This window comes from Nicotiana sylvestris, chromosome 6 (assembly GCF_000393655.2).
Source record: "Nicotiana sylvestris chromosome 6, ASM39365v2, whole genome shotgun sequence".
In the NCBI taxonomy this organism is placed as follows: Eukaryota; Viridiplantae; Streptophyta; class Magnoliopsida; order Solanales; family Solanaceae; genus Nicotiana; species Nicotiana sylvestris.
In genome coordinates this window covers 180,154,250-180,225,567 of record NC_091062.1, presented here as the reverse complement: position 1 = coordinate 180,225,567, position 71,318 = coordinate 180,154,250, and the positions used below count along the sequence as shown (strand labels likewise).

At 38.1% G+C, this 71,318-nt stretch overlaps 5 protein-coding genes and 2 long non-coding RNA genes across 11 annotated transcripts; 1 reads left to right on the top strand and 6 right to left on the bottom strand.

Annotated features, from left to right (window-relative positions):
* Positions 1-3,116: 3,116 nt before the first annotated feature.
* Positions 3,117-3,713, bottom strand: LOC138871752 (uncharacterized). Its single transcript, XM_070149650.1, has one exon. It carries the CDS (start codon positions 3,711-3,713, stop codon positions 3,117-3,119), a length of 597 nt encoding a protein of 198 aa, XP_070005751.1.
* A 9,161-nt stretch (positions 3,714-12,874) lies between these two features.
* On the bottom strand, positions 12,875-19,144 carry LOC104243363 (beta-carotene isomerase D27, chloroplastic). 2 transcript variants are annotated; one of them, XM_009798545.2, is made up of 8 exons: positions 18,917-19,144; positions 18,744-18,836; positions 18,569-18,670; positions 18,310-18,409; positions 17,930-18,021; positions 17,716-17,796; positions 13,673-13,741; positions 12,875-13,276 (listed from the first exon to the last, which is right to left on the bottom strand). In XM_009798545.2, the coding sequence occupies exons 1-8, from the start codon at positions 19,010-19,012 to the stop codon at positions 13,139-13,141; spliced, it is 771 nt and encodes a 256-aa protein (XP_009796847.1). In that variant the 5' UTR covers positions 19,013-19,144; the 3' UTR covers positions 12,875-13,138. The 2 variants fall into 2 exon arrangements, with proteins under 2 accessions (XP_009796847.1, XP_070003764.1); XM_070147663.1 differs by having other exon boundaries at positions 18,750-18,836; positions 18,917-19,107.
* Positions 19,145-20,597: 1,453 nt separating this feature from the next.
* LOC104243371 (uncharacterized) lies at positions 20,598-23,487 on the top strand. 2 transcript variants are annotated; one of them, XR_715182.2, is made up of 3 exons: positions 20,598-20,671; positions 23,057-23,121; positions 23,217-23,487. It is a non-coding gene; the product is annotated as an uncharacterized lncRNA (long non-coding RNA). The 2 variants fall into 2 exon arrangements; XR_715183.2 differs by lacking the exon at positions 20,598-20,671 and adding an exon at positions 22,889-22,972.
* Positions 23,488-26,077: 2,590 nt separating this feature from the next.
* On the bottom strand, positions 26,078-29,531 carry LOC104243396 (uncharacterized). Its single transcript, XM_009798580.1, has 4 exons — positions 29,372-29,531; positions 27,647-28,058; positions 26,505-26,792; positions 26,078-26,270 (listed from the first exon to the last, which is right to left on the bottom strand). Exons 1-4 carry the CDS (start codon positions 29,529-29,531, stop codon positions 26,078-26,080), a joined length of 1,053 nt encoding a protein of 350 aa, XP_009796882.1.
* A 168-nt stretch (positions 29,532-29,699) lies between these two features.
* Positions 29,700-33,731, bottom strand: LOC138872105 (uncharacterized). Of its 3 annotated transcripts, none has more exons than XR_011400537.1 (4): positions 33,651-33,731; positions 33,296-33,368; positions 32,978-33,129; positions 29,700-29,973 (listed from the first exon to the last, which is right to left on the bottom strand). It is a non-coding gene; the product is annotated as an uncharacterized lncRNA (long non-coding RNA). The 3 variants fall into 3 exon arrangements; XR_011400536.1 differs by lacking the exon at positions 33,651-33,731 and adding an exon at positions 33,540-33,639; XR_011400535.1 differs by lacking the exon at positions 33,651-33,731 and having other exon boundaries at positions 33,296-33,530.
* Positions 33,732-42,850: 9,119 nt separating this feature from the next.
* On the bottom strand, positions 42,851-44,992 carry LOC104214188 (uncharacterized). The gene is made up of 5 exons (XM_009763825.2): positions 44,509-44,992; positions 44,288-44,417; positions 43,507-43,690; positions 43,351-43,402; positions 42,851-43,229 (listed from the first exon to the last, which is right to left on the bottom strand). Exons 1-5 carry the CDS (start codon positions 44,872-44,874, stop codon positions 43,113-43,115), a joined length of 849 nt encoding a protein of 282 aa, XP_009762127.1. The 5' UTR covers positions 44,875-44,992; the 3' UTR covers positions 42,851-43,112.
* Positions 44,993-58,045: 13,053 nt separating this feature from the next.
* On the bottom strand, positions 58,046-60,386 carry LOC104214187 (pectinesterase 4-like). The gene is made up of 2 exons (XM_009763823.2): positions 59,099-60,386; positions 58,046-58,889 (listed from the first exon to the last, which is right to left on the bottom strand). The coding sequence occupies exons 1-2, from the start codon at positions 60,114-60,116 to the stop codon at positions 58,189-58,191; spliced, it is 1,719 nt and encodes a 572-aa protein (XP_009762125.1). The 5' UTR covers positions 60,117-60,386; the 3' UTR covers positions 58,046-58,188.
* Positions 60,387-71,318: the final 10,932 nt, after the last annotated feature.

Genomic DNA, 71,318 nt, shown 5'->3' with positions numbered 1-71,318 from the left:
GCGAACTCAATAAGCGGCAGGTGATTATCCCAGCTACCTTTGAAGTCTATTACACAAGCTCGCAACATATCCTCCAGTGTTTGAATTGTACGCTCAGCCTGTCCGTCTGTCTGGGGATGAAATGTTGTACTAAGACTTACTTGAGTCCCCAATCCCTTTTGGAAGGATCTCCAAAAGTTAGCTGTAAATTGAGCTCCTCTATCTGAGATAATAGATACAGGTACACCATGCAGTCGTACTATCTCCTTAATATAAAGCCTCACATAATCTTCTGAGGAGTACGTAGTTCTAACGGGAAGAAAATGGGCTGACTTTGTGAGCCTATCAACAATCACCCATATCGAATCGAACTTACGTTGGGTACGAGGTAAGCCTATGATGAAGTCCATATTGATTATTTCCCATTTCCAAGTCGGAATCTCCATAGCCTGCAATAATCCACCAGGTTTTTGATGCTCAATCTTAACCTGCTGACAGTTAGGGCACTGAGCAACAAATTTAGCTATGTCCTTTTTCATTTCGTCCCACCAATATATTTCCCTGATGTCATGATACATCCTTGTCGCTCATGGATGGATAGAATAACGGGAATAGTGGGTTTCTCCCATGACCTGCCGACGCAACCCCGCAACATTAGGCACACATAATCGCCCTTCGTATCTGAGGACCCCATCTTCGGTAATTTCAAACGATGTCTTCTCCTTCTGAAGAGTGGTATCTCTATAATGAATTAGCACAGGGTCCTCGTATTGGCGTTCCTTCACTTCAGTTACTAAAGATGATGTTGTCGTATCCTGAAGAGTAATTCCAATGTCACCTGAGTCCAGTAACCTAACTCCAAGACTAGCTAGCTGATGAACCTCATGGGCTATTCCCCTCTTTTCTGGCTGCAAATACGACAGGCTACCCATAGATCTACGGCTGAGTGCATCGGCAACTACGTTTGCCTTCCTCGGATGGTATAAAATATTAACGTCATAGTCTTTAAGTAGCTCCAACCATCTCCTTTGACGAAGATTCAATTCCCTTTGCTTGAAGATGTACTGGAGGCTCTTATGATCCGTATAAATATCAATATGAATGCCATACAAGTAGTGCTTCCATATCTTTAGTGCATAAATCACCACAGCTAACTCTAAATCATGGGTCGGGTAGTTCTTTTCGTGCTTTCTTAGTTGTCTAGAAGCATAAGCCACAACCTTACCATGCTGCATCAGCACACAACCCAATCCAACGCCTGAAGCATCATAATAGATAACATAACCATCGGTCCCTTCTGGGAGCGTGAGAACCGGTACTGAAGTTAACCTATCCTTTAATGCCTGGAAACTCCGTTCACAAGCATCAGTCCATTGAAATTTTGCTCCCTTCTGAGTCAACTTTGTTAAAGGTGCTGAAAGGGAAGAAAATCCTTCCACAAATCTCCTGTAATAACCTGCCAACCCAAGAAAACTACGAACCTCTGTTGGTGTTGTGGGCCTAGGCCAAGTCTTTACTGCCTCAATCTTTTGTGTATCCACCAGGATACCTTCACCCGAAATGATATGCCCAAGGAAAGTTACAGAGTTCAACCAGAATTCACACTTAGAAAATTTTGCATACAACTTCCTTTCTTGTAGAACTCTAAGCACCGTACGCAGATGACCAGCATGCTAATCCTCTAAACGAGAATATACCAATATATCATCGATAAATACAATTACAAACAGATCTAAGAAAGGCCTGAACACATGGTTCATCAAATCCATGAATACTGCTGGGGCATTGGTTAGACCGAACGACATAACCCGAAACTCAAAATGCCCATATCTAGTCCTGAACGTTGTCTTCGGAATATCTTCATCCTTAACCCTTACTTGGTGGTACCCGGACCTCAAGTCTATCTTTGAAAACCACTTGGCACCTTGCAACTGATCAAATAAGTCATCAATCCTCGGGAGTGGGTACTTATTCTTGATCGTCACCTTATTCAGTTGCATATAATCAATACACATTCTTAAGGAACCATCTTTGTTCCTTACAAACAACACAGGTGCTCCCCACGGGGACGTACTAGGTCTGATAAAACCTTTTTCAAGCAAGTCCTTTAGTTGTTCTTTCAATTCTTTCAGCTCTACGGGGGCCATTCTATAGGGAGGAATAGATATTGGGTGAGTATCTGGTAGTAGGTCAATAGAAAACTCAATTTCTCGCTCTGGCGGGAGACCCGAAAGTTCATCAGGGAAGGTATCTGGAAACTCATTTACCACAGGGATGGACTGAATAGTTGGTGAATCTACTTCCACATCCTGAACCCGAACTAAGTGATAAATACAGCCCTTTCTAATCATCTTCCTTGCCTTGAGATAGGAAATAAATCTACCTCTCGGCGATGCCGTGTTACCTTTCCACTCCAAAATAGGCTCCCCCGGAAATTGAAATCGGACTATCTTCGATCTACAATCAACATTGGCATGACAAGAAGCCAACCAATCCATACCCATTATAACATCAAATTCTACCATATCTAACTCGATTAAGTCTGCTACGGTAGGTCGACCATGAACTATTATTATATAATCCCTATATACCTGCTTAGCTATCACCGAGTCCCCAATAGGTGTAGACACCTCAAAAGGTTTAACCGATTCAGGTTTTATTTCAAACTTACTAGCAATCAACGGAGTAACGTATGATAAGGTGGAACCTGGATCAATTAGTGCATATACATCGTAAGAGGAGACTGATAATATACCTATAACAACATCAGGCGATGACTCTTGGTCCTGTCGTCCTGCTAACGCATAAATGCGGTTTCGAGGGCTGCTCGAGCTAGATGCTCCGCCTCTGCCTCTACCACGACTCATTGGTGCTTGGGGACTTTGACTAGGGGGGCGTACTGATGATGACGATCCAGCCACAGATCCCTCTGGCTGAGCTATGCTTGCATCACCTCTCATCGGACAATCCCTCATAACGTGGCCCGGATAACCACAAGTATAACACGCACCTGACCCCATACGGCACTGCCCGGTATGCTGCTTACCACATTGAGTACATCGTGGTAAGGGTGGCCTCATCTGATTTGACTCACCCCTATACTAAAAACTTGAGGCCCTAAAATTCTGGCCAGGCCCTTAATATGTAGAACGATCAAATATCTTTCCTCCAAACTGAGGGGGCGCACTAGCCGAGGGCTGGGATGGATATCTCGAATACTGTTGCCTCTGACCATCTCGAAACTCACCAGAAGGACCCGAAGACCTCGCCCTCTTATTTTGGGCCCTATCATGCTCACGATCGGCCCTCTGTTTCTGTTTACGCTCCTCTACACCTTGAGCGTACGCCTGAATACGAGAAATATCTATGTCTGGATGAAGTGAAACTGACATACAATCGTTAAGCAAGTAAGGTTCTAACCCCATCACGAACCGGTGAACCCGATCCTCCATCTTAGATACAATAGTAGGTGCATACCTAGCCAGCGAATCAAACTGAATACAGTACTCTCGAACACTCATGTTTCCCTGCTGAAGGGTCAAGAACCTATAAACTCTGGCTCGCCTAAGCTCTGGTGGCAGATAATGACGAAAAAAAGCTTCTGTAAACTCCTGCCATGCCGCAGGATGGGCATTCCCACCTCTGGACAATTCCCAAGACTCGTACCAATTAACTGCAACAGCTCGGAGCCTATAGGAAGCTAGCTCAACTGACTCAGTCTCAGTGGCCTTCATTACCCGTAACGTCCTCTGTACTCTATCAATAAATACTTGAGGGTCCTCATTCGGGTCTGCTCCAGTGAATATCGGAGGGTCTAAATTAATAAAGTCATGAACCCTCGCGCTCACGGACCTATATGTGTGACAAATACCTGCTTCCTGACGTCGAGCCTGTGCGGCTACTAATCGGGTTAATAACTAAACAACATCTCTCATCTCTTGACATGGCGTATCCTGCTGAGGTGCTGAATGTATAGGGGCGGGTGCTGGAGCTGGTGCCCTACGAAACTCTTCTAGAAAAGGCGGGGTATGTGAAGTCTGAGATGGAACCTCACCATGAGATTCTCCCCGAGCCCTGGTAACTCGTGGTACTCGACTAGTAGTTTCACCAGCCACGGACTTTCCCTTCTGGGCGGCCGTACTCTTTGGAGGCATTGCTGAAAATATAACGTATCGTTAGGAACAAGAATTCTTGTATTGCACGATCTTGAGATAAAAGAGAGGATAACATCCTATATGTCCTATAGCCTCCTGTTTATAAGTGTGGTGCACGACACACCCATAAACAAGACTCTACTAGACACGGTCTGTAGACAATCCTAGGACAGAACTGCTCTGATACCACTTTTATCACGACCCAAACCGATGGGCCGCGACGAGCGCCTGAGTCTTACCAACCAAACACCCCTAAGCATACATCTAAAATATGAACCTGAATAACATCTGCTGCATTACAAAATTAACATACGTGAAAGAAGCCTGCCATCAAGGCATATGTACGTATACAGATATAATACAGTGGGCGAGCCGGCAAGGCTGCTATAGACAACTATACATCAAAAAACTGAAAGCCGACAAGGCCACGTATAACCCAACTAGACATACTGTCTACAGACATCTAACAGAAACATAACTGTACAAAGACAGGACTAAGCCATGTCATACTCATATACATATATATGTACAAACGTATCGTACCAATATCAAAAGTAGCTCCGGATCAAATGGAGCATGCCAACTCTCGCTGATCAGGGATCCTAAGAAGGAGGACCGTTAGCTACCTGCACCTGCGGGCATGAAACGCAGGCCCCGTGGAATAGGGCGTCAGTATGAAAAATGTACTGAGTATGTAAGGCATGGAAATTAGTACGTAATAGATATAGATGAAACATGGAATACTGAAACACATCTTTAAATCTGAATAACTTTGTATATTTTGAAATGTTTATAACGCCATGCACGTGCGTGTAAATGTCAAGCCATGCATAGGTATGAATTTACATAATATCATCAGCCTATGAGGGCATCCCATCACATCATATCGGCCACTGTGGGCAAAGTCATAATCGTATACCAGCTGATCAGGTGGTGGTGCGTATATAACGCCATAACCATTCCCATATCTCATATACATATATATACATACATATATACGAGTATATAACGCCGTTTGAATGCATACATATATATGCGTATATAACGCCATTTGAATACATAGCGATATATGCGTATATAACGCCGTTTGAATCATATTTCAGCCACTGTGGGCAACATCATCATCATATACCAGCTGATCAGGTGGTGATGCGTATATAACGTCGTAACCTTTTCCCATATCTCATATACATATATTTACAAATATACGCATATATAACGTCATCTGGTCATGGGTCAATGCACATGTACGAAATGCATGAAAAATACGTAATAATCTCAATATTCCTTCCGGATAAATTTTTCCAACTGCGTATTATTTTGAGACCAATGAACAGAAGAAAATAATAATTCTCACGGGGAATCAAGAATATAGTCACCCCTACTATTTCTATGAATAGAATAATTTATAGAAATCGTGTATTTGCTCATTTCTTTCGCATAATCTAAACCATGCCAAAAGAAAGAAGGGATGACCTTAACATACCTGTTCCTTGAATTATTTGAATAAAATGAAGTTCTGTGTCACGACCCAAACTGAAGGGCCATGACTAGCACCCGACCACACTTGCCGAGCACCAACGTACATTTCATCTAACCTTCATTATTATCTTTTAAGGCTGACGAGATCAATATAAATGGTAGACCTAGATCATGGACAACCAGCAATAAAATATGACGGCATGAACATACATAGCAGGGGATGACCAGACAATCAAGAAACTACGTATAAGGTATGAGCTACCTCGCTACTATGAAAGACTATACAACAAAAACTAGCCGACAAGGCATACCAAACTATACATGAGACGACACCTGTCTATGAGCCTCTAAAAGAACATAAGTGTTGCAACATAGCCGAAACAGGGCCCCGACATACCCATAATGTCTATAACAAAAATTGCATACCAAGACCAAGGCAAGTCCGGAGAAGGGATCTCGCCAATCACCGCTGAACTGGACAGTCTACTGTGGTGGGGGAGCTGCACCTGCCTGTCTATCAGGACCTGCAGCACGACATGCAGCGTCCACAAATAAAAGGACGTCAGTACGAATAAAGTACTGAGTATGTAAGGCAAGGAACCATAAATACGATCAGTAATGTAAGCAAGGATAGAGAATATACAACCTGTAACATCTTAGTACCTCTGAGGGCTACTTACATGAAATGCATGATACATATGTATAAATACATAAACCTTTAAAGCATTCGCCTCTGTGGGCATCATCATCATCATATCGTACCCGGCCATAATAGGCTCGGTAGAATCGTACCCGGCCACGTGGAGCTCGGTAAAACCCAACTGATCAGTGGTTGCACAATAGGTGCCGTACCCGGCCAACTATAGCGTGGCTCGGTAGAGTAAAATAGATACATATATATAATGCATGCTCGACTCATGGAATCACATTCTAAACCTTTCGGAGTGACGTAAGGTCGGTATCCTCTATACACGTTATTAGGACTAACTCTTCACTATGAACCTTATAAGAATCAGGAAGTACCAACAACATTGATAACATAAGACTAAGAGAAGCAACATTAACATCAATCGTTCCATAAGAGGGAAAACAATGTAAGTACTGCTAGCTTCTAAGAGTAGAGTATCTTGGAAGATCGTTCATTACATTATGTACAATCGGAGTCGTGCAAAAGAAGGAAAGGGATAGCCTCACATACCTTGTATATACTGCCCCAATCTCAAGCTATGCAATTGTCAAAACTCCTTAGTCTACAATAAGAGAAACGATACTATCATTATCATTTAAGCGTCATAACTATTATGTATCGACCACAACCTATTTTACGATGAAACGGACAGCACCTCCCCTATATATATGACCTCACACCATTCAAAACAATCACCAAACAGCCCAAACAACATCAATAATAAACATATTGAGCCTCCCAAAATAGTCCACACACAGCCTAATCACTCCATACATACGACGACCACCGTAGTCGTGTCAAACAACCTGGAAATGTTACGAATAACTATCAGCCCATAACCCTACATATATATGGTGTTTCTCCACACCCTTCCTCCTCCAAAACTCCACAAGATAGTAGTAAAATACGCAGCCCAACAACAACGCAAAACAGTCCACAAAACAATAACATTACTTCCAAGCCTTTCGATATATATTTCACAAGTTCTAGCTTCAATGGCTTAGCTGCAACTTGGATAATCTTAAATACATATAGAGTAAGAGGTTCCTTACCTTTATACAGAAATAACAACTCCAATTTGACCTTAAATTTCCATGAAATATCCCTCCAATGCTGCCACAACAACAAAAAAGCGAAACTAGCGATCAATTAGTGTTTTTCGGCACTAGAATCACTTTAGAAGGCTTGAAATCACCTAGGATTGATATTAAGAACATGAGGGAGTATTTACAGAACATAAACCCTTTAAAACAACCTCCCACACGAGCTGAAACGACACAAAAATGAGCAACAACAAGAAGAACAAGAGACTTACTAGCGCCACGGAATTCCCGACACTTGATTTGTGTTGTTTGCCCTTTTTTTGGGTCTTGAATCTTGAGAGAACCTTGAGAGGATGTTCCTAGGGTTCTAAGGTCTGAAAATAGTGAAAAGAAATGACTTAAAACGGGTTGTAGTCATCCTATATAGGTCCAAATATCTTAAACCGACTTAGTGGGCCCCATAGAGAGGTGCTTGGCGCAGTCTCGCGAAAACGCGAATATCTCTCTACTCCGAGATCGTATCGATGAACGGTTTAATGCGTTGGAAACTAGACTCATAGATCTTTAATTTGGTGGGTAGATCACCCCGTAATTCCTTGTAAATTATGAGAAAAGATTAGAAACATTTGACCCAATGTTTAAGTAAAATTATGAACCTAAGTTGCGACAACTTTTGTCGACTTTTGTTTCATAACTCGTTTGACTTCAAGACTTATGATACGGATATTATATGATTAAAATACCTTAATAAATGACCTCTTGAGTGTATTAAGCACCGCTAGATTACCTGAAAATACGAGTTACAACATCCTTGATTCGTTTAACTTCTAATACTGGTTAATCACTCTTATACACTCTTGTATCACTTAAGACCAATAGGATTGACTTCTTATCATCTCAAAGATAATTCCTTTTTGGATTTATGTTAACTAATATATGGCATGAACTAACACATGCGGATATGGGTTGTAACATTCTGCTTATATGAAATATGTTGAACGCACAAGAATAACGCTCCTGCTTCTTTGAACAAAATTTTAATGATCCTGCTCTTTAATCTTTTTGGTGTACTAAGAGCAGAAATGAATTTCGTCTACACTTGCTCAACGTTTTATTTGAAGATTGTGTTTCCAGGTCCTTTATCTCAAACCAAGAAGATAGAAACTCTTGAATTGGAAATTGTTAGAACGAAATTCTGATTTTGCTTTGAAAGGATAACATTTTTTTGGACTACTTTTTGTTTCATGTTATTCTTTGAAATCAGACAACTACACATAGTTGTCCATTCCAGAATTATTCACGTCTAGGTGGCAACATAAGTGACTAATTAGTCACTCCCATCCTTGTGGCTTCTTGCCACGTGGGGTGGGGTTATTCTAATAATTTTTATCCATTTATTAATTAACCGGGTAATATTTCGTTATCCGGTAATTAATCTATTACCCGTATAATTTTAAAATTACCAAGAATTACTTAAAATTCTAATTATTTTTAAAATACTTCATATATACTTTATATATTATACTATCGTGGTCACATGGTACCTTGCATGGTACTAGTTTATAATTTTCGGGTATTATCGCTCGACCCGTATTTTATTCCAAATTGTCCACTTTTAACGAAACTTGTTTTCTTTAATCCGTGTACCCGTTTATCTCTCATAACACTTATTTATTGTTTGTTAATACGTTAACTTCAAGATGATCTCCTCCCCGATTCTACGTTAGTTAACCGAAGACGAAACGTTTAACGTATGAAAATGCGAGATGTAATAGCAACTTGCTCAAGCTCTTCAGCCATGGACTTTGTTGCATCTGTCTCTTCTAGTATCTGGAAATACCTTGGCACTTGATAAGATTCTGACGCTTCTACCCCCAGGCTAACTTCGTTCGATTCGGGAGTGGGCGTTGGTTCCTGTAGTTGCTATGCCGCGTGCTTTTTCCCTTTTTTACTGGAGACCAAAATCGCATTCATCTCCCTTGCCACCGGTTGATCGCCCTTTATCTATTTAATTCCTTCAGGCATTGGAAATTTCAGCAACTAAATGATACGTTGATGGTACAACTTTCATCTCGTGCAACATGGTCTTCCTAGAATAATATTATATCCCATATCACCATCTACCACTTCAAAAAGAGTTGTTTTCATCACTCATTCGGCATTCGTGGGCAATAGAATCTCTCCTCAGGTTGTCACACTCGCGAGGTTGAATCCGGCGAGGAGTTTTGTGACCGGAATGATACTTTCGATGAGTTTAGCTTGCTCCAATACTCTCTATTTATGATATTGTCTGAACTCCCTGGATCCACTAGAACACATTTGATTTTAAAGTCTAGCACATTTAAAGAAATTACTAGTGTGTCGTTGTACGGTATCAGTAATTTGTCTGCGTCCTTTTCCGTGAAGTGATATCATCTTCGGGAACTTCCCGGAGTCTTGCTATGGGTTATTGATACGTTTGTCATTTTTGCTGCCGAGAAGTTGACCTCATTAATCTCATCCCCCCGAAGATCATATTGATGATCGTCTGGCGCGGGGATCTTTCCTGCTTTCGAGGATTCTACGTTATCGCGGTTGCGACCATAGTTGTTCTTGGCCTGGTCAGTTAAGAATTCTATGAGATGACCATTCTTCAATAGTGTCGCTACTTCTTCCTGGAGATGTCGGCAGTACCTAGTCCTGTGGCCATTCATCCCATGGTATTCACACCATAGGTTGGGATTCCTCTAGCCGAGATGCCAGAGGATCGGATCTCATCGGCCTTGGGAACCATGTTTCTTTGATGTTTCTCATAGCGGATACCAACTCTACTACACTTACGTAGAAATTTTATTTAGATAGCCTATGGTAGGAAGGATCCCGCGTACCTAACGCTTCTTTGTCCTTCAATGATCTATTGTTCCGACCGCGATCAGTCCTTCTGTCGGTAGCGAACCTGTCTGCTGATCGGAAACCTCTGTCACGGCCTTCGGTTCGCTCGTAGGGAAAAAACCTGCCCCTCAAAGACCATTTATCCGTGTCGAAATCGACTTTTGATTTTTCTTTATTTTCTCCCATCCCTTTGCCGACGATGGGAAACCAACCTGATCATCTTCGATCCTTATCTTTGATTCGTACTGGTTGTAGACATCCACCCAAGTCGTTGCTTAGAACTCAAGTAAACTTTCCTTTAGTTTTTGGGAAGCGTTTGAACTTCTTGGATGCAGTCCCTTGGTGAATGCGTAAGACACCCATTAGTCTGGAATAGCCGGGAGCAATATCCTCTCCTTTTGGAACCGGGTAACGAACTCTCGCAGCAACTCGAATTCTCCTTGTGCAATTCTAAATATGCCGGTCTTTCGGGCCTACACCTTTTTGGCCCCGAGATGAGCCTTAATAAACATATCTGCAATCATCCCAAAAGAATCTATGGAATGCTCGGGTAATAGTGAATGCCACGTTAAGGCTCCCCTTATGAGAGTCTCTCCAAAAATTTCGACAAAACAGATTCAATCTCATGAGAAGTTAAATCATTCCCTTTCACCGCCTTTGAGTAGGTGGTAATATGCTCCTGAAGGTCTGAAGTTCCATCATAGTTTGGCACGTCGGGCATTTTAAACCGCTTCGGGAATAATTCTAGTGTCGTGCTTGGTTTGTATAATAACTGAGTATACTTCTTTGAGTCTGGTCCTTTCAGCATCGGTGGTGCGCCCGAGATTTGGTCCATGCGGGCATTCACTTCTCTCAATAACCGTAAGAGTTCATTCTTGAAGGGATTTTTTCCGTTATTGGGGACGGAACCGCTCCCCCCAGCTCCATTGGAACCGACCTTGCCCCTCGGGGTGTTGTTATCGACCCTCTCTGTTGTTTGATTTTCGGGAGCGCTGGGAAGAATTGGATCTCGCCTATTCACGTTATTGGAAGCCTCCGGTAACGCCTACTTCAAATCCGTCATAACCTTATCATGACGTGTGAGGTGGCCTAGAATGATCGCTTGTTGCTCTTGTAGGACCCTTACCACATCAACAACATGCTCTTCTTCAGCATCTTCGAGAGTTGCCTTCTGAACCTGTCACGAGTATCACTTATCGTGGACCAACGTGGCATCATTTCCCACATTGTTAGTGTCACTGATTGAATCCTCGAAATGAGGCTGGTCTCCTCGAACCTCAGGATTATGTGTGCTATTAACACTGTTATCTGCAATTTCTCATGATTTTTGCTAAGACAAATAATCAAAATACGTCAGTAAAAAAAGGCAAGGATCAACTTAATTACACGACTGTCTAGGCCTCACGGTGGGCACCAAACTGTTTACTTATAAAAATGTACATTTGAATTTATACGTGATTTGTAGACAAGTGAATTAATTTGATCCAGCGATAATGAAAGAATTAACGAAATATGCAATACTTAGCCTTGAAATGTAGATAAAATCATGGAAAATAGTAATTCCGGGGCAGAGCCTCCGGACTCAACAATGATGAGACTAAAGAACAAGAAAGTAAATTTGTATAAAGATTAAAATATATTATGACATTCGTTTATCAGAAAATTCGTATACTTATAATGGTAATAGAACTCACTATTTATAGTTACATCTAGGAAATAAGGACTTAGGGTCAAGCCCCTATTTACCAATTATGAGTGCCATTGAAGAGTGTGTAACATGCATGAATGCCATATCTCTTTGTAACGGGCAGTATACTAAATATTGTGAAATATTCTCCATTTAATACTTCTGGGCGGAAGGTATTTATTGCCTCTTTATGAATGTTGTTTCTTCCGGTAACAAACGAGATAATTGTAATCGATTTTGACTATCCCTTACCCTAGGTTTCACATGTCATTCCTTTAAGCAACCACATGGCGCAACATATTTTACCGCATACAACATCCTAATCATACTAGCGATCAAATAGAGAGAAGTATGTCATGCGAACACCTGAGTTTGGCAAACCGTGCTCCTAAAATACGAAAAAAAAAATGTGCCTTCTTCCTCTTAAGTTCTTCTTTTCTTTCCCAGTTCCAAACCCCTTTTCCCCTCCCTACCTAAGTTCCCCCGTCCCCCCGTTTGCATTCTTCCAAGCCCTTTCCTTCCTTCTCCCCACTTGCCACCTTCAGACCTCCTTCCCCCTCCCCTTTTGAGAAATGCTCTTTTAAGTAATTGATACACAATTCGTGTTTGATAAAATTTCTTTAAGAAGTGCTTCTAAATTTCGAATTAAGCAAACAGGTATCATCAAGATTCATTCTACAACTAAAGTTATCTTAATCAAGAAAATAAGTTTGAATATTTATTATGAAAGATTTAATTTAATTAAAATATACAAAACAAAAATAAAGTGTGTATATATATATATATATATAATTAAACCAAAAAGGAGAAGAAGGTTCTATAAGAGATATGAACTAAACTAGTGAGGAATAATCTTGTAAATATAAAATATTTTATCATGAAAAATTAATTTTTAAATTTTGCTTTTGCTTCTTGAAGAATCGAGAATTGGTAGCTTCTTCTCCGTGTTGCTGCTTAAACACCTCAAAGCTCAACAAAAAAAAGGTTTTTTTCCCTCTCCAGAATATCCACTTCAGTTACAATTGCAGTTGCTATGTGCATTATATTCTAGAGTTTTATGCATAGAATGAATTTTGCTGTTGGTCCTTAAAAAGTTATCCTTCTGTTCTTAAATTTCTCTCTTACAAGTAGTTACACCAAACTGGAGGCAGACGCTACTTTTGCTGTAGTGTTGTGGAAGACAAACTATGTACTCAAGATATTAGAATAGCAGGACAACCAAAAAAATAAAAATTCATGCTTTCGGACACTTGTGTGCATCCATGTTATGGTTCATTTCTTTTCGACGAACAGCGTTGGGGCATATCTCCAAGCATGGCTCTTTAAGAGTGTTGTCATCTTCTGGCTGAGGAGGTAGAATCCCGAATTTAAACTGCCAATTAGATTGGCACGACGTTACGCAAGTTCCCATGGTGTTGCACAAAAATTAAAATACAAGCATCCCATGCATGAGCTACCAATATGTCAACTTCCTCACAACCATCAGCTGTAGTTATATCAACTAGAAGTGGACTATATCACCATGTCTTACTCACTCTTCACTCAATGATCTCTTTTTTTTCGTTGGACCTTTTTTTTTTTTTTGGTGGGGGGGGGGGGGTGGGGGGTGGGGGGTGGGGGGTGGATTGCTGCTTAACATTTTGGTCTCAATCTTGAGTTTCGTTAAAACCTCCACATGGTCTGGTTGTGTTACCAATAATATGCTTAGGATGCATGAAAGAAATGTGCTTTTTACAATAGCCATCACTTGGACAGTGAAAACAGTTACCTGACAGCTATAATCAGTGAAGTTTGGCTCCATCACCAATGGAACTCCCATGTAATCCTTGAAGAAAGTCTAAAAGAGAGAATGACAGAAATGTGATGTCCCGCAAACATTAGAAGCTCAGATATGGAAACCTTGAAACATAGTTGTAATACATTTGCGGAAGCAGCCATTTGTCTTTTTAAGTAAGTAAATTTCATTAACAGAAGCAGCTATTAGTTTAAGCATTTGTAAAGTTCCAGAAGCTAATAACTCGGCTAGAAACATCATAGTGTGCACAAATTAGATCCGTGTGATCTCTAAAAGGGCTCTAAGTTAACCTATACACTTAGCATCATTGAAAAAGAATGTATGCGAAAAACGCAATACGAAAAATAGCATGAGATCTCATTCCAATAACTTTTCACAGAGGTAAGAATATTGAATTTGACAACTCATGAAGCTACTGTATAACCTAATCTGCAACTCCAGTACATGTTCTAAAGTGCATGCTTAATCAATCTTTTTACTTGGTGTAATCTTTGCAACATAATTAACTTCCTTTTGTTTTTGGATTTTGTTAGCTCTGTGAGTATTTAGATAAAAGTCAAAAGAATGTCCAGGAGCAAACTTCTTTTGGTGTACTCAAATGCGTCCAGGAGATGCATACTGAATGAAATCTTACTTTACCTAATAGTGAAAAAACACAAACTACTTTCTAATTATGAATCACTATTATCTACAGTTCGAGTATCCGCACATAAAATATTGAGGTGGCGGTGGGGGCTAAAATCCTTGAACAAGTCTTGAGCAACTAAAGTTACATGTAATGATATACATAAGGCTATATCGCTCTTCGGGCAGTACAATCGTGCCTTTTGTGAAGAGTTACATGAAAACAACAATTATAAAGCAAGTTCGGATCGGTTATGTGAATCCTCAATATCCATATACCATATCACTCCATTTGATCACGTTCATCCCAATATTATATTAGTTTCCCTAACAGTGAAAGTTCTCAACATTTTTTACTGATATATAGATCTCTCACAGTGAAAGTTCTCAACATTTTTTACTGATATATAGATCTCTCACAAGACAAAAGACACTCCTAGTTCTAGCAAACAATGGATCTAACGCAAACGTACTAACAAGAGTAACGCTTGATTCCAACTAACTGGGATTGCTCATGCATATGTTTTCTTCCATTGTGCCTTATTTCATTCAAGGTCTATATAAATTTCGAGATATTGCAAGTCTTTTCAAGATAATTTCCTTCCCTATAAGTTTAGGTTAATCTGGTCTCCCTATAACACCTTCACCACCACGATTTCACACGTACAGATCAGTGTATTTCGACTTTGACGCATGATATGGCAAAAGAATCTCAAACATACTTTTCTCACTTTACCATCTATGTGTGCCACTTGCACCTTTCTGCCAAATGTAATCATTTTTAATGGAACACTAAATTAAAAATTCTAAAATAGAAAAGAGGTGGTTGGGGAGGTTCAGGATATACACACAATTGATTAGCGAGATCTGCATGCACAAGACTTTGAAGTCCACTAGAGTCTTAGCGGAAGGCAAAGCCACATTAGTAATTTGAACATGCAATATTGACATCCGAAGTCATGTTACATGAACTCGATTAGAAGTATATACGAGCATGTGTACATATAAGTATATGTATGTGCAGATTTTTGCTATTTTTTAGTTTATTCAAAGAATCCGCACGAAATCCATAACACCTATGTCATCCATTTGATGCGGGTATGCCAACACATGATCATCTTACCCTGAACTCTCAACCCCTTCAGTCCTTCACAGTGGATATGTTGTTTGTGACAGTAATCAACAACAATAAAACTATCATATAGCATAAATGTTAATTACATAAATTTTCCTTGATGTCAATCCTAATTTGAAAAGCCTCACGTGGGTTTTAAAACAACGAAAACCTTCCTCCTTTTAATTTCTGTATGCAAATAGTATTAGTCACGTGAACAGACTACTTCTGTTACCAACAAAAAAAATTGAAATTCTGATACATTGAAGGACAAATTTTGAAAATTTTACTTCAGATGAGCTTTCAAGAAAGACTGTTAAAAGAAGATAGACAAGTTTTCTCCTCAGAGAAGCACTTCCCGAAAACATATACCATGTTATCGTATGTCTATCTTTTGGTTTTTATGCTTCTGTCACTATCTCTACGGTTTCTGCTGACGTTACTAATGAATTGTCTCTTCTTGTTTTATTTCCGTCTTCCTGAGCCGAGGCTCTATCGGAAACAGCCTCTCTGCCTCATCAAGGTAGGGGTAAGGTCTGCGTACACACTACCCTCCCCAGACCCCACTTTGTGGGATTTTACTAGGTAGTTGTTGTTGTTGTTGAAATAACTATTGTGAGCACTAAATGAGCAGCCCACCAAAATCATTCATCTATATCAATTATTACCTTTATTTAAAACTCCAATATAGAAGGGTTTTATTCCCCGTTATTCAACCTTTCTTTCCGTTAATAAAGTCTCAACTTTAGCTCAAAAACATGGTAGGATGGTAGGAGAAATAAAGTTTTATGGAAATAGTGGAGTTAAAATAATAATCATTTAATATTTTTCGACAGGATGCTAAGTAATAAAAAACCAAAGTGCACATGACGAACTCTTCATTATAGAAATGCTAAATTACAAAAAAGGACAATCAATTACACAAATCTTACAATTGGGGAGGTTCTTGTAATTTTTGAAAGCCATATGGAAGGCAATATTGAAGAAACACTTACATGTATGCAGGCATTACTTGGATATATTTATAATAGATAACGTTGTACGCGGCAAAATCAGGAGACTTGATTTCTCGCTGTCGAGTCATTTCGGAAGCATGCCTCGGGACCCCGAGGACGGGAGGCCACGACCGAGTTCCCGACCTCGGGGCTCGTCGAAGCCCAACTCAAAGGAAACGGAGACCGAAGCCAGGACAGAGGAGGAAGCTCCTAAGGCACGCGGCTAAGTCTGACAGGGCCAGCCTATTCAGAGCCTATGTTGAGGCATCACGTCAAGCCATCCCATCTCCATACTTTGTAATTAATCTCCACATACTTGTAGTCGAGTCCCTCCTCCTATATAAAGGGGACTTACCCTACCTTGTAGGGGACTGATGTTGCTCCATTTCTCCACAAGTGCAATAATACCTCTCTCTCTCTTTTCTTTCTAGCTTGCTCGTTCTCACTGGCTCGAGGCCGCTTTAATATCTATAGTCCTCTTACTTGTTCTTCACTATATCGCTCAATACTAGTCGTAAAGAGCCTTGCTTGATCGTATCCTTAATTGTTATCCCATTCCCGGCTGCCCCCGATAGCTCGAGCCCGACTCGAACCTCGACCCCAGGGTCCTCTCCGGCCGGTCCTGCATCCGAGCAACAGGCCCCTTCGGTTTGATTACTGCCTCGTTTTAGCTCGCACTTCATCGTTAAATTTCAGCATCATCTGCTATAACAACTAGCTCGAGAATAGATCACGTATTTTTAGAATCCCATTTACAAATTTAATTGTTGTTACCATTTTCACGGTAAACAAATGCATAAACAAAAATGCAACTCCTCGCGGATGCATGTACCATATTTTTCTGTCTGTTATAAACATATTCCTCGAATATACATATTAAACCTACACATATGCAGACATACACAACCAATACTCCTCCTATGTACCCCTTGTCACTTCCAGCCATGCTCTATTTCCTGAATTGGCTGCTTAGGCACGGAGCAATATGATATGTACTAGCATATGCACCTTTGATAAAAGAACCATATTTTATAAGAAATAGAGACTTAAAACCTTCCTGCTCTGGATAATCCACACAACATAAAAGGCAAAAAAGAGAGGAGAACATGAATAAAGCAAAATACAATCTACTAGATATAGAAGGTTTATACACAATCTGCGCACGATATTAAAGCAACTGTCAAAGTACTTCACCAGATAAAGAATGACAAAAAGTCAGCACTGCAAATGCATCAGAAGGACGCAACTAGGAACTATAAGAAGTATCACTGTGGAAAACCGACCTGTGTAGGGAGTTTACATGTATTAATACATACACCGACACATTTGCTCTCTTCCAGATACTTGCATTTCTCCACAAAAACCTATTCGAATAATTATTTCCAGAGATCAAAATGAGGGTGAAAGCATTTTAACTAGTGGCAGTCCAACTTGTAAAAGTGTAATATCAAGGAAACCCTGATAAAATACAGAGAGTAAGAGAATAGAAATACTAACCCCACTCATCAAAGAGGAACCATTAGGAAGATCCACCGAATTAACAGCGCACGGACCCATGAGCCATTGACAAGATAATGCAGTCACCCTTGCTTTCAGAAGCATAACATTCAAATATTCAGCAGAGAAGTAGCTAGTTTAGCCTAAAGGGAGCTCAAGAAGAAACAATTGTTATCAGGCAGTGGCAGAGCTACTACTCATATTTCACCCGAAAAATACACTGTATAGAAGAGTGTGTGTGTGTGTGTGTGTGTTGACTCCCCATTGACTTCTCCGTGTGTTTACTTCTTTATATTTTTACACCCCATAGTTAAAAACCTGGCTCCGCCACTGCTATCAGGAAAGCAGAAAATATAAGTTAAGGAAGAATGATCACTCACCAACCATCAAGGCTGCAAATTTACCACTATCTATAGGTGCAACAAGCATCCGGTAGAGCTCCAACAACAGAGGAGGGAATAGTGATCTCAATATCCGGACCTGTCACACTTGTAGTTATCACCAGGTGAGATATGAAAATCTACAAACCACTTAGTCACATTGGCCACAGATTCAACCACACCTCCCGGAAAAATAAGTACTCCACCGACCAGAGGAAATTTTATACATGAAAGAAAAACAACACTAGAATGGCATTACCGCGGCGTCTCTAGTTTCGGAATTGTTTTGACCAACCGTCAGACGATGTGCCACTTCAATTAGCCCCTCGTACCCAGGCTTATCAGAGTCCCACCGAGTCTCCTACCCAAATTGCAGGACTAATTGAGAAAACCAAGCAATATGAATTGGAGCCGGAGGTTTAGAATGGGTTTACCTGGACCATTTTGTTCCGGAATAGACTTAGGAACAAGTTATCAAACACGCCGGGCTTGTAAGCAACAGGAGACTTGTTTTTTCTTGCTTCAATCTGTGGGAAAGGAGAAATAACTTGTAAGGCGAAATCAAAAAAAAAGACAAAGAATTGAACAAGGGAAGAGCATTTCCCACAGGTTCTGATGTACTAGTAGAGAAGCACGAAACGCGAATATCAACTTTTCCTTTGAGCGAAGCGAAAAGGGGCGAGGGCACATGAACCATAGCCATATCCGGACTTCCTAATTCCTATTCTATCACAGATTTCTTTCTTTTACTTTCGACCTCAAGTAATTTCATAATGGCTAAAAGTTCAAATATAATTAGCTCTTCAACTTCCCCTTTGTCAATTAAATTTTCTGTATGAACCTAAATCTTGACCAGCCAAGTTTCATAAAAAACGCCTTACCGTTAGGAGTCATTTTGGTATAAGAAACAATTTACACAGGGATTATATACAAATTAGTATATGGTTTAATTTAAAATAGTGAATTACTTTTTAGCAAAATAAAAGTTTGTATAGTAGGATGGTTTTTTTTTTTTTGGTTTTCCACCCGGTGTTCGGTACCCGCATTGGAACCTGACTATATCCGAATTCGCGCCGCGTAGGGCCCCATTCGGGGAAGAGCAGTTTCATCCACTGTACCATATCCTTTGACGGTTACACTACGATGGTAGTTAGTTTTATTGTTTTAATTCAGTTAAGAATTATTTAATTTTCATATTCTTATTTCACATTATACCCTACTTAAAATAATACATAAATTTTCCTCATTACCTTACATGTAACATGTCTAACACTTGACAACTTGAAAAGAAGAGGATATTACAATATATTTTAGGAGATTTCTGTGATGCAAAATCAATAAATCACTTATTGATGCAGTTATATTCTCTTGGACATATGAACTTTATCTCTGAATATCTTTGAGGTATGCTACGTAATGGCGTAATGCCACAAAATTACAAGGATAAGCTAAGTAGCTGGCAAGCACAACATATGAAGACAATTTGGCAAGAAATGAACTAGATTTATGTTTTAAAACATAGTTGTTTGCAACATTTGCCGTGTTGGCATAAGAAAGAGCATATATCACCTTTTGGACTTCCTAGATTCAATTTTTAAGTAGATTTTGTACTAGTCCAATTTTATGTACTCTCTTTTGATACCTACTTGGTACTGTTTCCATTAATAAAATTAGCTTACTTAGAAAAACTAAGACTACTTGGTACTGTTTCCATTAATAAAATTAGCTTACTTAGAAAAACTAAGATCCTAAAATACCAACCAAACAATGTACTATATTATGCTGGTTTTTATACACAGATTAACTCTACTGAAACATTAACCAAATGGCACCTTATTGAATTAGACTACACAAGCCTTTTTACTCTTGTTTAATTAAGCCCTCCTGTCTATCTTTCATTAGGGGCTAATTAGTACAGGTGGGCATAGTTTGGGCAAACCTAAAATCCGAACCGAAATTCGAATTTTTTGAATTTTTGGATTATGGATTGGAGTACGAATTTTATTTTTAAAAATTTTGGATTTTGGATTGGATTTGGATTTGGGACTTCGAAATTTCGGATATCCGAAAATCCGATTTTTGTGCCTTATATTTTGCCATACTAGTTAGACATTAGCTCATTACGGCATTACCCATATACATACCTAATACTAATTAGTCTCAATATCCAATAGTATCATGCCCATTAAACACTAGCCCGTGTATTCGATACACATTACTAAGTCCAATATGGGATTCTCTACTAAATCAAATATAATATAAGGTTTTCTTTTCTCTCACGTCTCACCCACACAGCCACACCATACGTGTGTTTGTAAACACTGAAGAGTCAAGACCGAAGTTGACTAAAGATTAAATCCAGGTAATCTTTTAATTTATAATGGTATAATTTGAATAAGTGTGATCTGTTGCATATTCGAGACCTTTTTTCTTGAAGAGGCATTATATAGAATCGAGAAGATATAAAAAACTAAAGCATCTTTTGATTACCATGTCATGTTTTGATTGCTTTCAAGTAATTGATATTGCAAATAATTCATGTATTTTCTTTTTTATTATTTTGGTCCACCTAGATTTAACAGTGTTCAACTCACTTGTGTGCGATTTTTGTGGTATCAACATTAATATTTTTTCTCTTAATTTGCATAGATGTCAGAAACTGATAGTACATGAAGGAGGGGGTTCAACAGAAAGCACACCTAATAATTCTCCTATAAGTTCATCTGATGAAGTTTCAAAGAAAAGAAAAATCACACAACCTCGATCCCCTGTTTGGGACCATTTTGATAAGTATTTTTATTCGAAGGGAAGCACTAGAGCAAAATGCAAGTATTGTACTAGAAATTATGTAGCTTCTACAAAAAGTGGAACATCATCATCGAATAATCATTTGAAAGTGTGTCCTAAGTTTCCTCATAATGCTTAAACTAGTCAAACCAAACTAAGGTTTCAACCAATTTCAAGTGATAAAATGGATGGAGTATTGGTGAGTAGTTGGAGATTTGATCAAGATTCAAGTAGGAGGACCTTAGCTGAGATGATAATCTTGGATGAGCTACCCTTCAGTTTTGTTGAAAACGAGGGTTTCAAAAAATTTATGAGAATCGTACAACCTCAATTTCATATTTCCTCCGTAGAATAGTGACAAGAGATTGTTATGATTTTTATGGTGAAATAAAATAAAATATGAAGAAGGCTTTCAAAGAAGTACAATCAAGAATTTGCCTTACCACAGATACATGGATCTCAGTGCAAAGAATTAATTACATGTGTCTTATGGCTCACTTTATTGATAGAAATTGGGTTTTACATAAAAGAATACTAACTTTTTACCCTATCTTTAGTCCTAAGGGTGAAAATATGGTGATTGTTATCTCTAAGTGCTTACTTGATTGGGGTTTGGACAAGGTGTTCACCATTACCGTTGATAATGCAAGAATTGGCGAACTAACATGATTGATGATAATCACCTTCACGTAAGATGTATGGCTCATATTATTAATTTTATTGTATAAGATGGTCCGAAAGAAAATGGTGATTCTACCAAACGTGTTAGACAAGTCGTGAGATATATTAGAAAATCTCTTGCCAAGATTAAGAAGTTTAAGGACTGTTGTGCAATGGCAAACATAACATGTAAGAAAACCTTATGTTTGGATGTTTCTACAAGATGGAATTCTATTTACTTGATATTAGATACTGCACAAAAGTTTCAGCATGCATTTGAGAGGTATAAGCTTGTCGATCATGGATTAGTTAATTATCTTGTTACCCATGTTTGTGAAGATGAAATTGTGCAGGTTCGCTTATGAGTGATGATTGGAATAATGTAAGGAACTTGGTTAAGTTTCTTGAAACTTTTTATGAGCTTACTTTGAAAGTCTCGGGTTCACTTTTTGTCACCTCTAATATTCACTTTTCTGAAATTTTCGAGCTTTTTTGTATGTTGAAAGGGTTGGTAGCAAGTGAGGATCTTGAGTTGCAATCAATGACAGTGCGAATGGAAGAAAAATTTGACAAATATTGGGGTGAACTAGAAAAAATGAATAAAATAATTTTTATTGCATGCGTTTTGGATCCTCGTAACAAGATTTGCTTCGTTGAATTTGCACTTTAGGAGATGTTTGGTAAAGAAAAAGGGGGAGAGATAGGAAAAGATGTGATAAAGTATATGAATACCCTATATAAAGAGTATATATATAAAGAAAAATGCAAATGGGTCTCAGCTTCCATCACCTTCATCTGACTCATCTAAGACGTCCAGTGTGAGTAGTTATTCTAACTAAAAGAGTATTGAGACTACAATACCAGAAATGCATAGAAGAGAATGAAAGTTCAGGTGCTAAATCTGAGTTAGACAAGTATCTTAGTGAAGGAACTGAGGTTGATAGCGGGTATTTTAATGTCTTACATTGGTGGAAGGTTAGTGCAACCATATTTCCTATTCTTGCTGAGATGACTCGCGATGTCTTAGCGATTCCCATTTCTAGTGTAGCATTAGAATGTGCATTTAGCACTGGAGGCCGTATTCTTGATTCATTTAGGAGTTCATTGACCCCTAGAATGGTGCAAGCTCTTATTTGTGTTCAAGATTGGCTTCGAAGTGAAACTCTTCCTATTAACATCGATGAAGACTTGGATTATCTTGAGCATATTAAGAATGGTAAGAAAATAACAGTTACGTGCTTTTTCTTGTAAATAATTTATTTGTTATACTATATGACACATCTTCTTAATTTCTATTTAGACTTGGCCAATAGTGGGAGGGAATCTTGCATTATAGATATATAATTCCTAATTGCAACTTATCTGGTAAGCCAAAGTTTTTACATACTTTATAATTTGTCTTTTACTTCTATTTTAAAGGTTGTGTTTGACTTATCAGCGAATCTTTTTATGTTCATTAGGTTTAATCATGTCTCGACTTCAAAGTCCTAAAGTTCGATCACCTGTTTGGAATCACTATGAAAAGTTTGAAGAAACTGATGAGGATGGTGCAAACTGAGATGCATTCATTGTGGTTGTGTTTTTCGTAACCATGCGAGGGGTTGTGGCACTAAATCCTTAATTAAACATCTTAGTTGTTATTTGAATCGCATTGAGTCTATCAGGATTGAGTAATGGTTGACTTGATTATGAACTAGTAGTAGTATGATCTATTTGGACATGGTTTTACAATGTTTAGACTTATTAATTTTCAAGATGATTACTTTTTAATTTCTTTAGTTGTCACTGCCAAAATTCTTTTCCTTTGTTTTGTTTTATTTTCAAATACGATATTGCCCATGAATGCATAGATTGATGAAGAAAGGAAAAGTCTTTGATTTTTACATTTTTGTCGCTTAACAAGCTCCATTGTGAGAAAGGAAAATGGTCGAAGAACTGTTCATGCGGGCATCTATATCCTTGTTATTGGGATATACACAAGCATTTGGCAAAAGAAATTGTGGATCTACATCCTTGTTAATAGTATATATTTTCTAATTTCGTCTTCCTTTATCTTTCTACTTCATTTAAATTATTATTTTTATGTCGAAGGTTTTCTATAAGCTCAACTTGTAGGCTTAAAAGTTAAAAGTCGAAACCGAAATCCGAAAAATCCAATCTGATTAATCCGAAACCGAACTTAAAAAGTCCGATCCAATCCGAAACTATTTGGATTGAATTTGAATTGTAATTTCTTCAATCCGAAAAACAAAAATCCAAGCCGTAATTTCATATTCAATTTGAAATGCCCGAACGCCCATTCCTACTAATTAGCCATTTTAAAATGGAAAATTGGCAGAAATGTACAACTTCTTTACACTTATTTGCACCCCTTAGGAAACAAATATATTTTGCCACGGTAGCCCAACAAAACATAGCAACCGCTAGCCCAATCTCACAAACATACGCAGATTTTATTTTGGGATTTTTACCTATATTAGAAACTTATTTACCTATGTTCTTTATGTTTTGAAGTTTTTTATAAATATCTAAGATTTCGTATAAATTATATATATTTCTTCTTAAAAGACTACCATTCCATTATTAATGCCTTCAAATAAGGGATTCAATTATATCCTTTCCTTTTTTTCCCTCTCATCTTCTCTCTCCTTTTTTTTTTTTACATCAAAATTCTTTAATCTACACCTAAAATCTCCATCTTTTCTCTTTTCACCATTACCGATAACTTTATATTATTAAAAAATATTCTAAAATTTTATGATAATTGTAGGATAACTGTATCATAATTGTATTTGAGTTGTATAAGATGCACACATAAATGTATCATACAGTATCACAATTGTATCTAACTTGTATCTGGTATATTAATACACAAAATAATACCTGATACAATACTAATAAATTAATATACAATTACATACTTGTGATACAAACTGTGAAATTCGTCATGAATGCATAACTGCTCGTAACAATATACAATAAATATACAATAATCATACATTTGTAATATAATTCTTGCAACAATTATGATACATATACAATTATAATACAATCACGATACATTTCTAAAATGTTATGACACAATTATGATCTTCATTGTTTTCAAGTTTCCATCACAATTCTACACTAAAATTTAATATAATCATATTATAATTGTATTAGTATTGTATCGAGTATTATTTTTGGTATTGATATATCATATACAAGTCACATACAATAAAGATTTTAAAAAGAAAGAAAACAAGATTCAAAACTTACACACAACTTGATTCTAGAGCAATATTTTAAACTTTGTCTACATTATATCCATAAAAAATAGAGATTTTATGATTAGTAAAAAAGAGAGAAATCGAACTTCAAAAGCTTTGGAAGAGCAAAAAAATTTGCAATTTGTGTGTGTGTGTTTTGGGGGGGGGGGTTAACAATAGGTAAGCAAGATTTTGGGTAAGCAAAATTTTGGAAAAAAGTGAGTAAACGAAATTTCTTACTGTGGGTAAGAATAATTTTGGATAATTGTTAAGAAAGAGAGAATATGTTTTTGTAATCCTTTGGAAAAGGAAAGAATCTTAAATGTATGGGCGATTATTGGAAATGGGGGGTGGGTATCATATAACTGATAGGCTTGATTTAAGGGATCTTGAATTTTTTTTTTAATTTTATGATTTTGTATATAACTAATAAATATAGATATACAAAGTAATTAATAAGGAACCTAAATAAATGTGGTAAATAGGTTTCTATTATAATATAGCTAGGTAAACCCCCCTTTTCTTTTCTCATTCGCTTAATTCCTCTTCATTTTTCTGATTTGCTTTCTCTATATCTATTGCTCAACTTCTTCTCTTCATTTCCTTTCCCTTATACCACAAACTCTTCATTTACATAGGCCTAGAGATGAAAATATGAAATGAGTGTAGATAGGCTTCTTTCAGGTGTCTTTCTGAACCTCTAATGTCAACAACAATAACAACAACAACAAAAAAAACTAGTGTAATTCTATAAATGAAGTTTGGGGAGGGTAGTATGTACCCAGACATTACTCCTGCTTTATAAAGGTAGAGACACTGTTTTCGATAGACCCTTGGCTCAAGGAATAATGGAGATAAGATAAAGCAGCCAAGTAGCAAATAATGATAACAACAATGTAAAAGAACCATGATAAGATAATACAAAATAAATCCTAGTACTACTAGTAAGCCTAGGAGGAACTCACTACTATCAGTCAACCTACAACCGTAATCCTCGACCTCCACACCTTCCTATCATGGGTCATACCCTCGGTAAGCTGAAACAACGATATGTCCTGCCTAATTACCTCTCCCTAATACTTCTTCGTCCTACCCCTTCCCCTCCTCAGACCCACCATGGACAATCCCTCACACCTCCTGACCGGAGTATCTATATCTCTTATCTTCACATGCCCAAACCATCTCAACCTCGATTCCTGCAACTTATCCTCCACAGATGCCATTCCTACCTTATCTATGATAACTCCATTCCTAATCCTATCCTTCCTGGTATGCCAACACATCCATCTCAACATCCTCATTTCAGCTACTTTCATCTTTTGGACATATGACTTCTTAATGGGCCAGCACTCTACCCCATACAATATAGTCGGTCTAACTACCACTCTGTAGAACTTGCCCTTATCCAGGTGGCACATTCTTACCACACAAAACCCCTGAGGCTAGCCTCCATCTCATCCACCCCGCTTCAATATAATGAGTAACATCCTCGTCGGTCACCTGTTGCCTTGAATAATAGACTCAAGATACTTGAAACTATCCCTTTTGGGGATGACTTGAGTACTAATCTTCACTTCCACTTCTTCTTCATACATCCCATTACTGAACTTGCACTCCAAGTACTCAGTTTTTGGCCTACTCAACTTAAAATCTTTAGACTCCAGTGTCTGTCTCCAAACTTTCAACCTAGCATTAACTTCGCCCCATGTCTCGTCAATCAGAACTATGTCATTAGCAAATAACATACTTGCACATCTCCTTGTATGTGTCCCATCAGCACATCTAACGCTAAGGCAACAAAAACGGGCTAAGAGCTGATCCCTGATGCAACCCTATTCCACTAGGAAATGATCCGAGTCTCCTTTTGAATTTCTTACACGAGTCTTTGTTCCATCATACATGTTCTTAATCACCCTAATATATGCCGCCGGGACACCACTAGCCTCCATACATCTTTATAAAACTTCTCTCAGGACTTTATTATAGGTCTTCTCTAGATCAATGAATACCATATGCAAGTCCATCTTCCTCTCCCTATATTGCTCTACCAATCTCCTCACAAGGTGAATAGCTTATGTAGTAGACCATCCAAGCATAAATCCGAAATGGTTCTTGGAAATAGTAGCATTACGTCGCACCCTTCTCTCCACCACCTTCTCCCAAACTTTCATAGTATGACTGAACAACTTTATACCCCTATAGTTGTTACAGTTCTAAATATCACGTTTGTTTTTATATAATGGGATCATCAAACTTCACCACCAGTCTTCGGGCATCTTTTTCGTCCTGAAAATGATTAAACAAATAAGTAAGCCACTCCAAGCCTGCACGACCCGCTTCTTTGCAAAATTCCACTAGGATCTCGTTCGGCCAAGTTGCCTTACCCCTGCTCATCTTCCACATAGCCCCCTCAACCTCCTCACTCCTAATATACCTACAAAAGCTAAAATCCCTTTGACTCCCTGAGTTTTCCAACTCACCTAGCACAATATTCTTGTCCTCTCCCTCGTTCAAGAGTCTATAGAAGTACCCCACCATATACTCCTGATACACTCCTCTTCCGCCAGAACCTTACCTCTTCGTGTTTGATGCACTACACTTAGTCTAGGTATCGAGCCTTCCTCTCCCTAATCTTGACTAACCTGTACATCTTCATGTCGCCTACTTTTCCCCCAAGATCCTCATATAGACGCTCAAAAGCTGCGGTTTTAGCCGTTGTGACCGCCAACTTTGCCTCTTTCCTTGCCTTCTTATGACACTCCCAACACGTCCTCTTCTCCTCCTCATCTGTGCTCCCCACTAGCTTCAGATATGCCGCTTTCTTAGATTCTACTTTTCCTTGGACCTCCTCATTCCACCACCAGTCTCTCTTGTGACCTCTCGAATAACCCTTCGTTAACCCTAATACCTCTCTAGTAGCTTCCCTAATGCAGTTCGTTGTCGTGGTCCACATACTACTCACGTCCCCACTACTCCTCCAGGCTCCCATGGCCAACAGCTTCTCTCCCAACTCCTGAGCATTAGCCTTAGAAGGTATTTGGATTGGCTTAAAAGCTGGTCAAACCAGCTTAAAAGCACTGTTTAACTTGTTTGAGTGTTTGGTATCTCCAAAAACGACTTTTAAGTTATGTGCTTTTAAGCCTAAATAAGCTAAAAGCAACAAGTTAGACAATTCCAACTTTTTTTTAGCTTAAAAACTATTTGGGGTTGACCAAGTATTTTACATTATTGTCCCTCACACTTTTTTATAATCCCTAAAGTACCCCTAACAACATCAAATCCCTAGCTCCAGTCTTTTTCTTTTCCCCCTTCTTTGTCATGCTTTTCCCTCTTCATCTATTTTTCCTCTCTTTTCCTTTCATTTCTTTCTTTACTCCTTCATTCATTATTTTTCCCTCCTTTTCCTTTCCTTTCTTTCTTCCCTAGTGCTGCTCCCTTCCCCGTCACACTCCTTTTAATTTCAAATTTGAGAGGCAATTGACACAAGAGAAAGATTTGAAACTTAGAAACATCCAAATATATTTCATTTATATGTTCATTGGCCATAGTGGTAAACTAGTTAAATTATTATTATATGCCATTGACCAAGTGGTTATTTTAGTCAAATTATTATTATATGTTATTTAAATAAATAATTTATATATATTAAAAATAATTTTATCTAATCATTGAGAATTTAACGAGAACTAGACATAAATTAATTTTTACAAAAATCAATTTAGCATTAAAAACTTGTAATAATTAGCTACTTTTTAGTGTTACCAACTTTAAGGATATTTCAGTCATTTTAACAGAGAAAAGTACTCCTATTTACCAAACACTTTAATAACTTTTTTCTTTAATAGTTTTTATACTTTTATCCAAACACGTAACTGCTTATTTATAAAACAAGCTCTAGCACTTAAAAAGTGCTTTTAAGCACTTGTGCTTAAAACCTACTTTTTTTAAGCCAATCCAAACATGCTCTTAGTCAAGGCTCCCCACTTAATTTTAGGATGGTCGTACACCACTTTCTTCTTCCTTACTCTCTTGACCTCCAAGTCCATTACCAAGAGCCCTTGCTGCGTCGACAGACACTCACTTGGAATAACCTTACAATCAGTGCAAATGCCCCTATCACCCTTCCTAAGGAGGAGGTAATCAATCTGAGTCCGGGCTACCTTACTATGGAAAGTGACCAAGTGTTCTAGAAACACGAATTAGATAATACCAAGTCAAAAGATTTAGCAAAATCCAACAATGAGGTACCACCCTCGTTCCTAACTTCGAAGCTGAACCCGCCATGCGCCTTGTCATAACCCCTAACAATCACCCTAATATGGCCATTAAAATCACCCCTATGACGAGCTTCTCGGTGTGTGGAATACCAAGTACAACCTTGTCCAAATCGTCCCAGAAGCGCCTTTTGACCTCCTCGCCCAGGCCCACCTGAGGCGCGTAAGCACTAATCATATTAAAAGTAACCCCACCAACCACAAGCTTAATAGTCATTACTCTATCATTCACCCTTCTAACATCCACCACCATCTCTATCACGACCCAAACCCGTAATAGGCCGCAATGGCACTTAACGCCCCCATTAGGCAAGCCCACAAGTGAAACTACTATCTAGTTACACTTTTTTAACATTTTAAAACGGAAGTTTTCCTTTTAAGAGAACGAAGTAAACAAGATTTCATGCAACCGTAACAACTCTTTTTAAACAAAATACCAACATAATAAGTATATCCACTATAGTGATAGAAATGATGAGTACAACAGTACATAAATGCTACAAGTCCCCAAAACCCAACGTCAAAGGTACACGAGCAATCTAGAGAATATACAAAACTATTAAAACTACTCTCTAAAAGTGATAGACAGAAATAGTAAATTAGATAGAGGGAGACTCCGCTGCTGTAGATCATAGCAAGGCAAGAAGCTCACCACTAAGTCTTCGTAGATGATCGACTATGCGCACCGGCAGTACCTGCACACCAGTACAGAAGTGTAGCGTGAGTACGGAAAACAATGCATACCTAGTACGCGGGTCGACTTAACACTTATTAGAGGTCAAATAATAATATAAATGCATAAAGTAGACATGGTGAGTATACAACAAGTATCAATGAAGCAAATAAGACTAACTTTAGTAAATACACTCAAGAGTCTATATCAACTCACCAACATATCATAACCGGCCATGAAGGCGCTAACTCAATTATACCCAAACCAGAACCCGTTTCGATTATAAAGCACGAAATTGCCGAGGCGAACAGCCTGATCCCATGAAAATAGTGGTACTCAGTACTACCGAGACAAACAACCCGATATAATAGTGTTATCATACTGCCGAGGCGAACAACTCGATCCCATAAAAATAATATTACCATCATGCCGAGGCGAACAACCCGATCTACAAGAGTAGTGTTATCATACTGCCGAGGCGAACGACCCAATCCCATAAGAGTAGTGTTACCAACATACCAATGTGAACGGCCTGATCCTATAAGAGTAGAATAAATTTACCTCGCTCGCGGAAGCACTTGCGAGACGCGAAGACACATATTTATAGTTTATCAAATATTCCCCAATTTTTTGATATAAGAAACTAAGTCAATATTTCCAATTTAAATCTCAGTCTCAGTCCTAATCAAGATAATTAATACACATGATAGGCATAAACAGTACAATTAAAGGCATGATATGAATCGAAATCTAACCGAACATATCATGAAATATAGCTACTTACGGACTCTCGTCACCTCATGCGTACGTAGCTCCCCACACAAGTAGCACACAACAATAATACGCCTAAGGGGATAAGTTCCCTTTTACAAGGTTAGGCAAGAGACTTACCTTGGTTCCAAGTCCTTAATATGGCTCTCCGATCTCACTAGAACTCTTCAAACGACGTCGAGGGCTCCGAAACTAACCAAAAGTCGGATAAACTAATAAATATATGCTCAAAAGTTCATAATTTAGCTATTAGAGTAATTACCCAATCAAATTTGAAAGATTCCTAAAATTCGTCCCCGGGCCCACGTGCCTGAGTTTCGAAAATTTTCTAATATAAGTGTTACCCATGAGCTCACAAACTTAAATATATAATTTATTCCCAATTACGTAATATATTTTATGGTCAAATCTTACTTTTATCAAACCCTAGGTTCTACCAAAAAATCTCACAATTTTTCCTTTAATCTTATGCTAAATCTACCCAAAATCCATGTATTTAGCTAAGGAATTGATAGGGATCACTTACCTCTTGATGTTGATGAAATTCCCCCACAAAATGCTCTCAAAATCTCCCAAGACCAAGTGAAAAATGAGGGAAAAGAAGCGTCCCGTAATAAAAGCTCTTGCACCAGTCGCAGATGTCGCATTTGATATTACGACATCTGGTTTGCAAATGCGATGGTCGCAAATGCAAATCCTGAACATCTCTTCCAAGGTCGCAATTGCTCACAAATGCGAAGCTGGGCAGCCCACAAAAGGGACAAAAGGGACCGCAGATGCGAAACGTGCCACACCCAGGTGACATCGCAAATGTAATGAAATCCTTCGCAAATGCGAACCCCTCAGTGTTTCCGCAACCTCACAAAAACGCATCCCTCCTCACAAATGTGAGGTTCGCAAATATGAACAAAACCTCGCATTTGTGAGAGCTGCAATACCAAAACAGAAACAAAAAAACTGAAGTTCTCCCAACACTTCGAACCGCGTTCAAGACTCCCCGAGCCCCCCGGGCTCCACACCAACCATCCATAGAAGTCTAAAAATATCATACGAAGTCGCTCGCATAGTCGAAACACCGAAATAACATCTAGAATCATGAATCGGATGCTAAAACACATAAATTCAATCATGAAACTCAAGAACTTCTAAAATACATCTACACGTCTGATTCCTATCAAATCAACTCGGAATGACGCCAAGTTTTATGTTCAAGTCATAAATGGAATAACAGACCTTTTTTAACTTCCAGAATTAAAATCCGACAACCATATCAATAAAATCAACTCCCGGTCAAACTTCTCAACCTTCCAATCCTTCAACATTCTAACTTTTGCCAATTCAAGCCAAAACGACCTACGGACCTCCGAATCAACATCTGGACACGCTCCCAACTCCAAAATCATTATACAAACTTATTGGAACCTTCAAATCCCGATTTCGAGATCGTCTACTCAAAATATTGACTCAAGTCAAACTTGGCTACCTTAGGCCACAATTAAGGAACTAAATATTTCGATTTAAACCCGAACCCTTCCAAATCTAAACCAACCATCTCTGCAAGTCATAAAATAATAAAAGCGCATACAAGGAGTCTTAGTTAGGGAATGGTGATTTAGAAAGCAAAACAACTGGTCGGGTCGTTACATTTTCTCTGAGATCCCTATCAACTACCTACTCCGTTCTTACCTGCAGCCCCTACCGAATACCACAACTTAAACTCGTTCACATCCCGAGCCCTCGAACCCTTCTATCTAGTCTCTTAGAAACATGCTATATTAATCTCCCTCTTCTGAAGAATCCTCCCTAACTCTATAGACTTACCCGCCAGTGTCCCTATATATATTCCTTGACCCCACTCCCAGCCTATTAGATCCCTTACTCTCTTGTCACCCTTTCCCCCGCCCCCTAGACATGACCCTGCTCTACCATCAGTCCGACTAGCCACAACACCAACAAAGAAACTAAGCAATATATATTAACTACTGCAAATGCAAACATGCGAAAAAGCTTCAGTATAGACTAAAAATGTTCAATACTAGCTCTAATACCGAACGATATTAATGCTAAGGGGCAGAAAAGAGTAATAAGGAGCACAACAAAATAAAAAAATGTAGCAAAATAAACTAGAGGGAGGGTATACAAGGATGATTATAAAGAATCACAGAACAATAATAAGCACAAAATAAGTGTAAGGAACACAGAACAATATTAATGCACGCAAGATAAATAACAAGGCAAAGCAGGAACAGTAGAACCTGGTTAGAAATGGAGGTACTGGGATGTGCCGGAACTGGCTGAACTCGACTAAAAATTTTTGTTTGCTTGATTTTCACGCGCTGCCATAACCCTAGATCTCGCCGAAAACTCGTCGATCCTTTTTTGTACACTGCTGCCAAATCGCGCACCCCTACATACCAATATATGAAGAAAAAGGAAGATAGTGAGAGGGACGGTGGTGGTAAGCTTGTCGCCGGCGTGGTGGCGATGATGAGGGGAAAAAAGAAAATCAACGTAAAGAAAAAAGAAGAGAGAGAAGAGGAGAGAGATGAGAGAAGGGAGGGGAAACGACCTACCTGGTGGTCGCCGACGCTTGCCCATTGCCATTGCCCTGCTGTGGGAAATCCAAGAGAGAGAAAAAGCTGCCAACTGAAACAACGAACACTTGTTAGTGATAGATCCGACGCTTAGGTTTCAGAAATAAGATATATACGAAGTAGATTTAGTTTCACTCATTAACGATCTCGCAAAAGTCAACAACATAAACAATAAACAAAACGAAAATGAGAAGTGGGAAATTGTGGTGAACTATTTCAGAACCTCCAATGTCAATACTCTCTAAATTGGTGAATAGTTGAAGAAGGTTTTAAAGAACCACAATTAAAGAATAAAATTTGAAGTTTCAACTCGAAATATGAAATTTCTTAGTACTTGTTTTTGAATTTTGAGTGGGTGTGGTTGGTATTTTTTGGAAGCCCTTGATATTGCTATGTACAAAATTTAACGAAGATTAGAGGTGATTTGAACTGGTTTGGAGCCAAAATTTAGAGGTGAGATTAAGCTGAACTACCATCACTGCTACATTGTATATCATACCAACACACACAGATATACAAGCATATACAAAGATATACAAGCATATACATGAGGATAGACACAAATATACACCTTTCCTCCCTTCAAATTCATCACCGTCACCTCTCCACTCAAAACCATCGTAGCACCACCGTCCAATCAATATTAGCGTAACAATTCAGCATGAATACCCAATTAAAAAGTTCTTTACTCACAACACCATTTGTGTTCGAAATTAAACGAAGAAAAAGGAGGAAGTGTTATAAAATAAAAGCAATGCAGTAAAATGTAAATAAGAAGAGATAGAAAGAAGGGAGAAGTGTTTTCTTCTTTCACTTTGGTATATCTTTTCATTGCAATTACATGGAAAAGTAAAGATGATGGACATAAAGTAGGAGATTTAATCTTTAAGTTATTCACAACATGGACATCCAATGTAGCATCCAATGTACAAACTATTCATAACACTCCCCTTGGATGTTCATGTAAGATAATGTGCCTCATTAAGAACTTACAAAAGAAATTTTGGGATGTACATAGTTATTTATAATATGCATTACTTGCTGCCTTATTAAAAACCTTACCAGGAAAACCTAGTGGGACAAAACCTTGGTTAAGGAAAAGAGTGCAGCGTGTAGTTACCCCCCCTGATGAAAAATCACTTAATGTCTCGAAGACGACGCATTCCAATCTTATATATCGGCTTTTAAAATATTGAGGTTGGTAATGCCTTAGTGAACAGATCAGCCAAATTATCACTTGAACGAACTTGTTGTACATCTATTTCACCATTCTTCTAAAGATCATGAGTGAAGAAGAATTTCGGTGAAATGTGTTTTGTTATATCTCTTTTAATATATCCTTCTTTAATTGAGCTATGCATGCAGCATTGTCTTCATACAATATTGTTGGAATATTCTCTTTCGAAGAAAGACCACATGTTTGTTGAATGTGTTGAGTTATAGATCTCAACCAAATGCATTCTCGACTTGCTTCGTGAATGGCTATTATCTTTGCATGATTTGAAGAAGTAGCAACCATAGTTTGTTTTGTCGAATACCATGATATGGATGTACCTCCACTTGTAAATAAATAGCCTGTTTGAGATCGACCTTTGTGTGGATCAGACAAATATCCTGCATCTGCATAACCAATCAATGATGGCTTGGATTCATTTGAATAAAATAAACCCATATCAATGGTCTCTTGGAGGTATATGAATATATGTTTAATACCATTCCAGTGTCTTTGTGTTGGCGAAGAACTAAATCTTGCCAATAAGCTTACTGAGAAAGCTATATCTGGTCGAGAATTAGTGGAAAGATACATTAATGCCCCAAATGTACTAAGATATGGTACTTCGACACCAAGAAGCTCTTCATCATTTTCATGAGGTCGAAATAGATCTTTCTTTATATCAAGTGATCTCACAACCATCGGGGTACTCAATGGATGTGCTTTATCCATATAGAATCGCTTTAAAATCTTTTCGGTGTATGTTAATTTATGGACAAATATTCCATCTTTCATATACTCAATTTGTAGACCAAGACAAAATTTTGTCTTTTCAAGATCTTTCATCTCAAATTCTTTCTTCAAACAGTCTACTGTTTTTGGAAGCTCCCCAGGAGTTCCAATGATATTTAAATCATCAACATACACGGCGATTTTAACAAATTCAGATCCAGACCTTTTTATAAAGACACAAGGACAAATTGGATCATTCTTGTACCCTTCTTTCAACAGGTATTCACTCAGACGATTGTACCACATACGACCTGATTGTTTCAATCCATATAAAGATTTCTGATTCTTTATTAAACAAGTTTCTCAAAAACTTTTATATGCTTCTGGCACTTTAAATCCCTCAGGTACTTTCATAAAAATTTCATTGTCTAATGATCCATACAAATAGGCTGTAACAACATCCATTAGATGCATATCAAGTTTTTCTTGCACTGCCATATTTATGAGATACCTGAAGGTGATAACATCCACTACAGGAGAATATGTCTCCATATAATCAATTCCAGGCCTTTGGAAAAATCCTTGTGCCACAAGTCGCGCTTTATATCTAACGACTTCATTTTTATCATTTCGTTTTGGCACAAAAACCCATTTATACCCTACTGTCTTTATGCCTTCAGGTGTTCGAACTATGGGTTCGAAGACTTCACGTTTTCCAAGTGAAGTTACTCTGCATGGATAGCGGCTTTCCATTTTGTCCAATCATTTCTCTGTCTACATTCATTGACAGATTTTGGTTCAAGATCCTCATCTTGTTGCATTATTTCAACAGCAACATTATAAGCAAAAATGTTATCGATAACAATATTATTTTGGTTCCATATTTTCCTGGTTGGGACGTAACTTATTGATATCTCTTCATTCTCATTATTTTCAGGTACCTGGACCTCCCCTAAGGTCTTATTATTTGTTACGTCTTGGGGCTCATCTTGAGCCACTACCTCTGTGTTATGTTCACTTTGATCACTTGCTCCTTTTCTTCTTCGAGGATTTTTATCTTTAGAACCGATTGGTCTACCACGTTTTAAGCATAGCTTAGACTCATTTACTTTAATTAATTGTCCTGCCGGGATATCAACTCAAATTGGAGCATTAGCAGCTGGAATATGTGACTTAGTCACCCTTGGTAGGTCAGTGAATGCATCTGGCAATTGATTTGAAATATTTTGTAAATGAATAATCTTTTGAACCTCCTGTTCACATTGATTTGTTCGAGGATCTAAATGAGACAGTGATAATGCATTCCAATCTATCTTCTTTTTCAGCTACTTATTTTCTCCCCCTAATGTTGGGTATACTGATTCATCAAAATGGCAATCAGAAAATCTTGCCATAAATAAATCTCCAGTCATCGGCTCTAGATATTTTATAATAGAAGGAGATTCATATCTAACATATATCCCCAACCTTCTTTGAGGACCTATCTTTGTGCGTTGTGATGAAAAAATCGGAACATATATCGCCCAACCAAAGATCCTAAGATGAGAAATATTTGGCTCCTGACCAAAAGCCAAGTGCAATGGGGAGACTTTATGATAACTTGTGGGCCTTATCCGCACAAGTGCTGCTGCGTGCAAAATAGCATGACCCCATACTGAAATGGAAAGTTTTGTTCACATAAGCATTGGTCTAGCAATTAATTGCAGGCGTTTGATCAATGATTCTGCTAGACCATTTTGTGTATGAACATGAGCAACCAGATGCTCAATTGTTATCCTAGTTGAAATACAATAATCATTAAAGGCTTGGGATGTAAACTCACCAGCATTATCAAGACGAATTGTCTTAATTGCATAATCTGGAAATTGTGCTCTTAGCTTTATTATTTGAGCCAACAATCTCGCAAATGCCATATTGCGAGTTGATAGTAAGCACACATGTGACCATCTTGTAGATGCATCTACCAAAACCATATAATATTTGAATGGTCCACATGGAGGGTGAATGGGCCCACATATATCACCCTGTATACGTTCCAGAAATGCAGGGGATTCCATCCTAACTTTAATAGTTGATAGTCTAATAATTAATTTTCTTTGAGAACATGCAGCACAAGAGAATTCCTTAAATTGAAGAATCTTCTGATTCTTCATTGCACGTCCATGTGAATTCTCAATTATTTTACGCATCATATGAGATCCAGGATGGCCCAACCGGTCATACCAAATAATAAAATTATCTTGATTAGTAAACTTCTCATTTACTACGGCATGTGTTTCAATCCTGCTATTACTTGTGTAGTATAAGCCGGAGGAAAGAGCATGTAACATTTCAAGCACATATTTCTTACCGGACATTATTGTAGTAATATAAAGATATTCAATCTTTTCATCATTTGTAGTCTCAATATGATAGCTATTTTGGCGAATATCTTTGAAACTTAATAAGTTTCTTTGAGATTTACTACAATATAGTGCTTCATCAATAGCCAAATTTGTTCCTTCTGGTAGTAATAAATTGGCTCTTCCAGAACCTTCAATTAATCTTGTACTACCGGATATTGTATTAACATTCGCTTCTTTCATTACCAAATAAGAGAAATATCTCTTATCTTTTAAAATAGTGTGTGTTGTAGCACTATCCAGAAGACATATATCATCTTTATTAATCTTGAGTCCAATTGAAGACTGGTGAATTTTCGTATTCTTCATAAAAAAAGACAAATAATACATCATAAGAAATATGAAAGACAAGCAGAAAAAAACATTAAGAAATACATTAGGAATGTAGAAATTAGCAACACATGATGCATTAGGAAAATACACTCAAGAAAAATAAACTAGTTGCAAACATAAAAATAACAACTTTTATAGCTTCATTCCCCAGTAAGATGATTAGTTCTTCAGTCAATATCCTCAAAGAAGTCTCCAGCTTCTAAATGAGTAATATTTGTTAGGCCTTCAAAATCATCATCTTTATATGCAAGATGTGCCTTAGAATCATATTTGTTTGAGGGACCTGCTTCATCATCATTATTTTGAAAGGTCAAGTGTGCCTCCACATTATTTTCTTTTTTCCTGAGGGAGACTTGATAAAGTTTGACAAAATGTTGTAGCGTACGACAAATGCATGACCAATGGCCTCTCATACCACATCAGTGACACATACTAGTTTTACCTTTTGAATGATTAATTTGAGAACCCTTATTGTTCTCTAATTTATTTCCACCATAATAACGATAATTGTTTCTCCCCCTGCCACGTCCACGTTTACGACCATGTCCACGACCACAGTAATTATTTTGCTTTCTTTCAAACTTATCATATGCTACTACAACATTCACTTCCGGAAATGGAGCGGACCCAGTGGGACGGGCTTCATGGTTTTTCATTAATAGAGTATTATTCTGCTCTGCCACAAGTAGGCATGTGATTAACTCAGAATATTTCTTAAAACCTTTTTCACGGTATTGTTGTTGTAGCACCACATTTGAAGCGTGAAAAGTAGAAAATATTTTTTCCAATAAGTCCTCATCTGTGATAGTTGTCTCCACATAATTTTAATAGAGAACTTACTTTAAAGATAACAGAATTATACTCACTTACGGTTTTAAAGTCTTGCAACCTTAAATGTATCCACTCATACCGAGCTTTCGGTAATACCGTAAGTTTTAGGTGGTCATACCGATCCTTCAAATTAATCCATAATTCAAGTGGATCTTTTACAATTAAATATTTAGTTTTTAACCCTTCATGTAGATGATGACAAAGGAAAATCATGGCCTTCGCTTTATCCTGATTTGATGCTTCATTTCCTTGTATAATAGTATTTCTAAGACCTTTAGCGTTAAGGTGAATTTCAGTATCAAGAACCCATGATAAATAGTTCCTCCCGGTGATGTCAAGTGCCACAAATTCAAGTTTTGATAAATTTGACATAGTGAAAACTATCATAAAAGATGAATAAGTTAGAGAAATAATTATAATAATAAACAATTAATGAAAACAAAACGATTAAGGTAAAAGAAATGAAAATAGAGCTATATCATGTTAACAATCTACTATTTCATTTTATTCTTGCCATAAAGTAGAAATTACATACTTGTTTCATTTCACTTTATATTATTGATATATATGTGTTAATAGAATTGAACGTGACTAACATTATTTATATGTTCCAATAAATATAAAGTAATTAAACTATAAAATTATTGCTTGTCAATTCATTTCTCACAGTTCTTCAAAATGCCTTAAAGATATGTTTTGATCCAGGGAGTCCATGAATATTATAAGTATGACATTAGTGCATAGCTAGTTTGATGACTTTGAGGTCCTCTAAGAGTTGAGCACGGAAGGAAATAATTATTTTATCACTGTAATGTACTTAAACTATTTAAGATGCTCAAGCGCACAAGTAAATCTGCAAACAGTGAGCATATGATATGTACTGCCATAAATAAAATGATCATAATGATACATACCTTAATAAAATATAGCTCAACTTAGTGGGAGTTAAGAATAAAATTAGAGCTTCGTGCTGATAACGTGTTATAAAATAAAAGCAATGCGGTAAAATGTAAATAAGAAGAGATAGAAAGAAGGGAGAAGTGTTTTCTTCTTTCACTTTGGTATATCTTTCCATTGCAATTACATGGCCTTTTATAGGCATAACAAGTAAAGATGATGGACATAAAGTAGGAGATTTAATCTTTAAGTTATTCACAACATGGACATCAAATGTAGCATCTAATGTACAAACTATTCATAACAGGAAGTCAATTATCCATCACTTTATTTATTACATTTTTACATCCCAAGAATTGGGTATTTATACAATGAGTCCCAAAATTCTATAAGGAAAGACAATGAATTATTATGAAATTAAATATTATAGAATCAATCTATTTCTCCTACAATTAATAAGTTAGGAGATCTGGTTAGATAGATCAACAGGTCCTTTGTTTGCCAATGAAAAAATCTGGTGTGCACTAAATTCTGTGCATATTCAATCTTCCACACTTTTAATCAATCAAGAAATGCTCACAGGTGTATGTAGCACATTACTGCAGTAACGGAAAACACATATGCAGCAATTAGTTAGATAAGGAGAGATGGTAAACAAGGGGCAGATAATCACATCACAAATGAGAAATACAACAGCTAGAGGGTAGACCATCACAAATTGAGCACATATAATGCCTTTAATGCTAGCAGAGATAATTCTGTCTTCAAATTCATTCCATTCGAGATACAAAATAAAAGTTAAACCTAATTTCATGCAGTTATAACCTAGTGATCACCATTCACAAGTAAATGCTTATCTCATTAACGAATTATCCAAGCAGCAGGAACTCAACAATGACCTAACAAAGTCTGCAAAACCTATCCATTAGTGAAATTTACAGAACAAGGGGAACTCAACAATGACTTACAAACTCCATAAAACCTACCCATTAATCAATTATCTGAAATAGAAGGAACTCAACAATGACTTACAAAATTTATAAAACCTATTCACCGTAGAACACCAATGAGTATTTAATACTAGGAACAACATTGCGACTACCCAAGACGATTACCAAATTACCAATTCCCTGCAAAGCACGAACAAATCGTTGCATCAGGTTGAAAATACAGATCCTACTAAGTAATAAATTGGTTAAGCTATTGATATAGATTCGCTTCAAACTAGCCTATAATCTTCAACTTTCCTTTGCCATGATGCAGAGGCGGATCCAAGATTTAGAGGTTCCAGGTGCCACTCATTATGCAAATCATATATCTATCTCTAGCCACAAACACCGAATAAAAAGCCGCATTGCTTCGATAAGAATTTTGTTATTCTAGTTAGATTGATTAAGCCTTTTATTCACATACATAAACAAATAAGTTTTATTTTGTCTAGTTACTTTTTTTTCAAGCTTCAGTGTAAATTATATGATGAAAGAAAATTGTAATTTTTTTTAATGAAATAGCACCTCCAATTATAAAATTTGCTTAAAAATAGCTTAACTTCTACAAATAATTTGTTTAACTAGAATAATTTACCTTCCTTATTCTCGAGTTCATTTTATTATTTTAATTCCCAAGTTTGTATAGCAATTCTATGCAAAGCAAAAGCTTCAAATTTTCAATCCATGAGAATCTACTCAAAAATGTCTACAACTCGAGCCTTTTTTAAAATAAAAAAAGTCAATAGAAGAGAGTGATATTGCTACTCCAATATATATAGATTAATGTTGCATCATCTAAAAAGAGATGCTATATATTAACTAAAATCAATTCAAATGGCTTATCGAAAGAAATTGCTTTTGAACTAAGTATACTTGTAGGGGAAAAAGGGAAGATTAATGCAATATTTTTTTTTTAAAGAAACGAAGAAGCAGAGAAAAGAAGAAGAACAAGAAAGAGGGAGATATATCAAATAAAAGGAAGAAAAAGAGAGGTGAGGCCTAGAGCTCAAAAAAGGAAAAAGAATAAAAAAGAACTGGAACAACGAAAATGAAAAGCAGCAGCTGCGACATAGAGCATTAATGCATCAATAGAGATTGGAGCTCGGGCTTTTAGGAATCTAAAGACTTGAAAGCGTTCCCTGAACCAGTGGCACCCGCATCCCATTTTTGTATTGTGGGTAAGCACTTAATAGATATATACTTTTACCAGATATATAAATACATATTCAAAATTTTAGCCGAAGCATGCGGGTGTCGTACTACCCCTACCTTTCAAGGTAGATCCGCCACTGCCATGATGACATACTTACATGTTTATGCGCCTTGCGCTTCTAAATCTAATAGTTACTTGAGCCTCATGTAGACAACTCTATATATTTTCAAATAACCAATGAACACAAATGCAATTAATTTCAAAAGGAATGATAATCTTATAAGAATTTTTCAAGCACAGAGAAAGAAGTAAGGGGAAGGAATTGCCTCTTCGGCACAACTAACTTAAGCAAAAGAAGCACCTAAAAAAAGAAATCCGGTAAGATAGGAAAGAGAGTATCTGCCGAAAGTCCAATAGCAAATTTGAAGTTTTCCCATCGACAAATAGGTAGGAAATGCCCAAAGATGAAAAGACCGATTACGAGCTTGTGTGTGATTCTAACTCAGAGAGTAAAAACAGGAAAGAGTTTAATGGTGATGCATCGCCAGATTCACGGACAAACTTGAATATGCCGCTTGACTTTGAAAAGAACACAAATCTGCAGGCTGACGATTCTCATGCAGCATGACATGTTAAGACCTGTTATTGAGAATAACGTATGACAGGAATGTGGAAGTAGTTTTATCTATCAAGTTTGGCAATCACAATGTTAAATACGTACCAAATCAGAAACTAAAGAGAGATTCCAGGTACCGTCAATGTTCTTTGCTGGCTAGCTTGCTTCCCACTCATGAGTTTTGAGATGTGATGTCGATATTCTCTTCAACATTTATCTTTGGGTTACAAATGGACAGTGATGAGGTGAAAATCCAACTTAATTACTTGTCCGTTATGTAGGAGACGTGTGTGTATCAACAATTAGTTCATGTAAACAAGAAACATGTAATCTTAATTCTTAAATAGAGAGCACCAGTTACAGCAAAGTGTCAAAGTCGCCACAACTCCTTACCATTCTAATATCAGTGAGCCATTTGATGAAATTTTGTATAGCTAGTAAATATATGATCATTTTTTACAATAAGTATCTATTGTCAGAGTATAATAATTGTATCCCTTTACATTTATTAAGTCGTCCACTTGGTTGTCACTTTTATTAAGTAATGGTGCTAGAGGATCAGTTGTCAGAACGCCTCAATTTCCTGTTGAAGTGGACTTGGTTTCCTCTCAAGCGGGCCACAGATGGAATCTAAACAGACTTGGCTTCAGCAGTTGCAGCAGCAATGAATGATTTCAGCCAACGAGAGAGGTTGATCAAGAAAGGTGTGTAGACAAAATAGCAAGTGATTGTCCAAGTGACTAACCCCTGCAAACAGTTAGAAAGGTCCGACTGTATAAGATTTGAAAATAGCTAGCTTCCGGTTCAAGGTGTCAGGAGGAATGGGAAATAGGTGCAAGGATTTGCTTGCTGATGCCACTTCAGTTACCTGTCCAAAGATCTGGACGTTTGCTTGAGGATAATACCACAAATTAAACCATCTGAAAATAATCCTCAAGTCAGTGCTCCAAAAAATATTTGGTACACAGAGAAATAATAGTTCAATGTAACAGCAGCGACTTGGAGCAATAAAGAGATTTCATACTCCATTGCAGGGATCTCAGCCAGTGGGCAGGCAAGACCTACAAAACAGGCTAATGCAAACCCCAGTCTTGTTCTATCCAGCAAAAACCATATAAGTTCCGCTCCTGCAAACAAGACATAGGCTTCAACGTTGTCTGGCACTCCGGCCTTGTACATTTCAGCGCTCAACTCAGTGAAAATTACCACTGCACTGAGCAACATTGGAAACATTTAGGATTTTAATAGAAAGTTACATACTCATACTGATTATCTACTGTATTAGATGTATAAGTAAACTGATTAGTTGATTAGAGTTGTAGTTTGTGAGAATCTCATGAATAATGGTTCTTGATGTGGGTTTATTTGGTGCTGTTACATCTTGATGTTTGTTTCGAAATTGAGTTTCCAAGTTCTGGTGTAAAGAGGTCTACGAGGTTGGACACAGTGATTATTTATTTATATTGTATGTTGATGCATGACCTATGATGGGTATCTTTTGTCTCGAGTTGCTTTAATCGATTACATTTAGACTTGATCATTGTTGACACTTGTTATTCAGATTTCTGGACTTGGCTATGGCACAAAAATTGGACAAGTTGTCTGGGTATTCAACTATCACTATGGATAATATGGCTCAGTTTCCATATCAAATATGGGCGGGTCAAACATTTTATTCATTTTTACCTAACTCGTTCTCGACCCGCCAATATCCGGCACGACTCGCCGGGTTTGCCACCCCTACTCCTAGTACATCAAGAATTTGCTTCACATGAATTCTATTAATGTGAGCTGAAGATCATTACATGACACGAGGGAAGCAGCAGTTCTGATCTCTAGGCTACCCTCTGGAGGCTGTTGAGGGGAGACATTGTGGTCAAGCAGCAGTTGCAGCAGACCCACAGAGCAGTAAAATAAGCCAAGCAAAGGCGGGACCTGATCAATGAGATCAAGTTACACAAGTTTCCCAAATTAATTAAGACCAGAAAAACGTACTATATTATGGAATTGAAGGCAGTTAATTTACCCATATATTTGTGTGAAGAGAAGCCACATCAATAGCTCCATTTTGGTACTCCACTAGATTGACTCCGGAGTGTATTCCATCAATAAGGGGGCCCAAGAAGAAGCCTGTCCCGAAGAGGGAGAGTGCCACTAATGGCCAATTGAGTTGACTCGGGGCTGTACTTGTACTATTTTCACTACTCTTGATATCTACTTCACTCTGCTTTCTGGCGCCACAAAGTTTTAGTCGCGTTGGCACTGACTTCTTCAATGTGGGAATGGGACAAGGACGGGGAATGGGACTGGAACTAGGTTTGCGTCTGTAACTGTAATAGGAAGAGGACCTGAGAAAACAATGGGGAGAGCCAAAAGCCAGAGAAATCAGCATTTTTGGAACACTTAATTGTTCATATGAATATGATGATTTTCTTGTTTTCTTTCGACCTGGCCTGTCTGTCTGCGGGAAAATAACACTTTAAATCCGCTTTAAAACGGTAGCTCTTTTCCACCTGATCCACAGTCTGTGGACGATACATTTTCTCCACTGCCCCTCGCCAGTCGTCAATCGCCACCGTCCAACCTTACTACTAGCTCATGGTCTCTGTTAACCCTTCATATTAACTCCGCTTTACTATTCATTTTATTCAAATCTACATCTTTATTTCGAGAAATTTTACTATGTGACATAACAACAATATTTACGTGAGTCTAGTTTATTTTGTAACAAATGGACTCATGTTCCTACTTACTTATTTTAAAACATAAGCTAAAAAAAGGCAATGTTTAAGTCTACGTTTTTTCTTAATTAGAGGCTTAACTAGTGCAATAAAAGAAAAATAAAATAGGAAAAGATCTTCCAAAATTGATTACTAGGTCTACTCTTTGATATATAATATTTTTTGAAAATCTTGTTTTGGAAGGATTCATTCTATGGTGAGGAGGAAAACATATACTTGCACTCAAAATGGAGAATCACTTTGATGACAATGTGAATTTTGACGGCGAAGATAAGCTTCAAATGAACTTTATGCAATTTATTTATTTCAAGTGTTCATATTTTGTAATGACTAACGTAATCTAATTCATTTAGTATTTATGTGTAAATATTGCACTTCTAATTTAGATTATATTATTGTAGATCATACTGTTAATGATCAAAATTTTCCTGTTTTATTTTCCTTTTATTGTCTACCAGTTAAGCCTCTAATTAGGAAAAAGAGTAGACTTAAATATTACCTTTTTAAGCCTATGTTTTGAAATAAATAAGTAGCAACATGGTTATACTTGTTGAGAAATAAACTAAACTCATATAAGTAATATTGGTTATGTGACCCACGTAGTAAAATTTCTCCTTAATTTCCGCTCTAAGTATTGTTGTTAAACATAGGGCTTAAAATGTTGGTTTACCGGAGAAATTAGTATTTTTTTTGTTCCTAAAGAATTCCTTTATTCAATTCTAATTCTTGTAATTGACGACTATAAAATATTTATATATTATATACTTAAAATAATATATATATATATATATATATATATATATATATATATATATATATATATATATATATATATATATATATATATAAAATATGTCAATTATCTGTATTAATAGTATTTTGCAGGAAATAAAAATATCATGATTAAGCAAATAAAGGAATAAAAAGAGAAGCACGAGGCATCATGGCAATAGAAGCACGACGCATCATGACAATAGAAGCACGACGCATCATGGCAAAAGAACCACGAGGCATCGTGGAACCTTATGAGATTTGATTTCTATAAATAGGATGTTTGTGTTGAAAGGGAAGAAAGATCATACGTGCCTAATTAGCAAACTTTTCTTTAGCTTTGGTCTTTGCTTCTCTCTTTATCTATTTCATTTTATCTTGTAGTCTTTGAATTTTCTAAGAGTGTTGATAGTATTTTAAGAATTTCTTTCTTGTGAGATTTAAATACTCCATAATAGAGTAATCTCTTTTGTTGGGATAGTTGATGAAGCTCGATAGCGTTATAATATTAATCTCAATTTTACTACATGCTTGACCTGAAACTTTCTAATTATATTTCTATAGTGTGCTGGAATATTAGTTTTAATTAATTATTATCACTTCTATCTATTTATTCTCCAAAGTTAGTTGTATGTCAATTTTGTAATTCTCACGAAGCAAAATTAATATACGATAACTATTGGGTAAAATAATAGAGTGAGAGTAATTCTTTTTAAGCTATCATTCCAAGTCTGTAATCTTGCTTACTTCCATTCTAATTCTCACGGAGGAGTTGTAGTTGGCAAGATTATTGATTTTTAGTAAAAATTAATCGCAAGAGGTTTTTGCTACTATCTTTTAGCACAATTCAGGCAAGAAAATTATTTCAGTTTAATCGTCACGAGTCATATATCAATTGATTTACATAACCTCGCGGAGTGTTATTAATTGATTATTTCTTAGCGAGTAAAATATAATTGTATTAGCAATAAATAGTTATTCCTAAGAGAAATACATGTAGAAGCTAAGATTTTATTATTATCACGCTATCGAGTGAATTCAATGATTCCCAACTCTTTTTAAATATAAATCTTCCGAAAGTTATTTTGTTTCAACTTAAGCAATTTAAATTTTCAACAAACAATACTTCATCAATCTGATTCTCTTAAATAGTAGTAAGAATATTATAAGTTTGTAGCTAGATTCTTCAATCTCTGTGGGACGATATCATAAGCTATACTAGAATTTGACAAAGTACGAGTAGCAAAATCTTATACGCATTGGCTTCGTCAAATTTTTGGCGCTGTTGCTGGGGATTGGCACAAGTCTACTTCAGACTAAATATTTCTTACTAATTTGGGAACTTACTATTAGTATTATTATCTTTGCTATCAATATTTACTAAATATTACTATTATTACTTTTACTATTGCAAATACTGACATCTTATACAAGTGTTATTATCATTTATCCTTCTTATCATCATTATAGCATAACAGTTACTATTATTAATACTAGTACTACTTGTAACTATATTCTATATTAGTATTATATTATTATTCTCCATTGTTAGTTACTGTTACTACTAACTGATTTCGTTTACCATTTTTTTCATAACATCTATTGCTAATTAGTACTAATATAATTACTATTATCATATACTACTACTACAACAACTATTAATAATAATAATAATAATAATAATAATAATAATAATAACAACAACAACAACAACATTATCATACTACTATTTTTATTTGGTCGCTTATTATTTTTGTCATCTTTGTAATCTTTATTGTCCTTGTTATTCATTACTTTCTTTTAATTATTTTCTTCTAAGTACTACTACTACTACCACTTTAGGAGTTAAGTTCAGTTTATTTTTTTAGAATTTTGAGTAGTTTATGACCCGCTATTCTATAAAAGAGCTGGTCAATTACGATCCTGAAATTGAAAGATCTCTTCGATTGCGCAGGAAAGGACAAACATTATCTTCCCAAAACATAGCTTGTGAAGGTATGGAGAATCAGGAAGTAGAAAATATCAACCCACGCGAAGTACCACCACCATTACAAATAGAGGATCAATTTGATGAAGTGGCACCAAGGCCATCAAACAGAATCCTAAGGGATTATGCTAGACCTGACCGCTTCAACTGTGAATCTAGTGTTAGAAAATCTCCAGTGGCAGCCAAAATATACTGACAAAAATTTCCAAAACAATAAAGAATGAAACAACAAGAAATGTTCCCACCAAAATTCTGATATATAAACAGCAAAAATCACAACGAGGTACCGCCTCGTGTACAATATCAAAACTGAGGTACCGTCTCGTATAATCAAGAATCACAACCGAGGTACCACCTTGTATTCACATTTCTCAATTTCAATCACAATCTTTCCTTATACTGCCGAGTGAGCCTTAGGTTTGAAATAGGTTTTGAAACATAGTTTTCCCGAAATAGCGACACGCACTTTAGCCCATCTTATGATGTCGCGTGGCTTCATGTAGTTCCCCTACAATCAACCCGAACATAAATCCCACCTTATATCACTACATGCACATTAACTCCAAGCTTTACACAGCCAAATGTGCGTCAATATCACATTACAATAACAACTCGCACCACAAGTGCCCATATATTGCAACTTGCCAAAAATCTACAATATAAATCTTTCCACAACAATAGAGAACGACTCCACCACAATGGGTACAAGAATATCAACAACAATAATGAATGTAAAATGCTCAAAAAGGAAGATGTTTCAACAATAACAATTTCACCTCAACGTGATAACGACTTTCACAACTTCAACACTACTCAACTATGAGAGACAATGTATAACCATGATGTTAAACAAGAATAACTCACAATGGAAGATATAACTTGTAACAATAACTTCAAATAATGGAAATCAACAAGGAGAGAGATAACGTGCACAATAGCTTCAAATAGTGGAAATCGACAAGGAAGGAGCTAACATGAACAATAACTTCAAGTATGATAACCAATCAAGAAAGAGATAACACGTATAATAACTTCAAATAATGATAATCAACAATGAAAGAGATAACATGTAAAAATAATCGAGGAAACAAGTTCAACTAAAGCATGAAAGCAATTTATCACTTAGAATGTAGAACAAGTGTTAACGAAATCATTTTTGAGATATAAGGATAGACGAACACAAGTAAGAATAAATTGACTATGAGAATTTAGAACATAATATTACAATTCAATTAAAACATGGAAATAGTCTAAGAAACCTAAACTGGTCAAATACCACGTACAATCTGTGTACCTATTCGTCACCTTGCGTACATGAGTTTCACATGGAGCAATTGAATCAAATCAATACAAATCCTATGGGGTAGTTCCCCCACACAAAGCTAGGCGAGACACTTACCTCAACTAGGCCAATTCAACACTCGAATATAGCTTTTCTCTTAAAAGTCGCCTCCACACTGCTCAAATCTAACAAAAATCGACTTGATATCATCAAACAATGCTAGGTAAATCAATTGAAATAGATAAAATAAGTTCTTTACACTTTTCTCAAGAAGTCAACAAGAGTCAACCCGCGGCTTGCCCGGTCAAAACCCAGGTCCAATGGTAGATTCCAACTACCCATGACCCCATGAGTTCATATATATAATTAGTTTCAAAATCTGAGTCCAAATCGACTCTCAAAACTCAATTTATTAGTTTTCAAAAACTTGACAAAATTTCACAAATTTTCACTTTGATTCACATGATTTTGATGTTAAAATCTAAGATATATTGATGGAATATGATTAGAAATAGATTAAAATCACTTACCCAAGGGTTTTAGGTGAAAATCCCCTCTCTAAATCACCTCCTACCGAGTCTAGGGTCAAAAATGAGATAATGAGTTCAAAAATCTCGTCTCCCAGGCCTTTAAATAGCTACAGTGTCGCATTTGTGACAGAGTGTGAACCCTCGCAATTATGGACCAGGGCTCGCATTTGCAAACACTGAAAACCTCATGCAACCTCACAATTGCGAACTGGCCTTCATCGCAAAAGCGAACATTTGTTCGCAAATGCGAACAATGCTAAATCATGTTTCCTTCGCAAATGCGAAGAGGTAGTCGCATTTGCGATAATTTCCCCCTTCTGTTACCTTGGCAAATGCGACCCTGGTGTTCGCAATTGTGACACCAGAGCACCAGACACTGGATTTCTGCAGTTTTAGTCCAAACCACTCTAGAACATGTCCGAAACTTATCTGAGCCCTCGGGGCTCCATACCAAACCTCCACACAAGTATAAAAATATCATACGAACTCATTCGCACGATCAAAACATAAAAATAACATACAAATTGAAGACTAAAGCGCATGAATTTCAAAGTACCTATCAAATTCAAGAATTTCTAAAGTTACAACTAAATGTCTGAATCCTATCAAATCAACTCCAAACGACACCAAATATTGCAGACAAGTTCTAAATATCATAACAGACCTATTTCAAGTTCCAAAATCAAATTCTGAATTGGATAGCTAAAAGTCAACCTACAGCCAAACCTTTCAACTTTAAATTGCTGAATTTCGACAAATCAACATAAATCAACCTACGAACTTTAAAATAAATTTCGGGCATACACCCAAGTTCGAAATCACGATATGAAGCTATCAGAGCCATAAAAGCAAAGTTCCCGGGTAGTTTTTAAAAAAGTCAAAGTTTGGTCAATATTTTTAATTCAACTTCTACTTTAGGACTTAAAGGGTCCAAATCAACCTGAAAGCTTCTCGGAATGTTACTAAGCGACCTCGTAAGTCATAAATACACGTGTGAAGCATAAAAATGGGTAACGAGGTGTAATTATACAAAACGACTGATCGGGTCGTTACACCTTCATAGGACACCTTCAAAGTTTCAACATAACTCTCAAGGATTTGGATTTTGATTAGAAGAGGCACGAAGATCCTTTTGAGCTTGGGTGAGAATCTACACCAAATCACTGGCGTACACTTCCTTCTGATTTAAAAGTCCTTTCAAGCTTCTAATCTCTTCAGTTGCCTTTGAGTGCTGCTCAGCAAAGGAAGATTACAATCTATCCTTGTCCTTTTCAACTTGATTAGAAGGGGCCTTCAAAACCACTAATTCAGTGGTGGTTATCTTCAATTGTTGCTCCAAAGCCCCTTTCTCTTCAGCGAGAACGTCTTTTTCAAGTTGAAGGCTTTCAAATTGTTCCTTCCAATTACCAGCTTCGGTATGAAGCTGAATCACTTGTTAATCAGTCCAAGATATCTTTCTCATAATCTCTATACCTGTCAAATTTATCTAGACAAAGACAAGGAAGAAAAGTTATAAACCTAGAAGAAAAGAAAGGAATATAAGGGAATAAGTATATACCTTGAGAGCAAAATGAATGACATCATTCATTAAAGGTTAAGGAGCTCCGGGATTCAAGTTTCTTCCTTTCCACGGGGCCTATCAATGGTTTCAACCATACAACAGCTCTGCTTGATTTCTTTAGCAGATTCCCACCATCGCAGACTTCAATCAAAACTTTTTTCATAACTTGTCTACCGCTAGAAAGTCCGGCTTCTTCACGAGAAGCAGCGATAGGAATGACAATAGGGGTGGTTGCAGGTACGACAACTGAAGAAATAGGAGGATTAATAGTAGTAGTAATGAGGGTCATTGGAAGAGTGGCAAGTGGTGGCTCTTCAGAAACAGGGCCAAAAAAATTTTCACCCTCAAATCCTTGGGCGAAAAGTCTATTGACGAGTCTTAAGGGGGGATTACCAGAATGGTCAATATCTTCATCCTCAGAGAAGTCCAAATGGTCATTCTCTAGTTCGTTAGCAAGTCTAAAAGGCATAGAGCTTGTAGGTAGGTCTTGAGAAACAATGTCTTCTTCATCTAAAACCACGCGTCTTCTGACTCGTGGCTTCGTCACTAAGGAACCATCTTCATTATCTTCTTCTTCTTTGGAATCACGGGTTTCAACATTCTTCCTCTTAGAAGAAGATATGCTTAAAATATGTTCCTGTGCAGCGCTAATAGAAAGCCTAGCAGAAGGAACAGAAGTGGGGCTGATACCACGAATGGCAAACCCTAGAAACAGAAAAAACAAAAGGGATCAAAGGAAAGAAAAAAGAACAAAGGAAAGGAAAACCATGGTAATAAAAAATAATACCGCGAGTCTTCACTTTCCATCCAAATTTCTAAGAAAGAAATTTCCATGATCTCTGGTCCATGGGAGCCGTAGTCAACATTTTTTTTATCCAGTCACGAAAGTTAAGGATTTCTCTGAAAACTTCCATGATTGCTGAAAAATAAACATCAATGTATGCGAGAAAAATTGAAACATTGAGAGAAACGAAGAAATAGAGAAAAATACTCACGTGTAAATTTCCATTTCTCAAGGAAGAGTATATTATCATCACCCACTAAGTCACAAGTGGGAACAACTAAAAATTGGGCATACTAACCACGGTCACAGTCATCCTCGGGGCTGACTAAAACTCTCTCACTTATTGCCACAAGAGAGAAAACACCCTTGTAAAAGAGCTTCGGGGAATATAGATGGAGTAAGTAATGAAAATTAAAAAGAGCCGAAACCAAATTTGACGAATAACGAAGGCCAGCTACTACCCTCCACATGATCGGATCTATTTGGAAAAGGCAAACATTGAAGGAACGACAACATTCAATGATTACTGGGTCAATAGGAGGGTTGAACCCTAAAGTAAAAGGGTAGGAATAAACAAAAGAATAACCTTCACGATAAGAGGTAATTTTATCATCAGCACTAAAGGTTACCACTAGGTAATTTGGTTTCCAGTTGCATTCACGACGAACTAAGGGAAGGAGACTAGAAGTGATCAAACTAGGGCAATGATCAGCAGGGTTAAGTGATGCTATAGAAGAGACCTGTTTTCTCATAGCTTCACAATCTGGTATGAAAGAAAATTCCTGAGGAACAATCTCAGACACAATGGGTTCTCACATAGGTTCATTGTGATCTTTCCCTCTAGAGGAAGATTTAGAGGTAATGGAAGTTCTAGCTCTAGAATGGGAAGGTTTGCCAGTATTCCTCTAAGAAGGGGTAGAACTACGGTTAGATAAAAAGCCTGAGCTACGAAGTCTTCCACCTTTTCTACTTCTAGCTGGGGCAGAAGAGGGGGAAGTTCATCAACAATCACTACCTTATGGGGATCCAATGATGAAGAAATGTTTAAAGAACGGGAAGTATCTCTAATGGTAAAAACACAGAGAAAGAGGGACAACTACATGAAGAGTAGAATATGAATGCAAGAGAGAAGAAGAGGTTTTCAAAGTTAAGTATTATACGGTATTCATAGGGAAAAACCATCATCAGAAACCGTCATTATGAACTATCATCATGGAACCGTCACTTTGCAACTGATGCAGCCGTAGAAAACCCTAAAAAATGCTAAAAATTACAGAACCAATTACAACGAAACACGTGTCCTGGGCATTAAATAGACGTGACGTACGTCTCATTGTTTCTGAAGAAAGAATTATGATATTTGGGAAGAGGCGTCAAGACATTCCCGCCATAAATGAACTTACCACTTCCCGAATATTCAGTTGAGAGTATTCAGAAAGTGGGTGGACTATCTGTATTGGTGGAAAAAGGCATGACACATGGGCCAACATCGAGGTGACAAGTAGCACTTATAATTGGGTCAATAAAGAAAGATAAAGGCACAACTAAACTACCCACGGTGTTTCATCAGAGAAGGTACCCGATCTGACAGCTGAAAAAAAGGAAATAGGCATGAAATGCATGAAGACCATAAAAGGGGAAGATTCATGAATCAGTTGTAAGTAAGAGAAGAAGATGAAATTCAGTTGCTTTTTGTATTGTTATTCATTTTGGAGAGATAAAGGGGTATTTATAAACCCCTCTAGGTATCCGTTAGAACAAACAGACTCAACAGTTGTCGACATGCACCTTTTAAAACCAATAGTCACCTTTTTCAATTTAAATAAAATTATTAAAATATTTTAATAATTAAATAAATATTGTTAATTGAATAGTAAAAATAATACTCCCTCCGTTTCAATTTATGTGAATCTGTTTGATTGGGCACGAAGTTTAAGAAAAATGAAGACTTTTGAAATTTGTGGTCCTAAACAAGTCAAAAAGGGGCTCAGAGTATTTGTGTGGTTATAAAAGCTTCTCATTAAGGGTAGAATTGTAAGTTTAAGTTAAATTGTTTCCAAATTTAGAAAGGGGTCATTCTTTTTGGAACGGACCAAAAAAGAAATAGGTTCACATAAACTGAAATAGAGGGAGTAGGTAACTAAGAATATTAATTTTGGACCACTTAATTTGCCCAAGTGCCCCAAGTGTCTAATCTTGACTATTAATATTGTACCTAAATTCTAGTTTCCCTAAATACTTCTTCCTTTTTCTATTTTTCCAAGGAGGGACAAGTTTTCTCCTCCTAAAGTTGACACATCAACACTAACTAATCTACCAACGATAATAACAATAATAACATACCTAGTGAAAATCTCACAAGTAAAATTTGGGGAGGGTAGTGTGTACACAGACCCTATCCCTACCTTGTGAAGGTAGATAGACTACTTATGATAGACCTTCGGCTCAAGGGAAGCCTATTCTCAACAGTCATAAGAAAATATGATAGCGGAGAAGCAATGAAAAATAAAGCAGTAACAATATCAAGAAAAATAAGATATGACCGAAGCAAAAATAACAGATAGTAATTGAAATTTGAAAATATGAAAATTGGGAGTAACAACAATATTGTTGGTATAGAGAGAAAAAACACGCGACTACCTATTAACCTACTATCTTATCCCTCGATCTCCATAACCTCCTATCAAGGGTCATGTCCTGCCTAATCACGTCTTCCCGATACTTTGTTCGCCTGCCTCTGCCTCTCCTTCGTCCCACCATTGCCAACCTCTCACAGCTACTCATGGGGTATCTGTGCATCTCCTCTTCCCATGCCTCAACCACTTCAACTTCGCTTTTCGCATCTTGTCCACCATAGATGTCATTCCCCACATTATCTCGAATATCCTCATTCCTAATCATATCTCTCCTAATATTCTCACACAACCATTTTAGTATCCTCTTTTATGCTACTTTCATCTTCTGAACATAAGAGTTCTTGATAGGCCAACACTTCGCCTCATACAATATAATCGGTCGAACCACCGCTCTATAGAACTTACCTTTAAGTCTTGGGGGCACACTATTTCATCTATTCCACTCCAATACAATGTGTGATATCATCATCAATCCCATTCTAATACGATGTGTGATATCATCATCAATCTCCCTGTAACCTTGGATTAGAGACCCAAAATACTTGAAATTAACAAACTCACTATATGGCTTTATATCAATTAATTGTTTAATTGCGATTCGTTCACTAATGATATAATGTTTATAGGCTTGAGTTCCATCCCTTTTGAGATCTTAAATACTAAGTCTCTGATAAGATCTTACTCCTTGGGTCAGCCAAGTTTCATGTTGAGATCGCAAAGAGTAGCATTTAAGATTTATCCAAATGTTCCCAAGATAAGTAATTCAAGTCAATATTTTTTTTCTTCAGAATTATCTAGTTATTTCAGCTCCAGCTACAACCTATTAAAGTACAAAATTCAAATCTTAGTTGCCCCACATCGTTCTCTCCTGCCTAGGTCGATCACACTGTATTTGGATTATTACTTATCAAGGTCTGCCTTCTAATAGAATTTTCGATGAAACTATTCCAGTAAAACATTATCTTTTTCCTATTCATCTCATTGATTTCCTACACTTCCTCTTTGATTATTGTTTCTAGAACTATAATGATAGTTAGATAGGTATATAAAGTATAAGTACGTACTTGTAATGCTTAATTAAAAAAAAAAGATGCATAAGAAAAGTGTATTGGTGGAAAAAAGGCATGATGCGTGGACCAACAACGAGGTGATAAGTGACACTTTAAATTGGGTCAATAAAGAAAGAAAAAAAGACGGGGCAAGTGCACAGTTAGCCAGTAATAAGATATGTATTTACTTTTAAGCCACTGTTTAAAATGTCTTTAGCCTTTAGCCACTGCTTTAATAAATTTTACCCGTCCGGATGAAAATACCCTTTTGCTCATAAAGTTTAGGATCAAGTGTCCTTAACTTATGAGCTTGTTACTGTAAGTTCAGGACTAGTTGTCCTTAATTTCTGAGCTTGTAAGTTAAGTTTAGGACTACCTATCCTTAACTTTTGAACTTGCAACTCTAAGTTTAGGACTACATGTCCTTAACTTTTGAACTTAGAACTCAAAGTTCAGGACTACCTGTCCTTAATTTCTGCGCTTGTAACTCTAAGTAAGGACCAAAAGTCCTTTATTTTTGAACTTCCAACTCTAAGTTCAGGACCAAATGTCCTTAAATTATGAGCTTGTTACTGTAAGTTCAGGACTAGCTGTCCTTAATTTATGAGCTTGTAAGTCTAAGTTAAGGACTACATGTCCTTAGTTTTTGAGCTTGTAAGTCTAACTTTAGGACTACATGTCTTTAACTTTTGAACTTGTAACTCTAAGTTCAGGACTACGTGTCCTTATTTTTTGAACTTGAAACTCTAAGTTCAAGACTACATTATCTTCGTGTTTTTCACTTCCTCTCCATTCTCTTCACCAACAGTTTTCATCAAAATACGTCATTGTTCGTCCCATTACACTCTATTTATCAGAAAAAATACCAACAAGAACAACTATAACACAATCATCTGAGCTCACAAAATTACCAATCCGTAAAATTCCCGGCGATTATGGTCTTCCTTTAATTGTTCCATGCAAAGATAGACAAGATTATTTTTATAATCAAGGTAAAGAAGAATTTTTCAGATCAAGAATTCATAAATACAAATCTACTGTTTTTAAAACCAATATGCCACCGGGAAATTTCATTTCGTCCAATCCAAACATTGTCGTTTTGCTCGACGGCAAGAGTTTTCTGATCCTTTTCGACGTATTTGCAGAAATTGGACAGAGCAGAAAAGTGATAGAAGAAAGGGTAATACTGTCTTTTCATATTAATTTTAATAGACTAGTGACTACTTTTGCTCAGCATTAAAAATACTAAATAAAAAGTAAATACCACTTTAAAAAGTGGCTACCCCACATAATTTTTACAAAAAAGACAAAAATAAATTACCCATGGTCTTTTATCAGAGAAGGTACCAGATCTGACAGCTGGAAAAGATGAAATAAACACGAGATGTATGAAGACCTTAAAAGGGGAAGATTCATGAATCGGTTATAAATATGGGAAGCGAATCAACATCAACTCTGATTATATGAGATCCTCTATTATTGCCATAACTGTTACAAATAAATTTGGTAATAGATAATCAAGGCAATTAATGCCAATAACGAGTTAAAATTAAGTGGGAAAACTGTTACAACTGTGTATCCTTATATAAGGCCCATTACCTCATTTTGTATGATCATCTGAATATCTCTAAATATTTGCAATAACCCTTTTTATTTTATTTGATTCAACATTTCAATCCGCAATTCTGGCAGAGATTAACAATCAACAATAAGCTTTCTTTCCTTTACTTATTATTTCAATTATTTGTTTCATTTCTGTATTTCTAAGAAATTAAAGTGAAGTAAATTTGGTTATTAGTAATAAGAGTTTCTTTAATATGCGCTTTGACCACAAAACCTATTTTTGTGTTAAACAAAAAGCACAACTAGGACGGAATGGAAGGTCAATGACATGACGGTCCTAGAGAAATAGTGAAACAATAATTACTTCCCATTAATGGGTTTTTCATGCATTATACTCCCCCGTTTCATATTAGATAGGTAATTTCCTTTTTAGTTTATTCCAAAATAAATGATATATTTTTAAATTTGAAAATAATTCAACTTTAAACTCTTTCATTTTACCCATTTACCTTTAATGAGAAGCTTTTATAGCCACACAAATGTCATGGCCCCACAAATCTTTTATCTCTTAAGCTTTTAAGACCGCAAGATTCAAAAGTATTTTTTTTTTTAAACTCGTGCCGAGTCAAACTACCTCATCTAATATGAAACGGAGGGAGTATTCAAAAGAAACCTTAATATATTCTCCATCTAAACGAATCATGTTCCCGGTCACATAACATGTATGCAAATGGCAACCTATGGTAGGATTTAACACATAAAGATGGACAACCTATGATAGGATTAACTCATGGTACATGTATTATCTTCCTCCGAGGCCAAGGTAAAAAGGTGCACCAGTGTGCCTCAACCACATATCTCCGTTAATCCAGGGGGCAGCTGTGTATTGAGCTGCTTCTTCTGGGCTAATAAGACGGAAGTTCTTGAAACTTCTGTTCCTGTTATTGATGAGAGCACCAGGTCCACGGTTGGCGAACTCATAGTAATGACATGTCTGCTCGAACGTTTCGCCTTGCCATGTCATCCAACCTTCTGGGCGGATGAAATCACCCAATTCACTCTCCATGAATACTGTGGTTGAGTAGGCCTTCCAGGGACGACCCAAGTAAGTTGGAAGTTGGAACCTAACTGGAAATAATTCTACTTCTGGGACGACTCTACAGTTCTGGAATACCACTCCACCGGGTTTAAGCGCAATTTCTTTGCCATCAGCGGTAATAGTATTGAACTGTCCCGCCAAAGGTTTCCTCGCTATGATCAAACTGTTTTGGATTACCGCTGAGCCCCTGCCAAAGATGAAGTCTACGGTACCAGAGATGACACAGTTGCGATAAAATTGGCGATGGTTTTGATAGTACAAAGTGTCTTGATAACCTTCAATGCTGCAGTCAAAAACAGCAGCCATATCACCGTTAATTCGAAGAGCCACAGCTTGGTGCCCTTCTGGACCAGCAGTGTTTCGGAAGGTAATTCCCCTAGCAACAAACCCATTGCCAAGTACAGCTGCCATATGCAAGCAACATCTAATCAGTGCAACATATATAGTACTAGTAGTACACAATAAAATGCTTAATTATAGTAATGACTAATTCCTGTGTCATGTGTACTGTTCATGATAAACTAAATAGCACGCTCCATAAATCAAATATACACATGCTACCTAGCTAGCTAAGCATCCATGCATGCACGTACGGTTGATTTAATATACTTACAGAAAGTAGCAGTGTCTTGGGTGGGTATTTTCATTAGAGCAAAGTTTCTATTTCCAGTAATGATGGTTTCCCCTGCTCCATTGCCAAAGATAAAAACGTTTGGTTGCTTTTTAGAGATGATGATATGCTCTTCATAGATGCCAGCTTTGACATAGACTATGTATTTGCCTCTATGGTTTTCGGGATATGCTGCGAGGGCAGCGGCGACGGTATTGTACTGGCCACTCCCATCCTTGGCAACCACTGCATGTGGAGTTACAAACCTATGTCTTGCTAAAAGCTTACGGTCAGCAACTGGGAACCATGTAGGGTAAGAGTCATGACCTATCTCGTTAACTTCAAGGAGGCGACGATTAGATGTGCTACCAGCTGCGCTCTTAAGGTTTGACGGAATTGAGACGTTGAATGATTGGAGGATGGTTGACATTTTTGCTACGATATTGATAGCATTGTGGGTCAGCTGGGTTGCATTCACCATTCCCTTTTCTATAGCGGATTTGTATTCAGGCTTCTCGATAGCATCAACGCACATGCTTTGATAGGAGTACACCGCACCTAGCCAGTTCAATAGTTCGCTGACACGATCATTGAGGGAATGCAATTCGGTATCCCCAACCATAGAGTAGGAGACCTGGAGTTCCTCGATGGCATACTGCAACAACTCTTTGCAATCCTCTACCGCCATGTGATTGTAAGGATCACTTTCATTGTTGACAGAAGTCTTCTCCACCACCTCGAAAGATTTCTTGACCTCATCCACGGTGATTTGGATGGAGACCAAGAGGTAGTCTTTCATGGTAGCACTATTGTTCTTAGCCACTGAATCAAGACTCTTTGCACAAGCTTCTTTGAATTCCGCAGGTTTACAGAACTCCTCAACTGATGCCTTCAATTGGACTTTGGTGCTTTGGTCATCATCTTTTGAACTGCCATCTTGGTGCAGGACGATCACCACCCCCAATATCACACCCACCACTAGAATCAAGGATACCAACGACACCACTATTTTTCCCACCATCTTTAATTTCCTTTGTTAATCTTTTCCTTTTCTCAACTTTTTGTCTCCGTTCTTTAGGTGCTGGTAATGCAACAATTCGGACGAATGAACTATATATATTGAATTGTATAACTTATAAATGGCTATATATACGACGGGAGACAGGTAGACATGCATGCATTTAAGAAAAAAGTGATGAAACGAAAAAAATGGCGGTTAGAGGTTATTCCTCTCGTTGGTTACGTTAGTCGTTTCTTGAAACCTAAGCAGATGGATGAATTAATGACTATTTTATGAGGAGTTTTATATAGGGTTCTGGAGAAAGAGTTCTCCAACGTAACATGGATACATGATTGTCACCTTTGCATGGCTAACCGACGATTGGGCAAAGATATTTGTGGTATCATGAGTTATTGAATGACTCCTGGCCATCAATTGCATTGAATGGTGAACCGTAAAATAGTTTTGACCAGCTAATTAGGAACAGTATTTCTACCAATCATGTAACAACTAACAAAACTAATGAATTTATTTTATGCGCGCGGTAGTAAAAAAGAATCAACAAAATATAATCTTTTCATTAATTCAGTTCGAGATAAAAAAGATAAACTCTTTATGGGTATACATATAAAAAATGATTACTTATTTATTGGTGAAATCACAACTAAAATACTACCGGTAGTAGTAGCAGCAGCAATAGTATTTATTATAGGAGCATAAATGAACTGCATTTTTGCTTTCACATTTTCTTTTAAAGCAAAGCGTGAATTCTCGAAGCTTATTACTTGCATTAGAAGATAAAGGATGATTTTATTTGGTCGCAAAATACCCATTGGCAATACTTTTGTTTACCCTCAAAATCGGATAACACTAGAATTTGTAAGTGATTTTACGGATATGCGGAACAATTTGGTACAAGACGATAAATTGAGTTAGATTGAATAAATACAGACATAGTAAATTCAAACCAAACGAGGAGGGTGATTCCAGCCTCTGTGTAACGTTCACCCTCAATCCGGGCTCACAGGACAATATTGATGAAAAAGAAAGAGAACCTTCAATAATAGTGAAAATAATAGTATATTGTTTTAGAATGCATATTACAATGTGTGTCATGAATTATGAGGCCCCCTTTATATAGTAAGAGAGTCTTACTCTAGGTACAATTCTATAAAAGGTAAAAAATCTTCCGATTAACTGATTGCTGATTCTTCATCGATACGTGTCGAGATCCCCGCCGTGATATCCGGCTGGTCACAGATATTACGGCCTTCTGTTGGTCTTGCTTGATTGCCCGACAATGTTCTTCAAAGTTGTTCAGGGCTAGGACCGTTCCCGGACCATGATCTCGATATTTAAGAGGGTGAGCGTTATTCCCCCGGACTCTGACTCGATGAGGCCCTTGACTCGATTTCGGTCCCATGTCATCATGTCTCGAGCTTAGCTTATCTTATCGGAGACCGGGGTGTACTATGAGCCTGGTTCTACCCGTATACAGATAGTCCCCTCGTTTCTCGGAGAGTAAGTTGACGAGAAACGACATGAGCTCCCTGATTCCTTCTTCGATACGCCATGTCAAAAACCACAAAACCCCGAAAAGTCTCGTCAGTCATGTCATAATGGCCTTAAATGCGTGTCAGCCGTCGGTTAGCTGTCCCTGGACGCGAAGCGTCACAGAACCTCTATAAATATCCCCTCATTCGTTCATTTTTCAATTTAGATCAAACCTTCTACCCTCGTACCCTCAAGTTTTCATTACTTTCTAGCATTTTTATCCCCGTTACTCAAGGTTCTTCGAAAAATTACTACTCATCATCCACTCTAGCCTACACATCTGGGCTCCCACTTTCAATCTTTGATAGGTTACAAGTATCTTGGACACAAGTACTTTACTTTATGTTTTGATGATCTAACAAACTTACCATCCAGAACCACATAAGAAACCTGTTATATATTTACAAGACCTTGAGATCACAAAGTTCCAGGTTGGGATCCAGCGTGAGATATAACTCAACTCTTTAGAGTGGAAGGAACAGCTGAGTGAACAGGTCTCTACCAGTTCTCAAGGAGACTATATGAAGTCAACTCTCCAGTAGGAAAGTTGCTGCCTGCACAGCCATCTGCACATGAACAGTGCAGCAGTCAACTTTCTATGGAAGGCTTTTCACCTACCTTGCTAACATCATTGTAAGTGATGTCACACACATATAATGCAATCAAGGAAGGTAAAACAACTTACTTCATGAGAGAACAAGATAAAGGACCTGAAGCATGCCTTGTACAACCATTCAAGTTAATCGACTCAAGATAATCTGGGTAGTGTGCCCTTAGATTCACAAGTTAGTTAAAAGTCTTTGTAACTATAGAGTGACAAAGTGGCTTGTGGTGAGAGCATCACAAGTTAGTTAAAGTTTTTGTAACTAGGGAGTCACAAAGTAGCTTATGGTAAGAGTACCACAAGTTAGTTGAGTTGAATTCTTTATAATAGAGTCATTACAAAGTGGCTTGTAATAGGTGTTTACAAGTTGGTGAAGTTGAAAGCTTACAAGTATAGGTCGTGGTTTTTTCCCCTTGAGTTAGGATTTTTCCACGTAAAAATCCTCGGTGTTCTTTATTTACTGCCGAGCTACTGTGGGAACAATTCGAGAACCTGATTCTCTATACAGTAGGAACTTATCTTGTGTCCCATTTATATACTGGTTCAGTAGTTAGCACTGTGAGACCTGATATAGGACCAAATCGCTATACAGTTTAGTTCATTAGTATTTTCGGTGGAAACTCATAGAGAATCCAGTTCCCTATACAGTTTGGTAGACACTTAGTTTCTAACAATCTTTCTCTATCTTTTTCAAGCTTTCCTCCATAACAATGGAAAAAACCTCAAAATCTATTCCCCAAAAGGATGTTCCTTCTTCTTCGCGGCCGACTAATAAGGTCTAGGAGATCGCCCCTGATGTGGTTGTTGATGAATCGGCGGAAGATCCCCCATTAAAGATGTTAATTCTCGGGGGTTGTTTGGTCACCGATGACTTCAAGTTTGAAAAGCCTTCTTCCGTACAGGGTCAGTATGAGAAGGCCTCGAGATATATCAGTTCAATCACTGAAGAGGACCTCCCCATGGTCCGAAAAGACTGCAACTGGGCCAATAAAGACATAGTGGTCCTTGACTCCGAGGATGCCATTACTACCCATGTTGAGGGATATCTAAGTGTTTACACTTTTCCCTTTATATTGGGCACGATGAACCCAGTCATCTTGGACTTCTTCAGGAGGTATAATGTATGCCTCGGCCGAATTCACTAATCACTATAGAGGATCGTGATCCTCCTTCGCTGATTTGTGAATAAAATTGATCGGTGTTCGCTCACCATCGATCATTTGCTCTGCTTATATAGTCCTCGAATCTTTCGGGGAGGGGGGGCTGATAAAGCTTGTATGCCGGGCCAGCAAAGCCCCATTTTCGAGCATCAATGAGGACTGGGACGGGGGTTGGCAAGGAAATTTTGTCTGGATAAGGACCGTCAACCTAGTACTTGCCGAGTGGAGGCTATTCCCCTAGAGGTGGAATGTATCGCATAAATACAACTCCCTTTAAGCGTAAATTTTATACTTTTATCTTCCCCTTTCTTATCGGTGTTTGTTGTTGTGCAGCCCTTGCTCGAGTTCCAAACGCTATTCCTCGGCTTAAGGAGTGGGTCGAGAGTATTGTCTCACAGATTCCTTACTCCGAGCGCTCATGGTGCAAACTTTTGAAAGATCGTTGGGAGGTCTGTTCCCATGGTAAGGTTCCTTTCCCTATCAAGTCGTATTGAGTTTCTTCTTCTAGCATTGCATTCTTATCTCCTTTATTTTCTTTTGCGGGTTTGCCTAAGATCATTGAGTTTAGGCCTCCGGTTGGGGATGAGGATTTACCTGTTGAGTCCCCTACTCCGAGGCAGGGTAGAGAGAAAAAAAGGAGGAGGGCTCCGAGTTCCCCGAGCTTGGAGAAAAAGAAGCCGAGAAGGAGGCTGGCTCGTAAGCCAACGGAAAGATCCGACGCTCAAGCACCAGATTTGGACTTGCTCTACCGCCTTAGGGATGAATCCAAGAAGGAGGAGCCTCTTGTGGCCCATGACCCATCACTCCCCGGAGAGTAGGAGGTAGTTGAACAAGAGATCCATGGGGCAGTTGAACAAGATACCCATAACGCCGATCTCCCTCGAGTTAGGGAGGTTGATAAAGAGGCTGGGGCTAAGACTACTCGGGATGATGGTAGTTCCCCAAAAGAGGCGCTCGGTGTGATAGATATTACCGGGTCACCCTCGTTCATCGAGTCCATGTTCAACAAGGCCCAATCGGTGAAATAGTGACCCAATGAGGAGGCTCATGAAGCGATCAATCCCCTCCGTTGGTTTTTTGACGGCTTGGACTCCACCGCCTTGGAAGATGTCATCAGATTGGGTGACTTAGAGGTGCTGAGGAAGAGTTTATCCTTGGAGGTTGGCGGGTCTAACTCAAGCCCGAGGTTGGTTAACCGGTTCCCTGCCCCGAGCTCGGATCCTAGTTGGAAGCGATCAATTATTATCACCACTCTAGAGGATGCCTGGGTTTTCTTTGCCCCTGCCAGGATAGCTAGTTACCTTCGATGCCTGGTAACCGAAGATGACCAGGCAAAAATAAACGAGCTGGATGCACTATGCTTGTTCAAAAGGCACAACAGGCATTAAATCGGGTAAGGTTTTATCATGCTCTTTGTCTTCGGACTCAATTTTTTATGGCTCTAACATTTTTTTCCTTTTCTCATTTTGCAGGCCTCGGTGCTTCACTACTAGACCTTCCTCCGGTACCAGGATGATCTTAGCCAACTTGAGGCTGAAGTCAAAGAGCTTGTTGGGAAGAGGGACACGTACAAGCTTCTCAGCGAGTAATGCAAAGGAGAAGTCAAGGGCCTTCGAGTCAAGCTGGACACGACTCAGAAGGAACATGCCAACCTGGTGGAAAATGTAAAGAATTTTGAAGTTAGTGATGATGAGCTAGAAATGATGACTACTGGTCGATATTCGCAGGTCCCGTAGAAGGTTGATCTGTTTGACCAGCTCCGGTCTGAGATGGACTAAGTCAAGGCCATGGCCAAAGAGTGGAATGGCAAAATGGACCGACTGGCCTCAGAGAAGGAGACTGTCCGGGAGCAATTAGCCTCGGTGGAGGCTCAACTTCGAGTGACGAGGGATAAAGCTGAGGCCTAGTCCCAAAAAATCGAAGACCTCCAGTATCAACTGGGCTTGGCTGTTGTCGATTGGGATACCCTTGCCAAGGAGCTTAAATCAGCTAAGTCAGTGGCGGAAATAACCAGGACCGATGCCAAGGAGATGGTGGCCTAGTACAAAGAAGACATTGAGGTAGCCCAGGGTTGCTTAAAAGACAGCGTTGAATATGTGAAGTGGCAGTCCCGAAGGGAGGCCCTCAAAGAAGTCCATGCCCAGGGTTTTGACTTAACGACCAAGATCAAAAATGATAAGAGGCTCGAGGCCAAGTCCAAAAGGTTGGAATATCCCGAAGACGAGGAAGACTCCGAGGGCTTCGACAGATCCGGGGACAGAGAAGACCCTGATGGTCCCAGTGATGATGTGGGCTCCGGCGAAGACCATGCTTCTTAGGTGCTTTGTAGATTTTCTTTGTTTTTGTACTTTTGTATTTTGGTTGAGGTAGTTTGGCCTATGTAAAAATCTTTATGTATATACAAGGCTCGTTTTCCCTTCGACAATTTTCAAGCTTGTTACTTTTTGCTTTTTCCTTTATGATTACAAAGATTTCGAATGCCTTAGCACGTAATAATAAGGTCTTGTTCGGAGGTTCGAACGAGGCTCGTTCTCGATATTATTTTGCTTAAGACTCGTGGGGCTTTGTACGATCAGAAGCTTTCCTCGAAGTGTTTACTTAGATTTTTTAGATTAGAATTTTGCCGAGGGTAGCCTTTGAACCGATGTAGAAATTTTGAAGGCCTTATGTTTGGTTACAGATCTAGGACGGCCGTAGCATTTTAAATTTAGGTTTTTCCCAATGGGATTAATACCCTGAGCCATCTGGTCTTGCCCGGGACAATAGTCCCTGAATAGGGATAGTCATAGCCTTTAAAGTTCAGGCACTAGGCTTTGATGGCCGGGGACGTCCGAGTTTTATTTGGACAACAGTCCCCGAGTGAGGGTGATCTCTTGGATCCGGATAGAGGTGGCCTTTAGTCTTGATGCCTTTATGGAATAGAATGTAGCAATTTTTAAAAGACAAAATATTTATCTGTAAGGTAGAAACTTTCTTTCATTTCTATGTGCAATATACAAGGTTGCAAATGTGTGCATGCTTCGTGTTATGGCTTGAGTGGTCTATGTGGGCAAGGTTGATTTGATCGTTTGGCCCATACAATAAATCCTATCCACCGATCCTAGACTGTTTGAGCACAAAGTTTCTTTTCTTTGTGCACTGGGCTTTGATGGCCCCCAGTATTCGAGGCCGATCATAGAGGGCTCGGATACTGTTGATGTGATCCTTGACTCTGGTTCATAGCCCTTATTCAATTCTAAGTTAGCAATATACCTTGTTGCCTCATTAAAAACCTTGCCGAAAAACCCATTTGGGACAAAATCGGTTTAAGGGAAAAAGAGTGCAACACGTGCTTTCAGGCCTAAAAGTTGCATCATTTCTTGAATGTTACCTACAAGTGTTATTTCAATATTTAAAGAAAGGAAATTAATGGTGCCGTCCCTTAGCAGTAGTATCGTTTCAAGTGAGTTACATTCCAGTTGTTCGGTAGTCGCTCACAGTTCATTGATCCAAGTTTGTACGATCCTTTTCTGGTGATCTTTATAATTTGATATGGACCTTCCCAATTCGGCCCTAGCTTCCCTTTGTTCAGGTTCTGGGTATAGTATGACCTTTATTAACACCAAGTCCCCGACATTAAAATGTCGAAGGTTGGCTCTCCAATTGCAATACCTTTCCATCTGTTGCTTTTGAGCGGCCAACCAGACGAGGGTGGCCTCGCGCCTCTCGTCTAAAAGTTTCAGGCTCGTACTCCGGGCCTCGTCGTCTGACTCTTTGGTTGCATATCGAAAGCTGAGACGTGGTTCTCCCACTTAGATTGGTATTAAAGCTTCGACATTGTAGACTAATGAGAATGGGGTGGCCCCGGTACTGGATTTTGAGGTCGTACGATAAGCCTATAGGACTTCGGGCAAAATTTTCTTCCATTTTCCTTAGGCATCGGTCAACCTTTTTTTGAGATTTTGGAGTATGGTCTTGTTCATGGACTCTGCTTGTTCGTTCCCACTAGGGTGATAGGGTATTGATAGGATATTTTTTATCTTATGGTCCTCAAAAAACTTGCTCACTTTGCTGCCGACGAACTACGTCCCATTGTCGCACATGATCTCGGCCGGTATTCCGAACCTGCATATTATGTAGTCCCAAAGAAAATTAATAACTTCTTTCTCCCTGACTTTCTCGAATGCCTTGGCTTCCACCCATTTAGAAAAATAGTCAGTCATAAATAATATGAATTAAGCCTTGTCAGGTGCCCATGGCAGGGGCCCAATGATGTCCATTCTCCATTTCATGAATGGCCAGGGTGACAAGACCGAATGAAGTAGCTCCCCGGGCTGATGGATCATCGGAGCATGCCACTGACATCTGTCGCATTTTCGTATGAACTCCTTTGCATCATTTTCCATGTGAATCCAGTAGTAGTTGGCTCAGATTACCTTCCAAACTAACGATTCGACACCTGAATTATTTCTGTAGATGCCTTCGTGGACTTCCCTCAAAATATACTCTGTATCTCCCGGTCCTAGACATATGGCGAGTGGGCCATCGAATCTTCTCCTGAACAGGGTGTCGTCTTCTAATAAGCTGAACCGAGCTTCCCTCGAACGTAGAGCTCTTGATTCTTTAGGATCCGAGTGAAGTTTTCCGATCTTCAGGTAATCTATAATATTTTTTCTCCAGTCCCAAGTTAAGCTTGTTGAGTTTATCTCAGCGTGGCCTTCTTCCATTACCGTTTTCATGAGTTGTACGACAGTCCCTGAGTTGAATTCATCGTCATCGACCTACGACCCCAAGTTAGCAAGAGCATCAGCTTCGGTGTTTTGATCTTAAGGTACATGCTCTAGAGTCCGCTCCTTGAACCGATGTAGTGTTACCTGTAGTTTATCCAGGTATCTTTATATCCGTTTCTCTTTAACTTTGAACGTCCCATTGACTTGGTTCACCACAAGGAAGGAGTCGCACTTAGCTTCGATCACCTCTACCCCAGGCTTTTAGCAGTTCGAGACCTGCAATCATGGCCTCATACTCGGTCTCATTGTTAGTCAATTTTACAGTTCTAATAGATTGTCGAACTACATTACCTGTCGGTGGCTTCAACATGGTGCCAAGTTTGGACCCTTTTGTGTTTGAAGCACCATCCGTAAAGAGGGTCCAGATTCCCGAGCCAGTCCTCGTGCTCAACAAAAATTCCTTTTCGACCTCGTGTGTTAGAGTTGGTTTAAAGTTGGCCACAAAGTCCACAAAAATTTGAGATATGATGGCAGTTCGGGGCCGATATTTGATATCATACCCGCTGATTTCCACAACCCATTTGGCCAATCATCCCGAGAGCTCATTTTATACATTATGTTTCTTAATGGGTAAGTAGTCACAACACATATGGGATGGCATTGAAAGTACGGTTTTAGCTTCCTAGAGGCGCTTAGCAAAGCGAGCACCAATTTTTCTAGGTGAGGATACCTAGTTTCAGCCTCGCCTAGAGTTTTGCTAACATAATAGATAGGAAATTGTATAAATTCTTCTTTCTGTACCAGGACTCCACTTACCACAACCTCGGATTCCGCTAAGTACGGGTATAGTTGTCCGTTCACCTTCGGAGTATGAAGCAAAGGTGGGCTCGAGAGGTACCGCTTGAGTTCCTCCAAGTCTTGTTGGCACTCCGAGGTCTATGAGAAGTACTCTTCTTCTTAAATAGTGAGAAGAATCGATGTCTCTTGTCAGAAGACCTCGAGATGAGTCGACCCAAAGCTTTTATGTGCCCAGTTAACCTCTAGACGACCTTGACGTTGTCCACTATGGTAATGTCCTCTATGGCCTTGATTTTATCAGGATTGATCTCGATTCCCTGGTTGGATACCATGAATCCGAGAAATTTCCTGGACCCGAATCCAAATCTGAATGCACATTTTTTCGGGTTCAGCTTCATATGAACTTCTTAAATATGTTGAAGGTTTCCTGCAAATGCTGCAAATGGTCCTCTGCTCGCAGGAACTTAACCAACATATCGTCAATATAAACTTCCATTGATTTTCCTATCTGTTCTTCGAACATCCCATCTCCCTCCGTTCCACTTTATGTGAACCTATTTCCTTTTTGGTCTGTTCTAAAAAGAATGACTCCTTTCTAAATTTGGAAATAATTTAGCTTAAACTTACAATTCTATCCTTAATGAGAAGCTTTTATAACTACATAAATACCTTTAGGCCCTTTTTAACTTGTTTAGGACCATAAATTTTAAAAGTTTTCATTTTTTCTTAAACTATGTACCCAGTCAAATAGGTCCACATAAATTGGAACGGAGGGAGTACTAGGCATTGGTAAGTGGCACCGACATTTTTTTGTCTGAATGGAATCACGTTATAGAAGTAGGTGTCGTACTTAGTGATGAAGGACGTTTTTTCCTAATCGCCCGGGTCCATCCGAATTTGGTTGTACCCAGAATAGGCGTCAAGAAAATTGAGTATCTCGTGGTCGGCCGGCGCATCGATCATGAGATCGATGTTGGGCAAAGGGAACAAGTCCTTGGGACATGCTTTATTCAAATCCTTGTAATCTACATACATTCTTAATTTGTTAACCTTTTTAGGGACTACTACTACGTTTGCTAACCAATCCGGGTACTTAACTTCCGAAAGGACCCTATTTTAAGGAGTTTATATACCTCGTTTTTGATGAATTCATGTTTGACTTCGGATTGAGGCCTCCTTTTCTGTTTGACCATATGGAACTTCGAGTCCAGGATCAGCTTGTGAATGGTTATTTCCGGTGGAATCCCTGTCATATCAAGGTGGGACCAAGCAAAACAATCTATGTTAGCTATACAAAATTTAATGAGTTTTTTCCTGAGCTTGGAACATAACCCTGTGCTAGGTACCTTACGATCAGACAGGTGCTCGATCTATATGACTTGCTCCAATTCTTTGACCATTGATTTGGTGGCGTCGGAGTCATCAAGGGCTATGAAAGACCTAGGAAATCTGTAGTCATTGTCTTTACCCATCTTCTGCTTCTCCGGTTGGGTCGGGACCGATGTCGGTAATTGCTATTTGGTTCCTTCCTTGGTGATCAAACCCATACCTTGTCACGCCCCAACTTCAGGGTGCGCGATGGTGCACGACTGAGTGAACCCGGTCGAGCAAGCCTATTTAGTCTTTCCTACCCGACTCACTCATAATCCGAAAAGGAAAGGTATCACCATTTGTTAAACAGGGGAGAGATCAATTATATATAAATATGCAAGCATTGCTAGTTCATTTTTACTTAAACACCATATGCCATAGTTAAGTTTCCAAAAGTACATACATCTAACAATCTAGTGGGAGAGTTTCAAAATACAATATTATCCAATGACCACCCCGACACCCATACATGACCCAAAAAAAGCTCTACATAGTCTCTAAGGATACAAAAGACCAACATAATAATGTCGGCAACAAGGCCCCGGCGATACCTTAAATGTGGAAATTTATACAAAAGAAGAACTACATAACCCCTGGGAGAAATGGGGGCTCACTAAGACTGCTGTGAGGAGAGAAAGAGAGCACCACTATCTGCGATCGGGGCTATCTGCGATGGAACCACCTACATCTATTCAAAGATGTAGCACCCCCGGCAAAAGAGACGTTAGTACTGTCGAATAGTACTAATATGTAAGGCAAACACAAATCTTAGTAGAATGAACAATGAAAGAAATAGAAGACAGTTAAAATAACCAACAAGTACATCACATGATTACAAGGAAATACCAAATAAGGATCACATCGTTCCGATTCATTCATTCCATCTCTTTAGGTTAATAACCTTTAGTGCCAAGTTCCAAGTGCCACAACCCATAATGCCACCATGTTTTTACACGGCGTCCGGTCTCGGCCCGACCGGCTAAGCCATCCCAAGTGAGACATATCCAAATTTTACAATGATATTCAG

What these genes read in the sequence shown, in the direction of transcription:
- LOC138871752 (XM_070149650.1), bottom strand. Translation starts at nt 3,713, where the DNA reads ATGAAGGCCACTGAGACTGAGTCAGTTGAGCTAGCTTCCTATAGGCTC.
- LOC104243363 (XM_009798545.2), bottom strand. Translation starts at nt 19,012, where the DNA reads ATGGCTATGGTTCATGTGCCCTCGCCCCTTTTCGCTTCGCTCAAAGGA. An exon ending in CCGAAACTAGAGACGCCGCG is followed by an intron (nt 18,410 to 18,568) that starts GTAATGCCATTC and finishes CAAGTGTGACAG; the next exon opens with GTCCGGATATTGAGATCACT. An exon ending in CATGTAAACTCCCTACACAG is followed by an intron (nt 13,742 to 17,715) that starts GTCGGTTTTCCA and finishes TCTCTCTTTTAG; the next exon opens with ACTTTCTTCAAGGATTACAT.
- LOC104243396 (XM_009798580.1), bottom strand. Translation starts at nt 29,531, where the DNA reads ATGGTGGTGGATGTTAGAAGGGTGAATGATAGAGTAATGACTATTAAG. An exon ending in TTTGGACAAGGTTGTACTTG is followed by an intron (nt 28,059 to 29,371) that starts GTATTCCACACA and finishes TGGTTTGACCAG; the next exon opens with CTTTTAAGCCAATCCAAATA. An exon ending in GGCGACATGAAGATGTACAG is followed by an intron (nt 26,793 to 27,646) that starts GTTAGTCAAGAT and finishes TTGTTGCCTTAG; the next exon opens with CGTTAGATGTGCTGATGGGA.
- LOC104214188 (XM_009763825.2), bottom strand. Translation starts at nt 44,874, where the DNA reads ATGCTGATTTCTCTGGCTTTTGGCTCTCCCCATTGTTTTCTCAGGTCC. An exon ending in CTCTTCACACAAATATATGG is followed by an intron (nt 44,418 to 44,508) that starts GTAAATTAACTG and finishes CTCATTGATCAG; the next exon opens with GTCCCGCCTTTGCTTGGCTT. An exon ending in TGCTGCTTCCCTCGTGTCAT is followed by an intron (nt 43,691 to 44,287) that starts GTAATGATCTTC and finishes TGCTCAGTGCAG; the next exon opens with TGGTAATTTTCACTGAGTTG.
- LOC104214187 (XM_009763823.2), bottom strand. Translation starts at nt 60,116, where the DNA reads ATGGTGGGAAAAATAGTGGTGTCGTTGGTATCCTTGATTCTAGTGGTG. An exon ending in CCAAGACACTGCTACTTTCT is followed by an intron (nt 58,890 to 59,098) that starts GTAAGTATATTA and finishes TGCATATGGCAG; the next exon opens with CTGTACTTGGCAATGGGTTT.